The sequence below is a fragment of the Bos indicus x Bos taurus genome, chromosome 17 (assembly GCF_003369695.1).
Source record: "Bos indicus x Bos taurus breed Angus x Brahman F1 hybrid chromosome 17, Bos_hybrid_MaternalHap_v2.0, whole genome shotgun sequence".
NCBI lineage: Eukaryota > Metazoa > Chordata > Mammalia > Artiodactyla > Bovidae > Bos > Bos indicus x Bos taurus.
The window spans coordinates 67,599,637-67,671,725 of NC_040092.1; the positions used below are offsets into that span (position 1 = coordinate 67,599,637).

Here is a 72,089-nt window from a genome sequence, read left to right on the forward strand (position 1 = left end):
AACAGTGGTGAAGAACCGCGTCCTTGGCTGGGCTGGAATGCCCCGGTCTGGTCACAGAACTCGGATTCCCCTTGGAAACTGCCTCCCCCCACATCCTCTTTTCCCCAACCAATCAAGTCACTAGTCAACCACCCCCCTACTCATCCACTCATTCAACCAACCAACCGGTACATGCACACATGCACACACTCCAGGCCCCATAAGAGAAAAATTGTCCATCCCAGTCAGTTCCAACTCCCATTTTCACAAGGTTAGACATAAAACTCCAGCGGTCCAGTCTAATTCCTTCTAGAGGACTTTTCTTAATCAGATGCAAGGAAAGAGACTCCCTTCTTCTCTGATGGTAAAAATGGAAGGATGAGCCCTGGAGCCACTAGCTGTAGAGAAAGTTAGCCTCAGAATGAAGCAAAGTCAGGAAACTAGAAGCCTGGATGTGCTGGAGCCCCCTGCTGGTGTGCCTCATCGCAGCAACACTGGCCTGTCTTCCTGCCTTTCCCCAGTTTGGATCTGGAGTCCCTCTGCTTCTTGCTCTGAGTGGGACTTCTTACTGGAACCAAGAGTCTCACTTAAACAAACACACCAGCATTTAAGGAAACTAGGAAAAGTATCTTTCTTTCTTTCCAGGAGAAGCATCTTCATTTATTTCTGGGCCCTACCCTGTCCCCTCCTCAGGTCACCACTCTTGATCTGGGCAGAGACGCAGGTGACCTGCCGCCTCCCCCAGCTGGCCCGTCAGCTCTGACAGAAGTCAGGGGACGCGCCCCGCGCGGCGAGAACACGAGCCCTCTTCCAGGGTCCGCTGTGGATGCTGTCTCCCTGGAACCGGAGTTCCCAGCTCAGCAGGCAGGATGGGCAGCTCTGACGAAGGGAGTGGTCCCCGCGTCAGGCCAGGCCGGCCACTGCTCTGCACTTCCGGGGTCAGCAGAGGCAGCTGCGGGGTCACCGTGGGCTCACCCGGACCCTTCGCCTCACCCCACCCCTTCCGGCCCGCTTCCGACGGCGGCCTCCCATCTGTGTCCCAGACTGTGACTCCTCTCCTGCCCTTCTGTTGTCTGGGTTGTTTTGGTTTTCTCTCTTGCCCTTTTGATCCTCACCACTATTCTTGGTTTCTCCTCTTTAACCAGAGAACTTCCTAAGAACTCCCTCACATTCCGTCCCCCGCCGCCTTCCTCAGCCCACTGAGTTCTCCTTGCTCATTTCAGCCCTGCTCAGAACACACATCTTGACGTAAGTCTGTGTGATTGCTTCCTCAGGGATACCTATCCCAGATCGCTGAGGTGGAAGCTGGGCAGTATAAGCACATAGGAAGGATGGAGGGCCATCTGGGATGGAGCAGGGTCAGGTACACTTGTACCTGGTGAAAAGTTACCAGTCACCACTTGGAACAAGATGGGGACATTTCTGAACAGATCCACAGAGTTTCAAAACAAACAGCTAAGCTGGCTTCACCGACATTCAGTGCTGGCTGGAGAAGAAACAATTCATATTTTGCACTTGTATCATCACCTTAAATAAAGTATTTACTCTTTTGTTAATAAAACTTATATTTCTTTTCTCCATGAAACCCCCTGCCCAGAGGGCAAAGAAGAGAATCCCAGAGCTGAGGCACCTGTGTATCAGGGAGGAATTAAGTCCAGCCTCTAATTCTACAGATGAATAAAATTATTTTTGACAAGATCTTTTTTTTTTTTCCTTCACACATAAAGGAGTACAGAGTCAAGCTGGTATGTTCTCTCTTAGCATCCTTTCCCTAACTCCGTGAAACTGTGTGCTCTTTGGGGCCAAGTCATTTCCAGGCTGATCTGTCCCACCACTTTAGCTGCTCAGTCATTTTGGTTAAAGCAGATTGGAAATTCACATGCCAGCCAACTTTAGAGGCTGAGGCAATGGCAACCCACTCCAGTACTCTTGCCTGGAAAATCCCATGGACGGAGGAGCCTGGTGGGCTGCCGTCTATGGGGTCATACAGAGTCGGACACGACTGAAGAGACTTAGCAGCAATGTCATAACTGACCATGTCTTACTTTGGGTGAGACCATGAGGAGCAACCTTTGCTCAGCATTTGTCAACGTACTGACTAGTTTTTGTGACCTGCAAGAATGCACCTTCATTCAAGGAAGTCTTCATGTTATCTACATATTATAAACCTGCCAGTCAGCCCCGCTCTGTCACAAGTAGAATTAAAGGGATGAAGAAAAGTGAGCAATCAGGAAAAACAGACGGTTTTATCTCTAGAATTTCTCCATTTTTACTAAAAATACTCTCTTAAAAATTACATTCCCATAGATAAACTTTCAATTTAAAAATATTTTGTCAGAAAGAAAAAGACAAAAGTGTATGATAATACCTTTTAGATACTCAGAGAATCCAGTTAATTTTTAGTCTAGACAATTTCAGGTAAAATGGGTTCAAGACTATAAGAACTTTTTGAATTGATATGGCTTCCTTTATTTTAAGAGGTATACGGAGGAAAAGAATATGATTATGAAGGTAAGAATCCTTTTTAATAGTCATAGAAGTTAAAAGGATTTTCCTTTAGAAAGAGGCATAATTCACCTCTTTACATTTAGTCATCAACATTTTAGTAAATATCTCATTGTAAATAAATGTTTATTCTAAATATTGGTATACATTAATTATATAGAAATTAAAATAGAAAATAGTCTTTCCTTCTATCTTGTTGTGCTTTTCAATTAAATTTAGAAATACTTCTCAGTATATCACTGCTAAATGAGCAATTTGGATTATACACACGTATGTACTTATTTTTATCAAAAACTATGCAGCTGAGGGTAGAATAACCTATACATACATATTTAACTATGTATACCTGATGTTTGTAAAGCCATAATGAAAAAATATTATAAAATATCATTCTCAGCATGCAAAGTGGGAGAAAAAGCCTGAAACCCTCAATCAGTTGTAAAACCTTGATAGCTTTGCAAATCAGTTCTGTTCAGTAGTAATGGGTCCATTTCTTATATGAGGCTTACAAGGTAGAACTTACATATTGCTGGGACAAATGCCAACTGATAAATATGGTATATGATGATCTTATTGACCTCTTGAGAAAATACTTTACACGGCTTGTGAGAGCATCCAACAGAATTTTTTTTACATTAATCTCATTTTTAATTTTAAAAGCAGGATACACATATATTAATTATTCCTGCTGCTGCTGCTGCTGCTAAGTCTCATCAGTCATATCTGACTCTGTACGACCCTATAGACTGCAGCCCACCAGACTCCCCTGTCCCTGGGATTCTCCAGGCAAGAACACTGGAGTGGGTTGCCATTTCCTTCCCCAATGCATGAAAGTGAAAAGTGAGAGCTAAGTCGCTTCAGTCATGTCCAACCCTTAGCGACCCCATGGACTGCAGCCTACCAGGCTCCTCTGTCCATGGGATTTTCCAGGCAAGAGTACTGGAGTGGGTTGCCATTGCCTTCTCCGTAATTATTGCTAGTCTATCAGATTGTTTTTTAACTTGTTGAATCACTACCATTCCTGCTCTTCCTGAAAAATGACATTTATTAAACAAGCAATTTTCCCACGTTCCTTAGTTATTTGTAATTTCAGGGATTTCACCTAAGTCAGAGGAATACAGAAGATCAATCTCTACTGGTCTTTACACTGGAAAAGACAGCACTTACTGTTTGAAGTATCTAGAGACTATTAACTGAGTCCATGCAGACCAAAGAAGTAAAAAATGTAAATAGGCTTTTTGTTAAAAAAAAGTCCAATTATTTACCTATAACTTGGCTTCCCACGTGGCTCAGGGGGTAAAGGATCCGCCTGCAATGCAGGAAACACAGGAGACATGGGTTGGATCCCTGGGTCAGGAAGATCCTCTGGAGTAGGAAAGGGCAACCCACTCCAGTATTTTTGCCTGGAGAATCCCATGGACAGAGGAGCCTGGTGGGCTACAGTCCATGGGGTTGCAAAGAGTTGGACGCGACTAACGCAACTCAGCATGCAGACAACAAAGGCCAGTGATAATGATGTGATGGGAACGAAGGAGGATGATTAACTGAGCCTTCTCCACCTGGAGTCCAATTGGCAAGGGGCCCCATCCGCCTTTGCTTGTCATAAATAGTTCAACATATATTTCTAATCTTGTAGAACAATGAGTTAAAGCCTTCATGTGACTGTTAACACTTTGCTTTAAGAATTTAACTTCTTAAAATATAATTTCAAAAAGGGCTTAGAGCATCTATTGAGTTGATTAAAAAGGTTTATTTTATATACTTGTATGTATTGCTATCTCATGAACATGATATATTATTTAGAAAAGGACAAAAACCAAAACAAACCAGAAACCTCCCACCAGATATTTTAAAATAACCACCCCCAAAAGGACTAAGAGGAAAGTAAAATTAAGGTGTCAGACAAGACAGTGTCAAAGAGCTGTTCAAAAAAATAAATCATTCAGGCAATTGGTTGGTAGGGTTATGTAATTATTAACAACCAATTTGATTACTTCCATGCCACATTAATATACCATGATCTTCTGGTTATCATAAGATAGAAGAAAGCTGAGCACTGAAGAATTGATGCTTTTGAACTGTGGTGTTGGAGAAGACTCTTGAGAGTCCCTTGGACTGCAAGGAGATTCAACCAGTCCATTCTGAAGGAGATCAGCCCTGGATTTCTTTGGAAGGAATGATGCTAAAGCTGAAACTCCAGTACTTTGGCCACCTCATGCGAAGAGTTGACTCATTGGAAAAGACTCTGCTGCTGGGAGGGATTGGGGGCGGAGGAAAAGGGGACGACAGAGGATGAGATGGCTGGATGGCATCACCGACTCGATGGATGTGAGTTTGAGTGAACTCTGGGAGTTGGTGATGGACAGGGAGGCCTGGTGTGCTACGATTCATGGGGTCGCAAAGAGTCGGACACAACTGAGTGACTGAACTGACTGAAGATAGAAGAAATATAGTCTATGAAGCTACTCTGGATTGCTTATTGTAGATCTAAATGGAAAACCCAGATTTCATCCTGAGTGTGAAAAAGCAGCATGTGTGAATGTACTTCAGTAGAAAGGTCAGGGTTTTCCTCACAGTGAGGATTTTAGCCATCTTCCCAGTGTGAAGCTACATCTTCTCACTCTACTATATTCAGAATTTGTACAATTCTGATAGAGTTGAAACTAATGTGTACACTTTATGTTTACTCAACATAAGGGCCTTCTTCCAGAGATGGTGAAAACTGAGAGTTTAAACAACCAAAACAAACAAATAGACAGATGTATTTTTTAAAGTGCCCCTCTACATTGTCAGAGCTGGGAGGGTGATGAGAGGTGCCCATCACCTCTTGGATGTCAAGACTGACGTGAGCTGTGTGCTCAGTGTTTGGACAACAATGACCTTCCCAGAGAAAGGAGTCACGCCACCAAGTTTAGACTGAGGTTTTCATACGTTTATTACCACAAGTTTCCTGAGGAGTTCAACGAGGCAACGTTGTTAACCTAACTTGCTTAACGTGTTCAAAACTGCAATAACATGTAAACATCTTGAAAATATTCTAAAGCCACATTATGCTCTAATTGGCCACCTAATTAGGGCAAATTATTAAGATTTTTACTAACAATAATCTAAAACATAAAAATTTAGTTTGGGTTAAAAAACAGTTCTCAGAAGGACCATAACCTATGCCTTTTGATTGGATAGTAAATAAAATATACAGAGCACTAGAAGCGACCCTTGGCTGCTCTGACCCATACTAACATATCTTGCCAGAATAAACTATATTTTTTAAAGTGCTTTGCACATTGTGCAATTAGAGGGGTTAGTACATTTTTCAGATATAAATTCAATGATATATTGCTGAAGCTGGCTTCTTCTGGAATTTGAAGTAATTTCACATATTGAATAAGAATATTTTTACCATATTATGAAATACTGCTTCATCAAGTGAGATTCCAAGAACCCCTGTCCTTCTCTGAACTGCCAACATCCATTATTTGATAGGGTTGGGTGATGTTTGCCTACCTAAGCGTTCAGCAAAAATCTTACACAGCTAGCTAGAGAAGAGACTCTTCAGAGAGTCAACATGTTGATGAGAAACAAAGAAATGAAACAGGCTGAAATGACGATTTGGTAAAATGGCAATTCTGGCATAAATATCCGAGAGTCACTGTGGACCACAAGTTGAATACGAATATGCAAAACAGGGGGCTTCCCTGGCAGTCCAGTGGTTAAGACTTTGCCTTCCAACGCAGGGGTTGCGGGTTTGATCCCTGGTTGGGAACTAAGATTTCACATGCCTCTTGGCCAACCATGCCCCCCAGCCGAAAGCATAAAACAGAAGCAATATTGTAACAAATTCACTAAAGACTTTGAAAAATGGTTCACATCAGAAAAAGACTTTAGAAAACATGCAAAACAAAAATGCCGTATTCGGATGTGCTAAAAAGAATACAACAGACATCTGTTGTGGTTCTGTACCATGAAGACTGTTTTTTTGCCAAAGCTCTGCACAGTCCCAGGATGGCGTAAGAGCAGTGGTTAAACACAGCCAGATAGTTCTATTTTTCGGTGGAGCAGAAAGATCTCCGTAGCCTGGAATTCTGCCTTTAAAATTGTGGGCACAGTTCAGAAGGTAAGGGATTCTGAATGTGTCATGCGTTACGGCGGCCTTTCAAACACAAGACCCCAAATTCAGCAGCAAATGTTTGGTGACCCTCAACCACCTCACGCCACCCCCGCCTCAGTTTATGGGTGGGGAGTAAAAGACCATTTTCATTCTTTGTTTCTTTCCTGGAATAAAATATTGGGTGCTGTGGAAGAGCTGAGGAGTCCTAATTTGCTCGATTGCTTTAAAGGTCAGAAGTGGAAAATTAAGGATTAAATGGAGATTGATTTTACGTGAGTGGGAGTGATAAATAGGCCCCTCTGATTTTGCGCCGTCACTTCTAGCAGGAGGATGTCAACAGTATCACGTAGAATGTCATCTCTGATGGACGGGTGTTGGCCTCCTGGGGAGTGGCGCTGAGCACACCAGACCTGTCCCGGGCGCAGGAGAGGTCCTGAGTGCGAGGAGAGGTCCCCGCCACCCACACAGAGAGAGCCTAATGCCGTTCTGTTTGTTCCAGATGACCTTAAAGATCTCCAGGACACAGAAGGTGACGGAAGAGGCCCAGCTGCTCCCATCTACCCACACACCACACGCCAGGGAGGTGTGGCGAGGACAAGGAAGAGCCATGGGGAAGTGGAAACAAGCAGCTGATTTTAGCTGAGAAGGAAAACAGTCGCTCTTTCATGGAAAATTCCCATTTCTCTGTCACCTGGCCAACTTACAGTCCACACGTCACCAAACAGCATCCCTTTGACTGTGTATCTCACGCTGCGTCTCACGGCAGGCAGGAACAAGCTTACCACCCCCCTGGGATGGCGTACACATTGAAACACTTGCTTTGTTTGCTGTCTTTTCCATGACATAACTCACCTTGAGCAAAGTTCCTGCTGAACGTGACTGACCTATCAGAAGACTTGACTAATCAGAAGAAATTATCCAGCTATTTAGGTCATAAAGTGACCCAGAAGGAAACCAGAGATAAGAGTGTCCAGTTTTGTACTCAAGGAATGAAGCAGAAAGGTAACAGGGACTCAGCATAGCCAGAGTGGTAGTCCAGTCCCTAGAGGTCGGCTGAGCAGAGGGAACACCCCGTGATGAGCGCTGACTGCACCTCGTGGCTCCCCCACCCTCAGCGATGGATGGCATCCAGGCCTTTGCCCAGCACTTCTCAATCAAGCATTCTTCCAAGTAAAGGTGATGCATTGGGCGACGGAAGAGTGGGCGTTGGAAGCAACAGCAAAAGGTTCTTGTGTTTACATTGATTTGAAGTTAATTAAATTCGGATCCTCTTCATCCTCTGTTGGCAGGCCCAGCGGGCTTCCTCCGGGGCTGCTTCTCTTGGAAAGCATTAGCACCATTCAGTTTCAGGATTCATTGTCACTGTGAAAAAGAGAACAACAGTATATTTCCAAGAAGTTCCTGAGAGCTGGTCACTCAGCTATGGAGGTGACTCAAGAGAGTATAGACAGTCAGGGAGCCAACGGTGTCCAGATTACAATTTCCCAAACAAAGGTCGGTTTGGATTTTATATTTGAACCCTGAGGAGGAAATCTAGAAAAGCCAAGACATAATCCCTAGCTCTTGCAGTAATATCCCTCCCCAGGGCTGACACAGAGAGAACCAGATGGAGCTGGGGTTCCCCCTTTAATTAAATCTAATCCCATTTCTATGAATAGATGCCAAACTGCCTTTTTCTTCCTTTAGAAAAAAAATTTCCATGTGTTATTTTCTCTCAGAGCTTGTGGTCCTGGCATGGTTTCAAAAGCCCGTTTTGCTCACATCCACAGAGGATCTGGAGGGGCCTTCTCTGTGCCATTTAGAATTCAATCACCAGGCGTCTTGGGTGTGAGCAGGCGTAAGCGATGGACGTGGTATCTGCACATGGCCGTACCGGCAGGCGCATTTCTGCCTGTGATTCTAACGTGGCTACCTTGGCCACATATCTGGCTCTGCGGCTCTTTCCCAGTGAGACCATGCTTCCACCCAAGTCTCCTGGAAAGCAGACCATTCGACCTCCTCACCCCTTCTTTTTCTAACTTTTGTGTCCCTTCAACCAAATCCTAGCATGTCTCTACTTGAAGTGACCTGTGTCTGCACAGTGACCGTCAGGAGCCGGTGGCGCCTTTGTTCAGAGGTGTGGGAGGCTGCGAACGATCGGGCTCCCCAGGCTCCCACCTCAATGCTCACCTGTTCAGTGCTCACCAGGTGCTTCCAAAAGGTCAGTGGAAGGGCCCCATCTAACAAGGGGCAACTTGTTAGATGACAGACAGACAGACAGATGGATACACAGACCTAACCAAGAAAGGGAAGGGAAGACATGTCTACTTGTGTCTGCGTCTGTGTAGTGAAGGCAGGGAAGAAGCCTGTGACCAGGAGGGCTGATCGATGGGAAAGAAGGGGGAAGGTGGACGTGGAGAAAAGGACAACTTCTGTAGAAAGACTTATTTCATGGAAACCCGATTGAAAATGAAGACATTCTTTATCCGAAGAGCAGACGTGACACCCATTTCACAAGTCACCCTGCACACCTCTTAAACTAGGCAAGGAGACCTCATTTCTTGGAAATTGGGTGGTAGCAAGATAATATTTCTAAGATCCAGGAGTTCATCTCTACAGAGCATAAGTCTCTGGATTGCATGTTTTTCTTTTGCGCCTTATCTTGACATTTCAGCTACTCTAAGCAGACCAAAACACAAGGCTGTACAGCAAGGGGCACAATCCCTCTTTGTCCACAAGACTGATCTGTGTCCAGCAGTTACAAGAAAAGTGATTTTTGAAATTAATTATATTGTTATAACTATTACTATAAAACCAATCCATATTCATTGTTGAAAATAGACAGTACAAATAAACAATATAAAAGTACTAACAATCTCATTACAGTTAACATTTTGGTGTTTACTTTTCAAAATTCTTTCTGTGATAATGATATACATGCTGCTGCTAAGTCGCTTCAGTTGTGTCCGACTCTGTGCGGCCCCATAGACGTCAGCCCACCAGGCTTCCCTGTCCCTGGGATTCTCCAGGCAAGAACACTGGAGTGGGTTGCCATTTCCTTCTCCAATGCATGAAAGTGAAAAGTGAAAGTGAATCTGCTCAGTCGTGTCCGACTCTTCACAACCCCATGGACTGCAGCCTACCAGGCTCCTCCGTCCATGGGATTTTCTAGGCAAAAGTACTGGAGTGGGATGCCATTGCCTTCTCCAAATGATATACATACTTTTATACAAAAATGGAATCATATTATGCATATTGAAATATAATCTGCTTTTTTTCACTCTCATTCATCTATAGACCTCTTTCCTGGCTAATAAATATACAATATCTTTTCGTGACTACAGAGCACACTAGATTAAAAAAAAATTAGGCATATTCTTATTGTTAAACATTTAAGCTATTTCCAATTTTCAGTTTTCATTTATTATAAAAATTGCTACATCTTTGCATGCTTCCAGTTGTTAGCCTTGTATAAACATCTAAGAGGAATTTCTAGGTTAAAATGTATGCAGTTTTAGAGCTTAACCAGTTCACTGTCAACCCCCTTCCCTAAAAATTTACCTTCTCCTGACACTTTCCTTTAGGGAAATATCCTTTCCCCAACATTCTCTCTAATATTATTATTTTCAGTTTTGTAAACTTAATAGGTGAAAATAATATAATATTTACCTTAATGTCCTCCTGTGTTACTTTTTTCTGTTACTAGGAAGACTAAAGATTTTTTTCAAGGCTCTGTTGGTAATTTTAACTTCTTCTTCTGCCAAATTGCTTATTACCATTCTTTGCTCATATGGGATAATTGCCTTCTTATTGATTTATGTATTAGCAATAGCAGTCATTTTTCTTCATCACACATACTGCACATGCTTTTTCCTAGTTTGTCTTTTTCCTCCTACTTTTATTTATTGTGCTTTTTAAAAATTTTTCAAAAAGTAATCTTTATGATTTTTAAAAAGACTGGCTACAGAAACAAAGAGCATTGAGCATATCTGTTTATCTTAAAGTAATGTCATTCAAAGAGCCGGGAAAGTTTAAATATGTTAAATTCTGTTTTTGCAATTTTGACATATTTATTCATGTTTTTTTAAATGTAGTTAAGTCTATTCCTTTCTGGTACAGTTTCTGACTTTTTAGCCAGTCCTCACTTTACAATTATAGTAATATTTATCTATAATTTTTCTGAAGTTTTCCTTTCTTTTTCACATTTAAACTTACCTGAAGTCTATTTTAATCTAAAGTGTGAGTTCTAAAATTTCCCTCCAAATGTCAGTCAGTTGTCTTAAGACTAGTTATTGAATACTCCACTTGCTATGATTCACTACTTTTAGAGCATATTAAATGTTTACATATACTTGAGGCTGTTTTGAATACTCTATTCCACTAAAACTTCTTATTTAGCTCTGAGTGTACACAGTTTTAACTATTGGACATTTTCCCTGCAAATCCACCCACCTATACAGGATTGTTCTTTTTTCTTCTTTTAGAATTACCCTGGCTATTTGTGCCCAAGTATCCTTCCAGATGAAATGCCCATTGGGCTCTTTAAGACACTAAGTTGAATCTAAATGTAAATTTTTTTAATGTTGAGTCTTTCATTCAGACACAGTATGTCTCTATTTGTTTAAATCTTTTATGTTCCTCCATAAAAATCTGAACACTTTCTTTTTCTAGTACCCCATACATCTTTTGATTAAACTTGCAGGGGATTCCTCTTCGTGGGCCTCTTTCCTGGTTGAGCCAATGCTCACGGGGGCTTTTGGAGCACAGGGTCAGGTGACCAGAGCTTGAATCAGGGCTCAGACACTTCCTTGGCTGTGTGACCTTGGGCAAGCCAACGTTCCTCAGCTCAAATTTTGTGATCTCATCTCGTGTGCAAAACATACCTAATAATACCATGTACCTTAGCAGGGTATTGGGAAAAAATCAATGAGGAAATGTAGGTAAAGCTCAATACCAAGGGCCTGACCTCCAGACACAGGAATCTATGTTCTGATGGTGAAGATTCTACACTAGTGAATGTTCGTCCATTAAACCTGACCTCGAACATTGTTTCACATATCCAAAGGCTTTAAGAAACTATCCTCCAAAACAAACTCAGTTTCTTTTTTGAAAACATAATTTTATCTTATTTACTTATTTGGGTTTTGCTGGCCTTCATTGCTGTCGGGGTTTTTCTCTAACTGTGGCAAGCAGGGGCTACTCTCCAGCTGCAGTGCATGGGCTTCTCACTGCAATGGCTCCTCTCGTTGCAGAGCATGGGCTACAGAGCAAAGGGTTTCAGCAGTTGTGGCACTCAGGGTTAGTCGTTACGGCTCACAAGCTCCAGAGTACAGGCTCAGGAGTTGTGGCACACTGATTTAGTTACTTTGCAGCATGTGGGGTCTTCTCAGACCAGGATTTGGACCTGTGTCTCCTGCATTGACAAGAAGGTTCTTTACCACTGAGCCACCAGGGAAGCCCCCAAACTTGCAATTTCTGAAGAGAATGTACTTCAATGTCGTTTGCTTAGAACACTCTACAAGGATCATGTAGACTTAGCATGTGAGACTGTCTACCAACTAGAACCCATTCATTTAAAGCATCAGAGAGCACGAGACTCCATGCGTGATATTTACATGTGGAGCTTACGTGCTTATGGATCTGGGCACTGTGACAGCGTTCCAGGCGCGCCACACCAGAGACAGTCCCAGCGGGGATACAAGTTGCTTCAGCTGCGGGGCATCAGGTCATTCCTAGGGTCACAACTCTCACACGGGACTGCTGCAGGTGGTGTGAGAGCCATCCAGCCTGTTAGCGCGTCAGCAACCTGGACCTGGCCCCCACCCACCCCCGAGCCTGGAGGCATTATTCTCTCTCCTGCTCATTCCTTTAAATGTGTTCCCTGCTGTTTTTGTGGCTATTTATCATCTCTGTGAAACGATCGAATCAGCCCAGGCGTTTTCAGTTCTGGCAAATCCTAGAGTTCCCTGTTAAAAATATCTTGGCAGACTGCCACGGAATTGCAACAGACAAAACCAGTGATCCTGCTTCAAACCTCTATTGCTTGCCTTGATGGTAATTCGTATGGTTTTAGTCACTTATCTGTGACAGCAGCATGAGTGAGTGATTTTTCTCGGAGTGTTAGATAGGTATTTTAAGAATGTGGGACAGCTTTCCCAAAAGCTGTATGGTAACAGGCCTCCAAACTCTACAAACCAATTGAATTGACTAAAAAGCATCATCTGGTGATTTTTAAGAAAGCATTTAATGGAACGCCACCAGTCAAATGAGGAAGCACAGTTCTGACACCTCGTTTCCTAACTGTCCCTTCATTGCAGTCAGGATCTGTTAAGCCATCTCTGCCCTTCTGACCAGTTTATCTTGTAACAGTCCCTCTTTCTGACAGCAGCCAATGTTCTATCTCCCAAGATGCAATAAACCTATGCTAAACCTTTCTCGAGTTATGATGCTCTCTCATTTGGTTGAGGGAGTCCAGAGTTCAATTTTCGGACACGACTGAAGCAACTTAGCAGCAGCAGCAGCAGAGTTCAATTTAGCAGGAAATCATGTAACAGTTAGCTCATGCTCTCTTCCTTTTCATCAGTAGCACGTCCCTACTCCTTCCCATAAGAGGCTTGGCCCGGGTGGAATTATAGAGACACGCATCTGGCTGACATCAGAGCCAGACCTAGAACTGGTCCAAGACACATAGATCATGCCCACAGTGTAGACACAATCTGGGCTACTGTTCAAGCAAGGCTGTGGTTGATTGAATTTAGTACATCTCCTCTCACCCACCACACACACGTATAAGATGCACATACACACACACCGCTGCAGGTTAGCCGTGTCATTTGAGGTTAGCATACTGCAGGATTATAAACTGCTGCTTTGAACCCCTCATGGTACTTAGCTTGGATTTGAGGGAAATCAGTTGGCACTTAATATACTTAACGTTTAATACTTGTTGACTTTTAAATGACTTTTGGGACTAGAGAGAAAAAGAGAAAAGAAACCCATAAAGTAATTGGAAGTGGCCACAGAGATTTACTGCAGTGGAGAGCCCAAAAGAGTTCACACAAAACTGCTGCTTTCTTGCAATTCATGGTTCAGTCTTGTCAATGACTGCACTGCATGACGGATTCATTGGCCACCAAAGACTTTCATAGATCAGTCTCGTGGTGGCTGGCTTTCTTGCTGCTAAAGGTTCTTTAAAAAAAAAACCTCTAATTTGTCTTTTCATTTTTGGAACATCTCTTTTAACTAATCAAAGAAAATGAAAATGCAATTTTCAAAGAAATTCTTCTCTAGTTAGAGCTTCATCATAAACTTCCTGGGTAAACTTGGACAAATTACTTAATCTAAGTTCCAGGTTTATTCAAATGGATTATTTCATTTTTAGCTGGTTGTCTTGGCATGATGTGGACTGTGCCAGGCAAATATTAGGTACTCAATAAATATATTGTGAAAAACTACATCCATGATTGTACTTTCTCAAAAAAAAAAAAAAAAAGAAAGAAAGAAGAAAGGAAAACAAAGAGAAGGGAAGAAACAGGGAAAATTTAAAAAGTTCTCTATTAAGCTAACCTGGATTTTCCTGAGAAATACTGAAGTGATACATTTTTGCAACATTATTGAGCTGACATGAATCATAAAATGAATAACAGAATTATTTCAAAACCACAATATTGTTACTTACCCCTTCTGACTTAGTTAATTTCCTAGGAAGTAGTACCTAGGCATCTGGCATCCAGAATAAATTTCTCATTATTTTGTTATTATTGTAATTTCAAAATTATAAATCTGCTTGGATGAAACCAAATCTAATTTCCCCCTAATCCTTCCCAATGCTGTTACTCAACGTAAAATCATCACTGTGGCCAACAGGCATAAAGGGAAAGAAGACAGGCACTTGGCTAATATTTGCAATTCCTTCTCTGTGATTATTCACTTAAGATTACAGAGACAGAAACACCGAGCTTTCAGGAAATTGTCTGGTTACAAAGGCCTCATAAAGAAGGAAGAGGCTGCCCAGACTAAAAGCACCAGGATGAAAGGAATTCTATCTTGCTTTTGCCACTATCCAGAGGTATTCAAAAGGGTTTGGTAGGGGAGGGAGGAGGGAGGAGGGTTCAGGATGGGGAACACATGTATACCTGTGGCGGATTCATTTCGATATTTGGCAAAACCAATACAATATTGTAAAGTTTAAAAAAAAAAAAAGGTATGGTAAGGATGGGGGTAGACAATAAGGGAGTGAACTCTTTACAGAGAGTTTAAACAATAAAACCAACTCAGTGGATCTGTTTGTGTTTTCACCGTGCACTGGCAAGGCTGAGCAATGTCAGTGATGAAATTCTCTTCAACTCCAGCATAGACCTCTGCTCTGCCCTGCCCACCCCTTGGACACTGTTCCACTGACGCTGTTCCCAGTTCCTTGTACATGGCCTGGCACATAACAAGTATGAACTCCAGGAGAACATGCTAAGGTGGGAAATAAGGAGCTAGAATCCTCCTTCCCCCGCAATTCCTTTGCTGTTTTTACCCACTGATTTTTTTGAAAACATGAAAACCATACTGCAAAATTCCCATTATACTTTGTACATCTCTCTATGGGGTCGCACAGAGTCGGACACGACTGAAGCGACTCAGCAGCAGCAGCAGCGGCCCTTACCAAAATCCTGTGCGAAATTTTAGATTCCACAGCTTAAAAAAATGTCCACTCAGGGAGGACAAGGCAAAGTAACGGGAAAAGCTCTGAAAGGCCTGAGATTATGGACCCAAACAAGGGAAGGCTGAAGGGTTAAAGTCTTTAATGCACAAGGTACTGCATTAAGTGTAGGACGGTGACCAGATCAACTCCTTTTTCCCAGGAGCACAGTGGACTTTATGGATAACAGAGGCTCCGTGTCAGGGTGCCTCCCTAGCATCAAGTACATGGACTCCCGAAGTCTTAGTTGCTCATCCTCCTGCTAATCTAAGCAGGATGGAAAAGTGTGCTTTCCATTCACTTCAATCTCCAGTGATTTCTATATACAGCAAATCCCCTACATACAAAGCTTCAAGATGCAAACTTTCAAAGATGCGAGCACATGTTCAAATGTCTAATCACATAAGTCAGTTCACATATCTAGTGCATACTGTCATGTACGTGCAACCTCTATAGGAGGCTGTGCTTTTGTGCACTTCTTGTACAGGACCATGTAGAGTACAGTGTACAGGATCTTTATGTCAGGCCTAGGATGTCCGGAAGCAAACGCAAAAGCAGTGGCATATAGGTGATTGTGTTAGTTGGGTATCCAGGCTAACTTGTTGGACTTATGAACAAAAACTGGACTTATGAACGCACTCTTGGCATGGAACTTGTTCTTATGTGGGGGACTTACTGCAGAGTACATCATGAGAAACGCTGGGCTGGAGGAAGCACAAGCTGGAATCAAGATTGCCGGGAGAAATACCAATAACCTCAGATATGCAGATAACACCACCCTTATGGCAGGAAGTGAAGAAGGACTAAAGAGCCTCTTGAAGAACGTGAAAGATGAGAGTGAAAAAGTTGGCTTAAAGCTCAACATTCAGAAAACGAAGATCATGGCATCCAGTCCCATCACTTCATGGCAAATAGATGGGGAAAGAGTGCAAACAGTGTCAGACTTTATTTTTCTGGGCTACAAAATCACTGCAGATGGTGACTGCAGCCATGAAATTAAAAGACGTTTACTCCTTGGAAGGAAAGTTATGACCAACCTAGATAGCATATTCAAAAGCAGAGACATTACTTTGCCAACAAAGGTCCGTCTAGTCAAGGCTATGGTTTTTCCAGTAGTCACGTATGGATGTGAGAATTGGACTATAAAGAAAGCTGAATGCTGAAAAATTGATGCTTTAGAACTGTGATGTTGGAGAAGACTCTTGAGAGTCCCTTGGACTGCAAGGAAATCCAACCAGTCCATCCTAAAGGAGACCAGTCCTGAGTGTTCATTGGAAGGACTGATGCTGAAGTTGAAACTCCAATACTTTGGCCACCTAATGCGAAGAACTGACTCATTTGAAAAGACCCTGATATTGGGCAAGATTGAGGGCAGGGGGAGAAGGGGACGACAGAGGATGAGATGGTTGGATGGCATCACTGACTCAATGGACATGAGTTTGGGTAAACTCCGGGAGTTGGTGATGGACAGGGAGGCCTGGCGTGCTGCGATTCATGGGGTCGCAAAGAGCTGGACACGACTGAGCAACTGAACTGAACTGAACTGCATTTTCTGAAGCAGTAGAATCACCTGGGTATTGCTTAGATGGTAAAGGAAGAAACCACTGGGGAACTTTGGAGGTAATGGTGTCTCAAAAGAGGCTAACTGTAAGAAAGGTCCCACTCTGGTGGGGGTGTCAACAGTGGGGAGGGCTGTGTATGTGGGGACCAGGGTGTATGGGATTTCTCTGTACTTCTGCTGGATTTTGCTGTGAACCTAAATTTGCTCAAAATAGACGAATAAAAAAAAAAAAGCTGACTGGAAAGGATGGAGAGAACTATTGCCAGAGCATAAAAGAAATCATTTCATTTGCATGGTGCTTTGAAACTTCCAAAATGTTTTTTTATCTCGTAAGATCCTGTGAAACTAGGAGGATAGGTGGCATTATATCCATTTTTCAAGATGGGAAGATCGAACCTTACAAAATTCAGGTTACTTGTCTCAGTACAAAGAACAAATGAGCATCCAAAGCAGGTCTTAAAACCACCTGTCTGATCTAAGCCCAAAGATCAATGCACTTGCCACCTATATCTCTAATGATTCACAACGTGTCAGAGAAAAAAAGGACCTTTTTCTGTCCTGGATTAGAAATTCCAAATAAATGTTTCATCAATTATCAATGTAATGAAGACAACTTAAAAAAAAGAGAGATGTAAATAAAATCATGATGGAAAAGAAAGATTATACAAACTATGAGATAATCCAAAATATGTACCCTTTCAGACCCTCCAAACTTCTAAGATGGCTATTCTGAAATCATCGACATGAATGGGACCTATGCTGATAGTGGACGGGGAACTTAGTCTCCAGATCTTTCCTAGGGGATTAAATAAATTCATGATTTCTCAGGATTGGCAAGCTCCAAAAAGAAGTCCCCAGGGGAACCAGGGGCAAAAATAATGCTTAGTAGATGAGCCTCGACCTTGGAACACAAGCTCATTAACCCAAAAGGCAACGTGTTTATGTACATCAATTCTAACTTTTTAATAATAATTAAGAATAACTAATATTAACTCAGAGCTAATTTTGTACCAAGGTTTGTTCTAAGTGCTTTGCACTCTTATGAGTTTTAGTGAATAAAAACTAAATTTGCTTTGCAATATCAAGATACCCTTTGGAGTAATCAGACAGTGTCTCCAACACCAAAGACTGGGGACTTGCCACTTTCGGTCTATAACTCTGGTCCTGGCTTCATCAAGAAAGAATGAAGTGATGGCCTGACAGCTGTCTTGTGAATTAAAACAGAAAGCACTGGACCAGCAGAGGAATGTAGACATTCCCTTTAAAAACAATAATTGAGTATAAACCAGCTCTCCAAATAGGTTAAGGCTTTTTGCCTTACAGGTGAAATGTGGTAGAACTTATTTAGGAGACCAGCCTCTCAATATTTCAAAGAAGTGTTACTTCTAAAAAGCTTTTACCATCATACAATTTCTAACATTAAGTCTCTCCTCTGTTGCCAATAATTTCAAAGAACAAGAGGCAGGTATATAAAAACCAATGACATTTCACATCTTTAGAGGGTGCCCATCAGAGATTCAATAATAAGATACTTACAGGGGTTTAATGGTGATCTGGGCCCTATACTGGACACACATAGATGTTCATTTTAGGTAAAAATGCAAGGAAAATATTTCTTGGTAATGTGCTTTGTGATAATCTCACTAGTGTATTTTCTTTCATCTGCTTGTTAATGTCTGATAACTCATTTAAATAGGATAAACTCTTTCCTGAACCAGTGATGAGTTTTAATATGCAAGCACCTACAGAGGTAACAATAACTGACATCTACAACAAGATGTAGATTCTGCATTAGGGCGGAGGTTTGACCCACTAAGACTGTGGTGGCCTGACTTCCCAGGCAAGGTTTAGCAGAAGAAGCAGAACAAGTCAAACATCTGACTGCCTCAATCACTGTCTAGTAACCAGTCTTTCCCTGCAACATGCTGGCTTCAGGAACTGCTTATGAAAAGTAACTACACTCTGGACCCAATTCAGGTGACTAGTGTAGGCTCTCTGGTTAACCTGGAGGGAGACGGGGTGGGTATTTATGCTGCTTTGAAAATTTATTCTTATGGAAGTCTGACATCTCAGTTATGCGCTCAGTCAAGTTCCCTGCTCACTGGTCATCTTAGAGTCACCCCATCAACAATTCAGCACCCCCGCCCCACCAAATCACAGCCGTGCTCTACAGAGCAAGTCCCTGACTTGCTGAATCATCAATCCTATTTCCTACCAGCACGGCCCAAGTCCTGACTGACAATTCTCTGATCAAAAACACCCAAACATGATCATTTCTATCCTCACAAAAGATAATACAATTTAAACAAAATTGTGGCAGGCTGAAGAACACGCCTGCCCTGGTGCACTAAAATTTTCTATCAAGCAGAGCCACCTAGTGGTAGAACAGAATATGGGTTTTTGTTCAGTTCAGTTCAGTTCAGTCGCTCAGTCTTGTCTGACTCTGTGACGCCATGGACTGCAGCACGCCAGGCTTCCCTGTCCATCACCAACACACGGAGTTTACTTAAACTCACGTCCATTGAGTTGGTGATGCCATCCAACCATCTCATCCTCTGTCGTCCCCTTCTCCTCCTGCCTTCAATCTTTCCGAACATCAGGGTCTTTACCAGTGAGTCAGTTCTTCGCATCAGGTGGCCACAATATTAGAGTTCTAAAATTCTCATTTAATTTCTCTCCCCTGGTGGCTCAGATGGTAAAGAATCCACCTGCAATGTGGAAGACATGGGTTTGATCCCTCAGCCAGGAAGATCCCTTGAAGGAGGGAATAGCAACCCACTGGAGAAGGCGATGGCACCCCACTCCAGTACTCTTGCCTGGAAAATCCCATGGACAGAGGATCCTGGTAGGCTGCAGTCCACGTGGTCACTAAGAGTCGGACACGACTGAGCGACTTCACTTTCACTTTTCACTTTCACGCACTGGAGAAGGAACTGTCAACCCACTCCAGGGTTCTTGCTTGGAGAATCCCAGGGACGGAGGAGCCTGGTGGGCTGCCGTCTACGGCGTCGCACAGAGTCGGACACGACTGAAGCGACTTAGCAGCAGCAGCCAGTATTCTTACCTGGAGAATCCCGAGGAGAGAGGAGCCCGGGGGACTACAGTCCTCGGGGTCACAAAGAGTTGGACACTACTGAGCCACTAACACTAAGAACGATCCAACCTAAAGGGGATTTCTTTTCTTTTGTTTGTTATATGTTCATTTTTACCCACTCTTGTTCAGTTACCCTGCTGAGATTGTCACCTCCATCTGTTTTCCTGACCAAACATCTATTCATCCAAGATAAACAAACCTGCAGTTTGTTATAACCAGGAACTTTTAGGACTAAAGCAGAAGCCTACTCAACAGTGTCTCTTTAGAAGGGCAAGAAAACATACGTACTAATTTATTTCTAAAGATAAAGAATCACTAAGATATTTACTTTGTACTTTTCTGTTTTCCATAACCCACACTTCCATTTCTCCACAAGACACCAATGTACGGCCATGAAAATAGTCACATAAAATTTATAGGCACAGAGAAGGGGAGTGAAAGTCCTCAGCTGTGGCCTCCAACCCCCCTCCCCCACTCGCATATGTGGTAGAAATAAGAAGTACCTTGGGTTGTTGAGGTTTGGTTCCTTTTCTTCCTCTAAAGTAGGTAAACATTCATAGTCAGCTAGGACAGAAGAAAACCGGGCTCATTATTAGTCACTGAAATTCTACTTTTTATCCACAAGACTTGTGCCGTTGAACATCATATCTCTCTGACCCATTACTTGTGCAGAAATAGCCTCACCAGGGAATTTCAGAGGTTAAAAGATTAATCATGGCAAGGCTCTTGAAATGGAAAAAACACTAATGGTGCAGATGCAAGACTTCAGCATGTCTCTGGCCTCAGCGGAAAAGGGCACAATTCATCACTGCTTGGCTGTTCAGCTGCTGAACAACCCCCCAGGGGCTCCAAAGACTAGAATCTGCACAGTTCAGGGTAGACGCTGGAATAAAACAGCTTCACCGAGGTTCTGCTGTGCCTGCAGAATGACTTCAGTCAGGAGCAAGAAGCAGGTAAAGTGGGGAACAACCGACTTTCTTAAAGCCATCAGAATTTTCTCCCGTTACATGTCTGCTGTTTTCAAGGGAGGGAAATCTGCTGGATCTATCACCGATGTGTCCAAACAACTCTCTTCTTTAGTTGTCAAATGGAAATGGTTTTAGTGATTGTAACAGGACCATGACTTGAATTACAATTATCTCAGCCACAAAAAAGGAAATACACCAAAATATTGAGATTATCTTTGGGTGGTAGAAATTTTTTCTTCATTCTACCTTTTTTTTTTTCATTTTCCAAATTCTGCTGTGTATGTACATTACTTTTATAAACTAAAAGCCACAAAAGGAAACTACTCTAAGGATTATCTCAGTGACTCACCCCTATCCTCAAATGCTTTATCAAGCCATTCTTCCCCAAAATTGTCCATGTTAGTTAAGTAGTTTTCATCTTTTGGAATATTCACCTTGATGAGCCTCTGGTACAAAAATTCCGATAACGAGTATCTGGTTTTTGAGAACTCCATTGTTCATTGTTGAATCTGACAGATCCCCGGGTTTTTTGTTTTTTGTTTTTTTTTAGATAAATGTTTAAAAAAAACAAAACAAAAGCAAGTGGTATGATAATATAAATAGTGGATTGTATTAATTTAACACGAGCAGTAAGATAATGTATTGATTTTTTAGAGAAATTAAAAATAGGAAAAAAAAAAAACAGCTGTCATCATTTTTAAGTCCAAATATTGATTTAATAAAAAGTATGGGCTTCCCTGGTGGCTCAGTGGGAAAGAATCTGCCTGCAATGCAGGAGACCAGGGTTCGACCCCTGGGTCTGGAAGATCTCCTGGCAAAGGAAATAGCTACCGACTCCAGTATTCTTGCCTGGGAAACCCCACGGACAGAGGAACCTGGTGGGCTACAGTCCATGGAGTTGCAAGAGTCAGACATGATTTAGCACTAAACCACCACCAGCAAGGAACACATACTACAATTACTGTCAGATATCAACTGGAAATTAAGTTATAATGGGATATTCATATTACTATCTCTGCTAGCAAAGTCCAATAGCACTTTCTACAATAAAGGGAGCGTTCTAGATTTGCACAGTCTAATATAATAGCCATTAGACACAGGTGGCTAAAGTGACTAAGGTATGAAGCTTTAAACTTTAAGTTTTTAAAATTTTAAGTTAATGGCTAGTGCCTATAGCTCAGATCTATGTAAACTATATCTGATAAAGTTTTACATCTATACACACATTAAAATCACAGGTCTCTAAATTCTATAATACTTCCGGTAATGCCGGATGCTAACTTTTTCCAGAGAGTTTGGTCTCAAGAGATTTCCTCACTTGAAAAAAAAACACAGTCCATTTTCTTCTTGAAAAAGTCCACTTGAAAAACATGTGCAAAAATACACTAAGTGGCAACAACTGATGCAATAATTAAACTATGTATTTGGGGATGGTCAGGCCCCAGCTAACTCCTTGCATGTGCTGGAAGTAAGGTAGGTGGGCTCACAGGGTCCCACCCAGGATCCAAGGGCATAGTTATGAAGAGGGGGCAGCCTCCTCTTACCAGAGCACAGAAAAAGCCACCTTCGGTTATTCCACACCACATACCGTTTCGGTTCATGCTGTTCATCCATTTATCAAGCTCTTCCATTTCTATTTCCATCACAGAGGGTGTGTCTTCCTCAAAAATAGGGCTAGAGAGAGAAAGTCAAGAGCTTGTTGGAAAGACAAAACAAAAGACAAAACCAACATGTTTTGTGATGTGCTAAATTTTGTTTGAGGACAGCCTAGGCTGTTGACTGTGAGGAAGGTGAACTTGATTCAACATCTTAAGCTCTAGGGTAATCTAGGCGTTTGCTCTATTCAAGAGGACCAAACTAAAAAGCAAAAACGAAAATATACCTTCGTCCATTACTGATGATGGGCTGAGAGGAAGCCCAGGAGAGCTGGCTCCCCTGAAGGTACTGAGATGAGTCTGAGGCTCCTCCAAGGAGTTGCCACATTTAGCATTTTATTTTAGCCTTGCTCAATTTCACTTCCCCATCTTTGGGGGTTTTTGATCAGCACTCCAGGTCAGGAGGCTGATGGACGGGCCACTTTCACCACCTCGCCCTTCCCTTTCCAGGCTTTCCTGCCTAGAAGAAATGGAGCCCTTGTGCTCAGAAATCCAGGGCCCTCCCGGGCTGGGGTTCAGCTCTCCTTGGGGAAGGAAGAGGCCCCAGTTAATGTAGGTAGGATTGGGGGAGCGGCCCACCTGCTCTGATCCACTGGCTGCCCCTGCAGAGGAGGCCGGCCTAGGGTCCAAACAAGCACAGGGGAGTGTGGGGGGAGACAGAGAGACGGTGACAGCGCCCCAGGCCTCTCCTCCAGGCAGAATCCTCTCTCCCCATCCCCTCCTGCCACCTCCATTCCTCTTCCTGCCCCACTCCCCACCAGGATCTTCTTCTCAACATATAAACTCCGGGCTTCTACTAGGGTTCCCCTCCTTTAATACCAACTAAAATCTCGTCCCTGGTGATAAATTTTTTAATCAGAATAAATGAACTTATGTCCTTGAAATACACCCAGAGTCAGAATACTCAATCACCGATGCATTTGGAATTGATAGCAGTCAGAAAAGGTTCTTTTCTGAACAGAGGACCTTCTCCCCCATCAGATCCCCTGTCCTGTGGTGAGGTGTGGGACTCCAGCACATTTTCTTGGGGTTCGGGAAGCAGGAAGGCCCCGCCAGGGCTGTCAAAACCAGAACTCCTGAAAATCTGGCCCTTTGATCTGCTCACCACCACCCGCCCCCCGCCAACATCGTGGTCCACCCCAAAGCTGAACTGGACACGGGCTGGGGGTGGGGGGGACTTACACTTTCACGTTTTCACTTCCCAGTTCATCTAAAAGATAGTAAATATAAAAGTCATGTTAGTGTTCAGTATGTGTAACAACTTTTTATTTCCACATCAGCTGAAATCTCCTCTACAAAGCGCGGAAATGACTTCCAAGAGATTACGTTTTGAAAGGGGCTATAGTTAACTTCTACGTCAATCAAGGGCAGATTGCCATTTTGAAATGAGGTCCCGTCTATGTGAAATCTTTCTTTTAGGTCTAGTGATCCTCTGAGAGCATTTAAACAACTGCTCTCTCATCTCCTTGTGACACAGCAAACTGAACTCTGTGACCCGGTCCCCCTGTCACGGAGTAGGATGCAGGACATCCATCCCAGGCTCCCCTCGGTACCCTCCTCTCACCCCTGCTCTTTGTACGGCTGTACCCCTCACAGCCTTCTGGTCTCGGTGAAACCAACCCCCCAAGACAGAAGGACCCCTGCCAGTTGATTAATTTCTCTTCCTTTCTTGTTCCCTCTGACCTCAATCCTGGGCTAACTGAACATTAATCAACCAGCGTCCGATGACTAAAATGGCTGTGAATATGTCATCATTAAAGCACAAACTCAGGTTGTCTCTCCAGGACAAGAGAAGCTCACGGACCCCCAGCCATGGCCCACCTGGCCAGAGAATCATAAACCAGAGACATCCTGACTCCCAAAATCATGATTAAGAAATGTCACAGTTGATGATTAATGGCAGCCTCTTTGCTCTTCTCCTTTAAAAACACCCCAAACTCAACCACCAAATTGGAGTGGATCTGAGGCTTCTCTCCTGCCCACTTTCATGGCAACCTGTAATAAACCCTTCCTTTGCTGCAGACTCCCACTGTCAGAGCCTGGCTTTCTGTATGGCAGGCACAAGAGTCCTTTGCCCCATTACATCAGCTTTCCTCAGAGAGGCCTCCTCCATCTCCTCTGTCTGAAACAGGGCGCATCTTTGCCAGCTCAGCTTCTCTTTGCCCCTTCATAGTGTCCGCCACAATTTGCCTTCAATCAGGTTCTCTGGTTAACTCTTCATTGTCTGTCTCTCCTACTAGACCATACATAGCTCCCAAAGGGCAGGATCATGTCTGCCTTGTTCACTGCAACATCTCCCCTCATTCAGCTTGCACTGTACCCGACAAACACCCCATGTGAACTGAATAAATGAACAGGTCTTCATCTGGATCGTCCAACTCTGGGTTTAAATTCGTGCCCAATGTTTTGGATTTAGCATCTCATAATAGTGAAACTTCCGACAAGCTTGCTGTTGGTTGCTTCAGTTGAGATGCGTCAGGTGACAGTCTGCAAAATGGCTTGTTTGTGGATCAGATTCCAGATGAACATGTGGCAAGAATTAGAGCCCAGTGCCCCAGTTCAGCCTCTCTTTTGCTTGGCAGGGGAACAGATGCACCCAGAGAAACGAGGCAGTGATGGCCAATGAGTGGACAGCACAGCCCCACTGCACCTCTTATGATGTGAAAAACCACTGAGAAGCACACTGCTTTACAGAGATCCACTGAATAGTCAAATGGTCTTGATTCTCAGCCATCAGAGGCCTCCTTTGTCTGGTGGGCAGAGGGGAGGCCCCCAGCGAGGCAGCACAGCCAGCAGACACCTGGAACCGAGCTCCTGGCAGCCAGGAGCCGCTGTAATTTCCTGTGGGCTGGCAAGCTTTAATGGCACCACTAACCCCAGGAAGCTGGGCACCGTTGCCAGTTTCACGCCATCACTGCTTCCCTTGGAGGGGCTGTAGCGTGTGTCCTCCCACTCTTGGGCAAGTATCTGAAGCTTCCTGCAGACACCCGACTCCTCTGGACACTTAGACTGGGAAAGGGAGGGATGTTCACCTTATTGTTATATACATGCATTTTTCATCTAACATTTACAGGCTCTTTCCTTAAAGGATTTTACTATAAATAAAGCTCCTATACCGAACCTCCTTCACAGGTGACCCACAAAAATGCCCCTGTTTTGTCACTACCGCCTCCCTGCTCCCCCTCTTTCCCTGCTTAATAGCCCCTTACTAATTTCTTTCAGAACAAACAGCCCCACAGCCCGACCCTCGAGGGGGTGGATTTATCTTTCTAATCTGGATGCCTGCAGGCTTCTCTGTGAGCTGGAGCTAGACCTGCGTGCAGATGATGGAAAAGTTTAAAAACCCATTACAAAAGTGCTCCAGATGCACCGAATGCGAAGCTCCTGTAATCAGTATTCAAACAGAGCAAAAAGCCTCCTGTGGCTTCATCTCCCCTGCTCCACGGCCATTACCCCTGCCCCGGCCGCCATGGCAACGTGAAAACATCTGGGAGGGCGCCCCCGAGCAGAGCATTAAACCGGGAGGGAGACCAATTACCCGTCCCCGGCAATCAAGCCCTGCCCGCTCCACTCCACCTGGCTTCGTCTCTTTATTAACAGCCACCTACTCCCTGTGCGCCCCCGAGGCTCTCACACAGCCCCCCACCTGCACTTGATTCCATTTTGCCTCCTACAGCCCTGCCATTTCCTGCCCTCCTCCGTCAGGACACCTCCTCCTCCCACAGGACGCCCCTTTGGCCCCCGGGTCCCCCTCCCGGCTGCCCTCCCTGCGCAGCCGACGGGAGCAGCGCAGGGCGGGGCCGGGGCCGGAGCGCAGCAGGAGACCATCTTGCTTATCTGGCTTCCGTGCTCAACGCGAGTGTCTTTCTGGAGAGTGAGCCGAGCCAGGTGTCCTGGAGCCACAGCCTGTTTAAAGCGATGCTTTACTGCCAGCTGTTTCCCCTGCAGCTCTTTCCCAGAGAGGCAGCCCATCAAGACACCTAATAAATATTAAATAATAACAACTGCAGATCTAATGCCTGCGAGTCTGGGGAGAAGGGCCATTGTACACTGAGTCACTCCATAGCCTTCCCTTTTCCTGGACACGGAACAGGCGGGGCCAAAGAAAAAAGGGTAATTCCCCTGCAGGTGAAGTATTCTTTCCAAAAATGTTGGCCAAATGCTCCCCAGCTGTCAAATTTCAAGACATTTCTTGGTGCAGAAGAATACATCACGCTGTAGTCTATGCTTAAGCACACGACATCCTCTCTGACCTGCCACAAAATGTTCCTTTGAGAACTTTCCAAACAACATGCTGGTCTGACCCAGTATGACAGTTTTATTTTTCCTGGAAAGATAAATAAAAAATATATTTAAATCAAATTCTGTTCATTTTAATAGTCTCCTTTTACTGCCTTGTATTATAATGTTAAATATGAATGGGTGGATTTTGGTGGGCAATGTTTGTGAATGTTTTAGCTGTCTGAAGAGAGGTTCATCGTTAACCATCTGTATCTATATTAAAGGAATGGTGAGTAAAAGAAGATATTCAAATACAGCTCTCTTGACCTAGAACTTTGGTGATAAGCAACTGCTTTGAAATTCTAAGTTTTCCATTTGTGTTTTCTTAAGGTGAGGCTCATTTAAATTAAAAACAATGTGCCAATTTGTGTTAAGAATAATGCGCAAGTTTACTTTTACCTCTGAGAATGTGTTCTCTAAAAAAAGTTCTCACATTCTTTCATCAACTCATCTCTGCAATACACATGTATTGAGCAGCTAGTAATGTGTTGGGCAAGGCACTCTGCGAGATAAAGGGGTAAAAATAATTAGCTTCCACTTAAAATATGCCGGTACCGTTTTTTCCTAACTGCTTTACATAAATGAATCCACTTAATTCTCCCAACAACTCTACGAGGTGGTACTGAGTTTTGCCCATTTAACAGATGAGTAAACTGAACCAGAGGTTACAAAACGAGGAAATAGAAAAGCCAATTAAGCAGAATATTCCAGAATCTGTGCCTATAACCTTCCTGCCACACTACTCCACAAGACGAGTAAGACAAGTTCCTGGTTCTTTCGGACCTTAAAGAGAACATCACCTAATAAGAAAGAGAGGCCCAGAAAAAGGCAAGTCACCAGCCGATGACAGTGTCCACGACTGTGCAAAGTAAGTGTGAACACAGTCAAGAGGGGGTGATTAATTTTGCCTGGGGTCTGAGTACCCAGCTCTTCATAAAAACCTTAGAACTGCGCATTGTAGACTGGGGCGGCAGTCTGCCAAGCAGCCAAGAAGGAAATTCCAGACAGAAGTCAAAGCATCAACCAGGTACCGAGGCCTTAGGGAAGGGAGCGGCACAAACACCCGGACCCTGTCCAAGGTCAGTGCTTACTTGTGAATGGCTTTTGAATCTTGAGCGACTCGAGATGAAGTTCAGTGAAAAATCCCTTTCTGGATTTAGTGCCTTAGAGCATGACCATTTGACTAGTCAACCCCAAACTCCCCCAACCCCAGGACTCTGTTAGGTAAGACCAGCTGTAGCCTACGGTTTGGGCAGGAAATTCTACTTTCCCTACTTTATTTTTTGTTTTTGTTTTTATTTGGCTGTGCTGGGTCTTAGTTACAGCATGGGGCTCTAATTCCCTGACCGGGGATCGAACCAGGGCCCCGTGCATTGGGAGCATGGAGTCTTAGCCACTGGACCACCTGGGAAGTCCTACTTTCCTTAATTTGAAAAAAAAAAAGATCCAGGCATCTCTGTTTGCTTTTTCTTTTTCTCTGCCTTACAAAAGAGCTCCCACGTGATCGCTGTTATTAGGTCACCCTGAAATTGCAAGCAGTGGAGAAATGTGTATTTCCTACTTTCTTGGAATCTATTACATCATCCTTGCCATGAAAGGTAATGTACGTCAGTGCTTCCTTCCCAGTTCACGTTTGCCCTACCTGTTGGCATAATGGAAAACGACCATTTACAGCTCTGCACGAGCTTAAAGCTTCTCCTGGTACAAGGATGGGGTGGGGACCTGCAGGCCTAAGGCATGCCCTCAAAGACAGGGGTCGCCTGTTAGTGGATGTGAAAGACAAAAAGTGAGTTTTGTATGCACGTATAAATATACATCTTATCAACCTTGAGTGATTTTTGGAATGCCTAAAGGCTTCAACTTGAAAATCTAATTGGAGTCATTTTTAGCAGCATTAGCCAAAAGAACCCAAGTTGGCTTTGGACTCAGAACCATCCTAAAACTTGTATTTGAAAATCCTGGCATTGGAAGTGAATCTTCTCAGAGTGTATCACTGACCCAGGGAATGATCTATCAGATTGGTTTACTACTGATGGTTTACTATTTACTATTGGTTTACTATTTATATCTTTAGCCGATTAGGAATTTCATTTTAAAAGTTAGCATAGCTTTCATAGGACTAAGAACCATGGCCTTTTCAAGATCAAATGGGTGTGTGGCATGGTAGAGAAAACAGTACCTGTGACAAAATACGGAAGGAAGAATCCTCTTCTCATGGTGATGACTCCAGGATGCCAGCCTGGCTACCAGGCCCCCAGTCAGGCTTCACCAGCCTGACCGTCTCCTCCAAAGGTCAGAAAGTGTTATACTGACCAGTTCAGTTCAGTTCAGTTGCTCAGTGGTGTCCGACTCTTTGCAACCCCATGGACTGCAGCAGGCCAGGCCTCCCTGCCCATCACGAACTCCTGGAGTTTACTCAAACTCATGTCCATTGAGTCAGTGATGCCATCCAACCATCTCATCCTCTGTCGTCCCCTTCTCCTCCTGCCTTCAATCTTGCTCAATCTCCTCCTGCCTTCAATCTGGTCTTTTCAAATGAGTCAGTTCTTCACATCAGGTGGCCAAAGTATTAGAGTTTCAGCTTCCAATGAATACTCAGGACTGATTTCCTTTAGGATGGACTGGTTAGATCTCCTTGCAGTCCAAGGGACTCTCAAGAGTCTTCTCCAACACCACAGTTCAAAAGCATCAATTTTTCGGCACTCAGCTTTCTTTATAGTCCAACTCTCACATCCATACATGACTACTGGAAAAACCATAGCTTTGACTAGATGGACCTTTGTTGGCAAAGTAATACCTCTGCTTTTTAATATGCTATCTAGGTTGGTCATAGCTTGTCTTCCAAGGAGCAAGTGTCTTAATTTCATGGCTGCAGTCACCATTTGCAGTGATTCTGGAGCCCAAAAAAATAAAGTCTGTCACTATTTCCACTGTTTCCCCATCTATTTGCCATGAAGTGATGGGACTGGATGACATGATCTTAGTTTTCTGAATGTTGAGCTTTAAGCTAACTTTTTCACTCTCCTCTTTCACTTTCATCAAGAGGCTTTTTAGTTCCTCCTCACTTTCTGCCATAAGCGTGGTGTCATCTGCATATCTGAGGTTATTGATATTTCTCCCGGCAATCTTGACTCCAGCTTATGCTTCATGCAGCCCAGCGTTTCTCATGAGGTACTGTGCATATAAGTTAAATAAGCAGAGTGACAATATACAGCCTTGACGTACTCCTTTCCCTATTTGGAACCAGTCTGTTGTTCCATGTCCAGTTCTAACTGTTGCTTCCTGACATGCATATAGATTTCTCAAGAGGCAGGTCAGGTGGTCTGGTATTACCATCTCTTTCAGAATTTTCCAGTTTGTCATGATCCACACAGTCAAAAGCTTTGGTCTAGTCAATAAAGCAGAAGTAGATGTTTTTCTGGAACTCTCTTGGTTTTTTGATGATCCAACGGATTTTGGCTATTTGACCTCTGATTCCTCTGCCTTTTCTAAATCCAGCTTGAACATGTGGAAGTTCACAGTTCATGTACTGTTGAAGCCTGGCTTGGAGAATTTTGAGCATTACTTTACTAGCGTGTGAGATGAGTGCAATTGTGCAGTAGTTTGAACATTTTTTTTTTTTTTTTCATGCTGAACATTCTTTAGCATTGCCTTTCTTTGGGATTGGAATGAAAACTGACCTTTTCCAGTCCTGTGGCCACTGCTGAGTTTTCCAAATTTGCTGGCATATTGAGTGCAGCACTTTCACAGCATCATCTTTTAGGATTTGAAATAGCTCAACTGGAATTCCATCACCTCCGCTAGCTTTGTTTGTAGTGATGCTTCTTAAGGCCCACTTGACTTCACATTCCAGGATGTCTGGCTCTAGGTGAGTGATCACACCTTCGTGATTATCTTGGTCGTGAAGATCTTTTTTGTACAGTTCTATGTATTCTTGCCACCTCTTCTTAATATCTTCTGTTTCTGTTAGGTCCATACCATTTCTGTCCTGTATTGAGCCCTTCTTTGCATGAAATGTTCCCTTGGTATCTCTAATTTTCTTGAAGAGATCTCTAGTCTTTCCCATTCTATTGTTTTCCTCTATTTCTTTGCACTGATCACTGAGGAAGGCTTTCTTATCTCTCCTTGCTATTCTTTGGAACTCTGCATTCAAATGGGTATATCTTTCCATTTCTCCTTTGCTTTTTGCTTCTCTTCTTTTCTCAGCTATTTGTTAAGACCTCCTGAGACAGCCATTTTGCTTTTTTGCATTGCTTTTTCTTGGGGATGGTCTTGATCCCTGTCTTCTGTACAATGTCATGAATCTCTGTCCATAGTTCTTCAGGCATTATATCAGATCTAATCCCTTCAGTCTATTTCTCACTTCCACTGTATAATCGTAAGGGATTTGATTTAGGTCATATCTGAATGGGCTAGTGGTTTTCCCTACTTTCTTCAATTTAAGTCTGAATTTTGCAGTAAGGAGTTCATGATCTGAGCCACAGTCAGCTCCCAGTCTTGTTTTGCTGACTGTATAGAGCTTCTCCATCTTTGACTGCAAAGGATATAACCAATCTGATTTCAGTATTGACTATCTGGTAATGTCCATGTTTAGAGTCTTCTCTTGTGTTGTTGGAAGAGGGTGTTTGCTCTGACCAGTGCGTTATCTTGGCAAAATTCTATTAGCCTTTGCCCTGCTTCATTCTGTACTCCAAGGGCAAATTTGCCTGTTACTCCAAGTGTTTCTTGACTTCCTACTTTTGCATTCCAGTCCCCTATAATGAAAAGGACATCTTTTTTGGGTGTTAGTTCTAGAAGGTCTTTTAGGTCTTCATAGAACCGTTCCACTTCAGCTTCTTCAGCATTACTGGTCGGGGCATGAAAGTGAAGTCGCTCAGTCGTGTCCAACTCTTTGTGATCCCATGGACTGTAGCCTACCAGGCTCCTCTGGTCAGGACATAGACTTGGATTACCATGATATTCAATGGTTTGCCTTGGAAATGAACAGAGATCATTCTGTCGTTTTTGAGATTGCACCCAAGTACTGCATTTCAGACTCTTTCGTTGACTATGATGGCTACTCCATTTCTTCTAAGGGATTCTTGCCCACAGTAGTAAATATAATGGTCATCTGAGTTAAATTCACCCATTCCAGTCCATTTTAGTTCGCTGATTCCTAAAATGTCAACATTCACTCTAGCCATCTCCTGTCTGACCACTTCCAATTTACCTTGATTCATGGACCTAACATTCCAGGTTCCTATGCAATATTGCTCCTTATAGCATCAGACTTTGCCTCTATCACCAGTCACATCCACAACTGGGTACACTGACCAACACTGGCCCAAATTACACAAGGCCCTCACCAGGTTAGATACAGAGATGGAAGCTGTGTATTTCAATTTTCAGTTTAGGCTGAAGGCATTCTCTCTTTCTGTTTTTAAATAGAAAGGTATATGACATTTCTAAACTCTGGAAAATGTCACTGAAACAAGTCATCACTCATTATTTTATGTAGTTGCTTCACTTAAAAACATCTCAGTTTCTTTTCCCACCCCATCCCATCTCCAGGCAGGTGTTAGAATAATACTCACGTGTCTGTAAAACACTCTGAGATCCTTGGCTAGAGGGCTCTGTGTGGAAGCAGAAAGTATTGTTTTATCAATTATTCATGAACACATGGAGCAGTTGTCTAGAAATGAGAACGGGCAAAATATTTACCTTGTTTATTCCTTTTTCTTTTGTGGTATATTACAAGGAGTATCGCTGATAGAAGTAGGAGAGACAGTAAAAGCACTGGGATCAACACCATTAATATAAACTCTAAGTGCTCTGTGTCTTCCTCAATCAGGGTAACATTTATATTGGTGATGTAAGGTTCTGTGGTCACTGAAGCAAGTGTGCTTAGAGCCTCTGACTCTTCATCCAGGACTCCTGTGCCTGGGAGCGCGTCTCCTGACAGTTCTGTGTCCTCCTCTCCTGTGGGAACACAAACAAAATTGAGACTGTCATGGAGACCAAGCTAGTACGGTATGTTTTCAATGATCTGAAACTTACCCTCCATGCATCCAGCAAGAAACTTGATCCACTGGATTTGGTCTTCCAGTTCAGCATGACACAGAGTATTGATCGAACATAAATGGAGCTCAAGCTGGGAGTACATTCAACATGGAACCAGAACCCAGAGATAAACCTCCCACAAAGGCAGGCAGTTCAGATGCACTTCAGCAAAGGGCATTGAGAAGCTTTGCAGTATCTAGCACAATATTCCAGGATATGCTATGCTGCTGCTAAGTCGCTTCAGTCGTGTCCGACTCTGTGCGACCCCAGAGACAGCAGCCCACCAGGCTCCCCCGTCCCTGGGATTCTCCAGGCAAGAACACTGGAGTGGGTTGCCATTTCCTTCTCCAATGCCTGAAAGTGAAAAGTGAAAGTGAAGTCGTTCAGTCGTGTCCGACTCTTAGCGACCCCATGGACTGTAGCATACCAGGCTCCTCCATCCATGGGATTTTCCAGGCAAGAGTACTGGAGTGGGGTGCCACTGCCTTCTCCTAGATGCAGGAGACATGGGTTTGATCCCTGATCCAGGAAGTCTCTCACATGTCAAGGAGCAACTAAGCCGCAACTCCTGAGCCTGTACTCTAGAGCCCTGGTGATGCAACTGTTGAGCCCACTTCCACGGCTACTGATGCCCTCATGCCCTAGAGCCTGTGCTCCCCAACAAGAGAAGCCGCCCATGAGAAACCTGTGCACCGCAACTAGAGAGTGTAGTCCCTGCTCTCCGCAGCTAGAGAAAGCCCTTGCGGGAGCAAAGACCCAACACGGACAAAAATCAACAAATAAATGTTTTTAAAAATACCATGTGTATTTTTCTTGTAAAGTGAAATTCTCAAGGGGATGTTCCCTTAAAAACTAAGGAAACTGCACCAACATTTAAATTTACTGAATAATATGACTCTTTAGAACCTGCCCTATTAATAGGTTTATTCTGTTGGGACTTTGGATTGTGCTGGAAAACCATCCTTTGGTTCATCACAGGACAGGAAAGGACTAGTAGCTAGGGGATTATTTGAAAAAATCCTTCCTCGCCTGGCTCTGTCGTGACCACAGTCAGGTTTTCCTCCCATCGTGGTACTACAGCGTTGCCTATCATTCAGGTGGGAACCAATTGTGAAAAAGAGCATATTAGCTGAGGCTACAACAATGAGATAATTTATATGAAAGTTCTTCCTAAGGTGAAAGATACTCTTCAAATGAAGATGTCCACTGCCTGAAGCTACGCTCAGTACTGCAGGTTAGGCCACCTCCCAGAGAATGACCGACGGGCCACAGCATGGCCAGCTTAGGCCTTAGCTCTCCACATGTCAAATATAAAAATATTTGTTTGATCACAGTCTAATTTTTCAGCTATATAAACACTTCAATTTCTCCACGACCAGGGGATCCACTTGGTAATCATATCAGTCAATGCCACCCCAAACAATCAGAATCAATTACAAACTGCTAAGTAACTGGTATTCCTCATGTGTATACACCAAAAGCAGGACTCAAAAAATATCTACCATTTATTGACTTCTGTCCTCACGGTTAAGCGACCTCATTCTACATTTATGTCTTTGAAATAAGGTAAGTCAATAATGTATTTGTTAAAAGATTTGACATATCACTCTGCTCGCAGAACTATCGAATCAAACATCATTCTTCATTGGTAACCTAGGCCAGCAAAGACAATATGCTGCGAGGGAAATGGTGGGCCACAGGGACAGTGGCACATACACACATGTGGTTGGTGATGAGGACCTTCCTCCAATACCCAGACCTCCTTCTTATTTCTTTTGTTTATTTACTTCTGCCATTGCTATTGCTACTGCTACTATTTCATGCTAACTTTTACAAGTAATTTACTGAGAGCCAAGTCTTATGCTCTGCCTTGTGCCAGATTATCTCATTTTGTTCCCATCACTTTTTCAGATAGCAGCTGCGGCAGGGAGGTTACACAACTAGCCCATACCCACAAAGTTATCGTGGAGGAGTGAAGATTTAAACCCCGGAGGGCCGATAGAAGAACTTGAGCTTGGAACCTCACATGGTACTTTCCTTCCCATCAGGCAGGAATGGGATGATTACAAATGATGAAGTGGTGACCAAGAGAGGGAGCCTCACGTTCTTGCCCCTCAGCCCACACGAAGGCAGATTTCTGGCACAAAGAGGGAGGGAGGGCTCTCACTGCGCTCCCAGGGCCAGGCGGCTGTGAGCAGAACTGCCCAGAGGACAGGATCCTTCCAGCCTCTCCACGGAAGGTGGACTAGTTCCCAGTAGAACACACAGCACTCTCAGTCACACCTGCCCCAGAAGAGGACAGAACTGGAAAAAAAATAAGCTAGCAAGAATCATGAGGCTGTTGGACAATCAGGCATGAAAGAGAAATGGAGACGCTCACAGATGGTCCTGGCTTGTGCACATTTCTTTCTTAGCACAAGTGACAGAGCTGGTGACAAGTGGCTCTTAGTGACGTTCTGGAGTGAAATTTTCTCCCCAGCACCCCTCACACACACTCTAACATGTTCTCCATTTAACCATCATTTACTCTCTCTGATTCTTTAGTGATTGTTTAAATAAATGAGTCAAGGGTTCTCCGTGTGTGCTTTTTCTTTACCCTGCAAGTCTTCATCTTCACACACGCCTGTGACAACCTTCCTTATACCCTTCCCTCCCCAAACAATACTGTGATAGCTTCAAATAATAAATAACAGTCATTTATTAGATGTTGATAGAGTATTCTGGTACCAGGATAAATACGCACCATCTAACAATCTTCCCAAGTTCATTGTTCACAATACAAACAAAGAAACAGTCTCAAATGTCTCGCCCTATGGCATAACCCTGATAACTGGCAGTTCTACTGATACACAGGATTTTTTAAAAAACTGTTATTGAAGTACAAAGAATAGCAAGGAGAGATAAGAAAGCCTTCCTCAGTGATCAAAGCGAAGAAACAGAGGAAAACAATAGAATGGGAAAGACTAGAGATCTCTTCAAGAAAATTAGAGATACCAAGGGAACATTTCATGCAAAGACGGGCTCAATAAAGGACAGAAATGGTATGGACCTAACAGAAACAGAAGATATTAAGAAGAGGTGGCAAGAATACACAGAAGAACTTACAAAAAATATCTTCACAACCCAGATAACCACAATGGTGTGATCACTCACCTAGAGCCAGACAGCCTTGAATGTGAAGTCAAGTAGGCCTTAGGAAGCATCACCTCAAACAAAGGTAGTGGAGGTAATGGAATTCCAGTTGAGCTATTTCAAATCCTAAAAGATGATGCTGTGAAGTGCTGCACTCAGAATCCAGCAAATTTGGAAAATTCAGCAGTGGCCATAGGACTGGAAAAGGTCGGTTTTCATTGCAATCCCAAAGAAAGGCAATGCCAAAGAATACTTAAACTACTGCCCAATTAGACTCATCTCAAATGCTAGCAAAGTAATGCTCAAAATTTTCCAAGCCAGGCTTCATCAGTACATCAACTGTGTTCAAGCTGGATTTAGGCAGAGAAGCCAGAGATCAAATTGCCATTGGATCATCGAAAAAGCAAGAGAGTTCCAGAAAAACATCTACTTCTGCTTTATTGATTATGCCAAAGCCTTTGACTGTGTGGATCATGACCAACTGTGGAAAATTCTGAAAGAGATGGGAATACCAGACCATCTGACTTGCCTCCTGAGAAACCTGTATGCAGGTCAAGAAGCAACAGTTAGAACTGGACATGGAACAACAGACTGGTTCCAAACCGAGAAAAGAGTAAATCAAGGCTATATACTGTCACTGTGCTTATTTAACTTATATGCAGAGTACGTCATGAGAAATGCTGGGCTGCATGAAGCATAAGCTGGAATCAAGATTGCTGGAAGAAATATCAATAACCTCAGATACACAGATGATATCACGCTTATGGCAGAAAGCAAAGAACTAAAAAGCCTCTTGATGAAAGTGAAAGAGGAGAGTGAAAAAGTTGGCTTAAAGTTCAACATTCACAAAACTAAGATCATGGCATCCAGTCCCATCACTTCATGGGAAATAGATGGGGAAACAATGAAAACAGTGACAGACCTTTTTTTTTTGGTGGGGGGTGGGACTCCAAAATCACTGCAGATGGTGACTGCAGCCATGAAATTAAGACACTTGCTCCTTGGAAGACAAGCTATGACCAACCTAGATAGCATATTAAAAAGCAGAGACATTACTTTGCCAACAAAGGTCCATCTAGTCAAGCCTATGGTTTTTCCAGTAGTCATGTATGAATGTGAGAGTTGGACTGTGAAGAAAGCTGAGCACTGAAGAACTGATGCTTTTGAACTGTGGTGTTAGAGAAGACTCTTGAGAGTCCCTTGGACTGCAAGGAGATCCAACCCAGTCCATCGTAAAGGAAATCAGTCCTGAGTATTCATTGGAAGGACTGATGTTGAAGCTGAAATTCCAATACTTTGGCTACCTGATGTGAAGAACTGACTCATTTGAAAAGACCCTGATGCTGGGCAAGATTGAAGGCGGGAGGAGAAGGGGACAACAAAGGATGAGATGGTTGGATGGCATCACTGACTCAATGGACATGAGTTTGAGTAAACTCCGGGAGTTGGTGATGGGCAGGGAGGCCTGGCGTGCTGTGGTCCATGGGGTTGCAAAGAGTCGGACATGACTGAGCGACTGAACTGAATTTAACTGAATATTCTTTTCCATTATGGCTTATAATTGGATATTCAATGTAGTAGGACTTTACTGTTTATCCATTCTATGTATAATGGTTTGCATCTGTTAATCCCAAACTCCCAATCCTTCCTTCCCTCCCCTCCCCTTCTCCCCCTTGGCAACCATAAGCCTGTGCAACCATAACCCTTGGCAACCATAAGCCTGTGCAACCATAACCCTTGGCACATAAGTCTGTGTCTGTTTCTCTTTGTACGTAGGTCCATGTGTGTCATATTTTAGAGTCCATGTGTAAGTGATATTATAAAATATTTGTCTTCCTCTCTCTGATTTATTTCACTTAAGGCAATAAATAATCTTCATTATAGGTTCACTTATGCTGCTGAAAATGGCATCTTCTTTTTCGTGCCTGAGTGATGTTCCATGTCTTCTTTATGCACTCATCAGCGATGGGCGTCGAGGCTGTCTCCACGTCTTGGTCACTGTAGACAGTGCGTCTGTGAACGCAGGAGTGCAGGTGACCCACAGGGCTGTGAGGCTGCCCACCCTTGAGCACGGTTGCCCATGACCGTGGGGCTCTACTCACTCAGCAATTATGGGGATTTGGTAAATCCCCTTAATGGCTAAATGTTCTAATCTGTACAACTAAGGATTGGCTAAATGTTCTAGGCTCGTCTCTATCTCCCCAAGTTCCCCTCTAGTTCCACATCTCTGTGTTGATTCGGAAGCATTTATCTTGTCTTCAGTTTGACTTTTTGACAGGCGCTGCAAACACAGCGCTAAGTTGAGAGAGGACGCTTCACGACACCCTTTCCTCAGTTTTCCCCAGAGGTAACCACTCTTTCCTGCCGCCTTCCAGAAAACTCTCTGCATATACTAGTATAAGTATCATTTCCTGTTTCCTTTTTTAACACAAATGGTAGCAAACGTTATATAGTGTGCTGCCCCTTGGTTTTTTTTTTTTTTTTTTCCACTTAAAATTAGATTTTGAGGATTATTCCATGTCTGTATCTAGAGAGTTGCCTTTTCCTCCCATTATTTGCTGTATCGCCATCTATTCCTGTTGACGGGGACTCAGGTCCTTTCTTTGTTTGGAAGTTTGTGTTTCCCATGGCCACAGTCACACCAGCACACCTGCCAGTTTGCTCGTGTGCAGCACCATCTCCAGAGTGGGGAGAGGGCGAGCGTGCAGCGCCAAACTACTCTTGGGGGTCTGCCCTAACATCTACTCCACAACAACACCAGCCCAGTGCCCACACAATGAGGACTGGCAGAAACTACACTGGGGAAGGGCTGGTACCCAGGGCATCTCTGATGGGAAAGTTGAAAACATTGGGGATCAGCCCAAGAGTTTGTGCCAAGAGCATCAAATGTCCTCAAAGGCGGAGCTGAAAACCTGGGGCGGGCCACGTATCAAGTCCCTGCTGCTGCTAAGTCGCTTCAGTCGTGTCCGACTCTGTGTGACCCCATAGACGGCAGCCCACTAGGCTCCTCTGTCCCTGGGATTCTCCAGGCAAGAACACTGGAGTGGGTTGCCATTTCCTTCTCCAATGCATGAAAGTGAAAAGTGAAAGTGAAGTTGCTCAGTCGTGCCCAACACTTAGCGACCCCATGGACTGCAGCCTACCAGGCTCCTCCATCCATGGGATTTTCCAGGCAAGAGTACTGGAGTGGGGTGCCATTGCCTTCTCCGATCAAGTCCCTAGCCAGGAGTAAGTCACACGGGGGACAGAGGTGGAGACCAGAGAGGATCCCGAGGTCACAAGAGCAGGGCGGGAGTGGAGCCAAGGAGGGCAGGTTGGGAATTTCTCCCAAGCATGACAGCGGTTCCCCCTGTGACCTGCGGGCTGAGAGCAGCTCCTAAACCAGTGGATCACCGTGTGGCCCAGACAGCCCCCTGCACCTTGCCTTTTCTAGGAAACACTAGGTCAGGCCCATAACCGTCAGTGGTGAGTTCCTGTGGAAGCCATCCTCCCATCCCATGCTTCTTGGTAAAAGTACAACATTTTAGAAACTCAGAGGTCCACCTCCACTATGGACGAACCCACACTCTTTCTGGAAGTGAGTCTGCAGCGCGTCGCCTGCATAATGTACAGGGCCGGTTCCTGTGCTGAGCGCCGACTGGATGGATGTCTTCTTGCATCGTGGGGCCTGGAAAGAGCCTCTTTCTCCTCCAGTTGTACCTTTCCTAAAAGGCCCCAAAGGGGGCCACCAGCCCAGCCCACCCCACAGTGATCACACGAAGGGTACAGGCATCCCAGCTGCGAGATGCTGTGTGTCCCACAGGGGCCTCCTTCACACTGGCCTTGGAAGGTCGCTATTCATCCTCCGCCCAGTCTGTTTTCCCATTCTAGACTGATCTGTTCTCTGTTCCCCAGGAGACTCATCTGTCCGGTATAACTTCTCTATTTTATTATTGTCTTTCTATCTACAAGAGGACGTATTTCAGAAAAAAGGGGTGTGGCCTGGGGGTGGGGGCAGAGTGTAAAACTGAAGAAGCTGCAGAAAAAAAAGAGGTTCAAGCCTGAGAAGGGATAGTGGCAGCCGCCGGCAAAGTGCAGAAGAGAAGAAAGCGGAAGAAAGAACCGGACTTACTGTTGAAACCAGAAGGGCTGTGGGCAGGGCTGCGGATGTGACCTTGAACCTGGCCAGCGCTGGGGGCGGGGGAGGGGGTGGGACTCAACGCAGGTCTGCTAGGACTCTCCTCTTCCAGGGGCCTCCCATGCAAAGCCTCCCCAGAGCGATCTTTTCACCATCTCTCTCTCTCCTCACAAAATGGAGCATTAACAGGAGGTGATGGGAATGGTCATTCAAGCAATGAAATTAAGCTGCAATATTCATTTTACTTTTAATCTTAAAATTACCAGATAACTGGACAGTGCACAGAGTCACAAAAGACTATAATATCCATACAAACACAGCTGGGATGTGTGTCTCAGACATCCGGTGAGGACTCTGGGGGGGATCCTCATACGTGGGCAAAGGGAGGAAATGCCCGAGGTGAGCCTGGCAGCTCGGCAACCAAGCAGGCACCTCGCCCCCTTGTTGCAGCCCCACACCTTGTCCCCAAGTGGAAGTGACTCTGCTTCCTGGTGAAGCAAACTCACTAACTTCTCCTTTTGAAAGTGGAACAAATGCACAATCAAGCTCTCATGTTTAAAGTTTAAACGAAAGTGTTATATAGCCACTGAAAGGTTGGCACACTCGTATTACAACGTAAAATATAACACTGGTGAGAGAATATTATTAAACTCAGAATGTCAGAAGCATACTGGACCTCTGTCAGATGCCCCATTCTTTCACTTACATTGATTCCAACACGCAGATGGTTGAAACCATCTTATAATTCAGGTAGTGAAATGAAACACACACCCACACACTCACACACACACCCACAGAGCAGGTATCAGGTAGTCAAATGCTGTCCTGCTCGGTGGAGAAACTTGATTTAGGATTTCAGGATGCTCAAGAAAACCAAGCCAAAGAAGCCTACCCACTTTCCATTAACCCTGTACCTCTGTCTATGGAAAAGAGCCAGATTCGTAGGAAGGCAGGATCAAACCAAACTGAGACACCCTCCAGCTTCTCAGCCTCGGCTGAGTATTAGTCACCTGGGGACCTTTCAGCCCAGCCCTAGTCAGTACATCCGAATACCTGTGGTATTCGGTCTGAACCCAGGTCTCAGAATCCTTTACAGACTCCAATGTGCAGCCAAGCTTGAGGACCATGGCTCCAAACCCTGTCCACTCCTGACCTTCCCCAGCCTACAACCTCTTTCTCTATGTTCCTTCTTGGTGAACCGGAGGAGAATCGGGATAGGGAGTGGATTCCCAGCTCCCAGCAGCTGCCCACTGTGTCATAAGAACATGATTGTTTAAAAAGCATCGCTGAAGCCTTGACCCTCTGAGAGCCTCTGGCCTGGATATACTAGAGAGAGCTGTGACAATCATGCCTTATTATGTGACTTCGAGGCATTAACGAGAGATCATGCCGGAGCTTAAAACCTCACCTCAAGCAAAAGTAACCGCTGGACTACCCACACAGCAGTCCACCTACATCAGCGTGTACCAGAATCACCAGGAGGGTGCCCCCACCCCCCAACACTCACGGCTAGACATTGTCCCCAGAGCTTCTGATTCAGCAGGTCTGGGATGGGACCAGGAACTTTCACCTCTAATAAAACGCTCATGCTACTGGTCTAGGGGCCATACCTTGAGAACCATGGTTTGAGTGGCGCAGACAACCTCATGGGGTTGCGTTTAGGTATCAGTCACACCCATGGCAACTCACGGCGCTCTGCACACTGACAGCGCCTGGTGCTGTTTAAGGTCCACTCAAAACCGGTTCCCGAGGACATCCGAGGTCGTGGCCTGGGCAATGGTATGTTATTAAAGCTCCCTAGGTGAGTCCATTAAGTATTTATGCTGGGCTGAAAATTACTGAGTTAAATCATAATTCAATTAACTTTAATTTGCTGTTATTCATGAAGACAGTCTATTCGCTTCAAAGATGACTGGAGAACCCTACAGAGAAAGACGTCTTTGGGAGCAAAATTAATAAGGTGTACTCTGGCATTGAAATTGGAAGGAAAGAATAAAACTGTCACTACTTGCAGATCACATGATACTTTATATAAAAACCCTAAAGCCTCCAGCTCCAAACTATTAGAACTAATGAATTAATTCAGCAAAGTTTCAGGATACAAGATGAATATATAGAAAACTGTTGTATTTCTATACACTAATAATGAACTATCAGAAACAGAAAGTTTTCTAAAATCCTGTTTAAAATTGTATCAGAAAGAATTAAATACCTTGGAATAAACTTAACCAAGGAGGTGAAAGACCTATACACTGAAAACTATAAAACACTGATGAAAGAAATTGAAGACGATACAAAAAAATGGAAAGACATCCCATACTCTTGGATTGGAAGAATTAATACTATTAAAATGGCCACACTACCCAAAATAATCTACAGGTTTAATGCAATTCCTATCAAAATACCCATGACATTTTTCACAGAACTAGAACAACTAATCCTACAATTCATATGGAACCATAAAAGACCCAGAATCATGAAAGAAATCCTGAAGAAAAAGAACAAAGCTGGAAGCAAACCCTCCCAGATTTCAGAATACACCACAATATATTTTTAGATCTGTCTCTCAAGGCAAAAGAAATAAACAAATAGGACCTAATTACTGAAAAGTTTTTGCACAGCAAAGGAAACCACCTACAAAACAAAGACAATCTACAGAATGTGCAAAAATATTTGCAAATGATATGACTGACAAGAGATTAATATCCAAAATATATAAACAGCTCACACAACTCAATATCAAAAAAACAAATAACCCAATCAGAAAATGGGCAGTGGACCTGAAGATATGTTTCCAAAGAAGACGTACAATGACCAACAGGCACAAGAAAAGATGCTCAGTATCACTAATTATAAGGAAATGCTAATCAAAACCACAGTGAGATACTACCTCACACCTGTCAGTATGGCCATCATCAAAAAATCTACAAATAACAAATGTTGACGAGGGTGTGGAGAAAAGGGAACCCTCCTACACTGTTGGTGGGAACATACGTTGATGCAGCCACTGTGCAGAACAATATGAAATATTCTCAAAAAACTAAAAATAGAACTCCCATGTGATCCAGCATATACTATATATATATATATCCAATATATACTCTGGGTATATATTCAGAAAATACTAATTTAAAAAGATGCATGTATCCCAATCGTCACAGCAGCACTACTTACAACAGCCAAGATATGGAAGCAACCCAAGTGTCCATCAACAGACGAACAGGTGAAGATGCGGGACATGTAGACAGTGGGGTGCCACTCAGCCGTGAAAGCATGAAATTCCGCCTTCTGCGGCAGCATGGATGGGCCGAGAGAATATGATGCGTAATGAGATAAGTCAGACGAGAGTGCTGTATGATATCGCTTATACGTGGAATCTGAACAGAAATAGATTTACAGATACAGAAAACAAACTAGTGGTTACAGTGAGGAGACCGAAGTGGGGAGAGACAGATTAGAGATACGGGGCTAAGAGAGGCAGACTACTGTATAAAATAGATCAGCAGTACAGACATATTGTACAACACAGGGAATCACAGCCACTGAAAGTGAAGAAAGGGAAAGTGGCTCAGTCGTGTCCAACTCTTTGCGACCCTATAGACTATACAGTCCATGAAATTCTCCAGGCCAGAATACTGGAGTGGGTAGCCTTTCTCTTCTCCAGGGGATCTTCCCAACCTAGAGATCAAACCCAAGTCTCCAGCAGCAGGCAGATTCTTTACCAGCTGAGCCACAGGGAAGGCCAAGAATACTGGAGTGGGTAGCCCATCCCTTCTCCAGTGGATCTTCCTAATCCAGGAATCCAATTGGGGTCTCCTGCATTGCAGGCAGATTCTTTACCAACTGAGCTATCAGGGAAGCCCATTATCTTGTAATAACTTGGAGTATAATCTATAAAAATACTGAACCATTATGCTGTACACCTAAAACTAATACAATAATGTAAATCGACTCCAGAAAAACATCTATTTCTGCTTTACTGACTATGCCAAAGCCTTTAACTGTGTGCATCACAATAAACTGTGGAAAATTCTGAAAGAGATGGGAATACCAGACCACCTGACCTGCCTCTTGAGAAACCTATATGCAGGTCAGGAAGCAACAGTTAGAACTGGACATGGAACAACAGACTGGTTCCAAATAGGAAAAGAAGTACATCAAGGCTGTATATTGTCCCTCTGCTTATTTAACTTATATGCACAGTACATCATGAGAAACACTGGGCTAGAAGAAGCACAAGCTGGAATCAAGATTGCCAGGAAAAATATCAATAACCTCAGATATGCAGATGACACCACCCTTATGGCAGAAAGTGAAGAGGAAATAAAAAGCCTTTTGATAAAAGTGAAAGAGGAGAGTGAAAAAGTTGGCTTAAAGCTCAACATTCAGAAAACTAAGATCATGGCATCCAGTCCCATCACTTCATGGGAAATAGATGGGGGAGCAGTGGAAACAGTGTCAAACTTTATTTTTGGGGGCTCCAAAATCACTGCAGATGGTGACTGCAGCCATGAAATTAAAAGATGCTTACTCCTTGGAAGGAAAGTTACGACCAACCTAGATAGCATATTCAAAAGCAGAGACATTAGTTTGCCAACAAAGGTCCGTCTAGTCAAGGCTATGGTTTTTCCAGTGGTCATGTATGGATGTGAGAGTTGGACTGTGAAGAAAGCTGAGTGCTGAAGAATTGATGCTTTTGAACTGTGGTGTTGGAGAAGACTCTTGAGAGTCCCTTGGACTGCAAGGAGATCCAACCAGTCCATTCTGAAGGAGATCAGCCCTGGGATTACTTTGGAAGGACTGATGCTAAAGCTGAAACTCCAATACTTTGGCCACCTCATGCAAAGAGTTGACTCATTGGAAAAGACTCTGATGCTGGGAGGGATTGGGGGCAGGAGGAGAAGGGGACAACAGAGGATGAGATGGCTGGATGGCATCACTGCCTCGATGCACGTGAGTTTGAGTGAACTCCGGGAGTTGGTGATAGACAGGGAGGCCTGGCGTGCTGTGATTCATGGGGTCACGGAGAGTTGGACATGACTGAGCAACTGAACTGAACTGAACTGAAATCAACTATACCTTAACAATAAAAATACCTGTGTATGTACTTGTCAAACAGTCTATTTTTTTTTTAATCAGTTGTTCAGCATCTGTGACATCTGACTGTGATGTGGTCAGGGGCAAAATGGGAATAAAACAGGAACAAACAACATTACCAGACACCCCAGGCCCCAGCCAGGCTGCGGGGGAGGATGGCTATGCTGATGCAGGGGTTACTGATGCCAAGCAGACGGACCACATCCTTGATGTCAGGGCTCTGGCGTGGACCAGAGGCTGCCCTGGGACACCATGCCAGTGGGAGCATGGGGCACGTTCTCAAGGGCAAGTCCCTTCTCCAGTTCACTTGGTTTTGAAATAGTACTGTGAACTGTTTATTATCTGATGTGATTTCTCCCCTGTACTTGTTCGTTTATTGGCTGTCTCCTCCACCATCGCCCCCCCATCTCTCTGCAGCACAGGGAGCCCTGTCTGCCGGGTGGCTGCCGTTTATTGAATAGTTGTTTAGGAGAAAGGCCAGATGAGTTGGAGGCAAAGTGCTAGACAGGCATCACGCCTTTTTATCAAGAGTTGGATATCTTCTTCTTCAATCAACCCCCTTCCAGGAACACGCACAGTGTGTTCTTAGTCAGAGACAGAAAAGGGATCTACAGCAGTTTTCTCAGAAACGCATCTGAATTTAAAAAAAGAAAACACTGGGAATTGAGAGGAACTGAGTGAAAAGACAAGAACCTCTAATAATGAGATTTCACATTTCTAGCTTTTGGGGTTTTCTTTCTGTTGGTTGGCTTTGGCTTTGGAATCAGGTGTGTCTTAGGGTTCCCCCCATAAAGTCCGAGTGACTGAACCCTCTCTGGGGAGCAGGACTAGGGGTGGAGGGACTCTTAATTCCTCTGTAAGCTCTGTTCACTACATACTGGACAACTTTTAATAAGTGAAAATATTCACTCAGGATGTTTTTTCTGACATTATGCTTGAAGAAGAATAAAAAGTTGGTTGAACAGACTCAGTGCAAAATCAGCGAAGGTTAGTGGCAGAATACCCACTCCAGTGTTCTTGCCTGGAGAATCCCAGGGGCCGGGGAACCTGGTGGGCTGCCGTCTATGGGGTCACACAGAGTCGGACACGACTGAAGTGACTTAGCATAGCATAGCATGGTTGATTTACAATGCTGTGTTAGTTTTAGGTGTACGGCAGAGTGGGTCAGTTATCCATGGACATATACCCACTCTTTTTCAGATTTCTTTCCCATAAAGGTTATTACAGAGCATTACAGATTTTTTTTCCCATATAGGTTATACAGAGCAGAGTTCCCTGTGCTCTACAGTAGGTCCTTATAACCCATTTTATATATAGCAGTGTGAAAAGTATTTTTAAAAATTTTAAAAAGATTCTTAAGTGATGGAAAAGTATTCAGGTTGGTCATAAGTACTATTTTTATGACAATTCTACCCGTCTTTTCTTAGAATCTTATTGATTTATTTTCGGCTGTGCTGGGTCTTTGTTGTCGCGTGGGCTTTTCTCTGGTTGCAGAGAGCAGGGGCTACTGTTTCTGGTGGTGCCACAGCTTTTCACTGCGGTGGCTTCTTTGGTTTCGGAGCACGGGCTCCAGGGCAGGCAGGCTTCAGAAGCTGTGACCCCTGGGCTCTGGAGCACACAGGCTTAGTTGCTCTGTGGATGAGGGATCTTCCCAGACCAGGGATCGAACCCGTGTCTCCCGCACTGGTAAATGGGTTCTTTATACAGAGCCACCAGAGAAGCCCCCTCAGAGTTTTAACACTGCTGGTTGACCTTCTGATGTGCTAGCCTCACTCTCTTCTGTCCACATCCTTTCTGCATTTATTAATATACCCCATGACTTTTTTCTCAATTTGTTTTTAATGAGACTAATTACATCAAAATATGCTTTAAAGTGGATCCACCCTTGTAGTCCTGATTTCTTCTACTTTATCACCAAGATTTTTTTGTTTGTTTTAATTATTTTTTTTATAGTGATAATTCCTTGTTATTTAAATGACTGATCTAGGACTCAGTTTAAATATTCTTCTAGTATTTGTTAACTGGCTACATAGTCAATATGTCTCTGGGTTTAGCGATGCTCCAAAATAGGAGTAGTCTTTGCTTGGCAAAAGATCATCTAATCATAAATAGAGTTACTAGATAAAATATGGGACATCTGTTAAATTTGAATATCAGGTAAACAACAAATAATTTTTTAAAAATATGTAATATTTATATGTATACTTACAATAAATTACATGGGGTATAGTTATACTAAAATTTTTTTGTTGATTTAAAATTTATATCTATCTGAGTGTTTTATATTATTTGCTAAATCTGGCCATCTTGCGTGCATGCAAGCTAAGTCGCCTCAGTCATGTTCATTTCTATGCGACCCCATGGACTATAGCCCGCCAGGCTCCTCTGTCCATGGGATTCTCCAGGCAAGAATACTGGAGTGGGTTGCTGTGCCCTCCTCCTGGGGATCTTCCCAACCCAGGCATCAAACCAGAGTCTCTTTTGTCTCCTGCATTGGCAGGTGGGTTCTTTACCACGAGCGCCACCTGGGAAGCCTTCTGGCCATCTTGCATGCTTGTTAAGTCGCTTCTGCTGCTACTGCTGCTGCTAAGTCAGTTCAGTCGTGTCCAACTCTGTGCGACCCCATAAACAGCAGCCCACCAGGCTCTCCCGCCCCTGGGATTCTCCAGGCAAGAACACTGGACTGGGTTGCCAGTTCCTTCTCCAATGCATGAAAGTGAAAGTGAAGTCACTTCAGTCGTGTCCAACTCTGTGCGACCACCTGGACTGTAGCCTGCCAGGCTCATCTGTCCATGGGATTCTCCAGGCAAGAGTACTGCAGTGGGGTGCCATGCCCTTCACCAGGGATCTTCCCAACCCAGGGACTGAATCCAGATCTCCTGCAGTGCAGGTGCATTTTTTTACCACTAGGCTAGCCATCTTAATCATAGACAAATAAGCATAATTTTTAGAAAAGAATAAATAGATTTTAAATTAATAAACAGTGATGTCGGGGGGAGGGGGGGAATCAGCAAACCCTATTAATTGCTGGACTCCTGTTTCTGAAAACCACAATGGAATGGGGAAATAGGAAATAATAAAGATGGTTTTAATTTATATAAAATAAAGAAATATAGAAAAAAATCAGATTTCTAAAACAAACTAGATTAATTGGTTTTGTTTTATGGGAAAAAAAAATACTACCACCCATCAGACCCTACTCTGGTGGATAGCTCTCCTTTCCAACCACCTCTTTAACTTCTCAGGAAGTCCTTCTGTGATGTCCTCAGCACCTGAGGCAGACTCTTCCATCCTTTTTATGTTACAAATTTTTTTTTTCAAGTTTTCAAATCAGTTCTTACTGGCTTGAAATTTCATGTCTACGAAACTTATATTCTCCATTTTTTTTTCAAAAGTACTTCTAAAACTACTTGGATTTTCTGCAAATTGTCATGCCACTCAATGCTTCTCTCCTGAACTTCCCTCCATATTCTGAGAGGGAGGTGGACAGAAGGCGTTCTCGGAACTACTCACGGATGCAGCCATGAAGCTTTCTCCGCAGGAGGAGGAGGAATGGCTGTGGCCTGTTTGGTGTGAGGAGCCAGAACTGAACGATTCCCGGACCAAATGATTTGAGAGAGTTAACATTTTAGAATAAAACTGGATTAACAAAAAAATCACATGCATCCAGTTTTCACCACATTGTATTACTGAAATGATTATAACTTTGTCAGAAACACAAGTATGTCTTGGGCGACTGAATAAATTTCACGTCATTCATGTCCCTGCTAGGCACCAGGCCCTATTCTGGGACATAAAGGTGAATGAGACCATTTCCCGGGGAAGCGGTGGGTAAGCAGGGACAACGGCATCCAAATTAATAGTCACATGACAGTTTCATAAAAGCTGCAACAGGTTTGGGTACAGAACGTCATGAGGACTCGGGAGGGGAAGACACTCATTGCATTAGGGGTGGGGGATTCAGGAGATCTTCACAGAGGAAGTGATCACTGAATTGAATCTCAGGATTCGTCAAGCAATGATGGCTGCAAAGGCATTGCAGCTGGAAATGCCCCCGTGGAAAGACTCCATGGCCCAACAGAGCTTGGCACATTCAAGTACATGTATCACGGGATGTGCAGTGGGAAGGGCCAGCAGGAAAGGAGCTCGGCACAAGCTTATAAAGGGCCTTGTGATGATGCCAGGGAGACTGGAATCTATCCAAAGGAAACGCAAAACCACTGAAGGGGTAAGTACAAGAGAAAAATCATCACATTTTTGTTAGAGAACCATCATTCTGGAGGTTATATGAAATGCAGTTGGAGAGGAGACAAAGCCAAGAAGACTAGTTAAGAAGTTGATGACGTACCCTAGGTGAGAGCTAAGAAGGGCTTAAACCAGCAGGGAGTAGAGAAAGAGTTCTGTTTTGGCCAGGCTGAGCCCAAGGCCCCTGGGACATCTCCAAGGAGGATAGATGATCAAGATGCAGGACTGGGGCTGGGCCTTCAGACCTGACTGGAAGTGATACGGGGCAAGTCATCAGCCAAGGACTGAGATGGAAGCCAAGAAAATGGAAGACATGGCCCTGAAATGATGGAAAGAGTAAGAAGAGAAAAGAAAAAGATGAAAGGAACAGGTGGAAGAGAAAGATCTCAACCCCAAACCTGAAAGGAACAACCAGACTCACAGGAGACCAAGAAGAAAATGACCTCATAAGAGCCAAGGAAGAGGAGGGTTTCAATAACTGATTAATTACGTTAAGGGCTACAGAGAGAAACCGAAGATAAAGACGGAAACGGGCCGTTTGGGTTCAGCTCTCAGGAGGCACTGCTGACTCGGGCAGAGCGGCTGAGTGTTGTGCTTGCCGTGGCAGCCGGATCACAGGGGGCTGAAAGATGAATGAAGAGGGAGAAAATGAAGACGTGCTGGCTGTCTTTCAAAGAGACTGGAAGCCATGGAAAGAAAAGAGGGCAGACAGCCAGCAGGGACCCAGGAGAACTGGAAAAGAACTCACTTTTCATGATGAACATTCACCTACCGAAGAGAACAGAAACAAGTATAACAAATAACAGGGGACCCACCCCGATTCTCTTCTATTTCCCCATAATGACGAGAACAGGGGTTGGCAAACTTTTTCTTAGTGGGCCAGAGAGTGAAGGTTTTAGACCTTGTGGGCCAAGAGGCCAAATAGAGGCTATTATCTGTTTTTATATAACCATTAAAAACCAGCCTTAGCTCGAGGGTTGGAAAAAAACAGGAAGACAGCTGAACTGGGGCCATGAGGCCTGGTTTGCTGACCCCGGACCACCATGCTTTTTCTGAAAGGAACACAACATTGTAGATCGTTGGAGCCCTCCTTCCCCTGATCTCATTCAAGTTAACTACTCTCCTCAAGTCAGCCTGTATCAATCCCATACTTTTCAAATATGCCTGTGTCCCTAAGCCATAGAAGCAGAATTTGGAGTGTTTTTAAAACTTTAAAGAAATATAATTATTCTGTGCATAATAATCTGCAACTTTCCTTTTTTTTTTGGTCAACAGTACATTTGAGACTGATTTATCTTTATACATTTGGCTACAGTTTATTAAATTTACCTACTCTATGATAATCTCATTCTATATCAAGTTCTTCATATTTTTCTTTTGTTAATAGATATTGAGATTGTTTCTGTTTTTCCATTTTTACCAACAAGGCTACACTCCGCATCTTAGCCAACTTCTTTGCTCTACACTTGTGAGTGGTCTGGGGTATATGCGTAGGAGAGGACTGTTGAAGCTGTAAGGGTATGAACATCTTCAGTTGGCTAAATGTTTCCAAATAGTTCTCTAGAATGGTTGTATAGAAAAGTTTCCATTTCCAATAATCTCATATAGTAAGTAACCTGAAAAATTCTCCCAATATGCAACACCTAGAGATACAAATGAAATACAGTAAGTCCCCTACATATGAACAAGAGCGTTCTTGTTCATTGACAATAGCACATTGATAAGTCCTATTTGTTCATAAGTCCAACAAAGTTAGCTGAGGTACCCAACTAACACAAACAGCTATATAGCACTTACTGTAATAGGTTTATAATATTTTCTCACACAAATAATACATAAAAACCAAACACAGAATAAAGAAAACGGTTTTAATCTCACATTACAGTACAATAGCTGGCATACAGGAGCTGGTATCAAGTGAACGGCAGATATGAGGAGGGAGAGGAGGTGGAAGATGGTAGAGCTGAAGGATTGTCAGCAGCAGGAGATGGAGAGCAAGCTGCAATTTCACTCATGCCTGACGATGACAGAACACAAGTTTGCGTCTTTGAAAGTTTGCAACTTGAAGGTTTGTACGTAGGGGACTGACTATATAAGAAATTTCTTGAATGTATAAAGAAATCACAAAAAAGCAAGGCAATCCCCAGGGCCCAGAAAACATGGATAAAGCAAAACAACAGCTTGTAGGGGAAATTTAAATTCACAGCCATACCTACCTACCTACGAGGACTTTCCAGAACCCCAGAGGGATATCAGAGGTTCTATAGTGCTTTTAGGGGTTCCAGTCCACCCACTGGGTCAAAAGTTAAAGCTTAAACACCAGGTCATGGTTGTAAAAAATAAAGAAAAAAAGAAAAGCAGCTGCAATGATTCTGGCAAAGGTCAAAGTCAGGAGTGCTTCCCCTAGGCTGACCTCACCATCATCCTGACACTGTGTACCCCTGGCCCATGACCCTGCTGTGAATTTGGTTCTGTCTGCTTCGTGCTCCTTGGCAGTCTCTTTGCTCACTTTGGTCACCTGCTTCTGGTTACTGGCTTGCCCCTTTAATGAGCTTTTGGCACCTCACACAGCTCTTGGAGGCCGACCCCTGGGGGCTGCTCCCTCCACACCCCAGGGCTGGGGTTTAAGCCTCAGGTCCAAGCTCCCACTCTCTTCAAGCCCCGTGCACATCCCTTTCCGAGTTTTTCCAAACCGTATTTTGTGGTGACAGGACTGCGGTTGTGCTGGGAAAGTATTTACAGTAGCTTGATGATGTATCAGAAAAGTTGAAGTTCTGTTAAATAGGGTGGGCCCAACTCTGCGTGCTGGGTTTTGCCCTCAGGGCCCCCCAGATTTCCATCATGATGGGAGTCGACAGATACAAGATTTGATCTACATAAACTTCAGACAGAAATGGTCAAATAGTTAATAATATGTTTAAAAGACATAAAAGAAGGAATAAAGAACATAAAGAAAAAATAAAACCAAGACTATAGATATACACATATATTTATGAATATTCTATATTCTCAAATTTTCTTGGAATGAAAAGCTTCAGCAGCAGGCGACAGGAGATGACTGCATTAATCTGCCCTCCCACGGGCGGTGCAGGGCTCCTGCTTCTCCACACCCTTGCCAGCAGCTGAGGGTGGTGCAAAGCACACACAGGCAGGCAGATCACAGGCTGCGTTGTTGCTTTACAGAACTGGGCCCATCCCAGCCAAGGTCTTGCCCTCCTCTGGTCTCCTGGGTCTGCCTTCAGACACAGGACTTTAAGCCTTAATCAATCTCTCTCGGCCTGCTTTTCCTCTCTTTGCCCCCGAGGGCTGGTTGATCCTGGAAGTCAGATCTCAGCAGGTTTCTCCCACAGTGACTCGGCCTGACACCTGATGAAGGCTGTGCTTCCTCTCCCTGCTTCCCACACCCTGCAGCCTCTTACCCGGTGACTTCAACATTCTGTTTTTCCCGCTTCTGGTCTTAACTGTACTCACTTCTGATTCTCTGTTGCTGACCCTGTACCTTTCGGCCCCTCCCTTCCCCTCCACAGGCCAAAGTTCAACCCAACTCCTCTGTCCCTTTTCCTGTGAGCCCGCCTCCAGTCCAACCAAACACACACGGCCACAAGTGTGACAGTCTTAGAGCCCAGCCAACAGCTGATGTGACGCACCTACAGGCAGGAAGGCACCAGAGACAGATTTCTCCAAACCTGAAAGTTACACACACAGCCTGGCAGAGCCTCAAAACCAGAGGCAACATGGCATCTTGTTAGAGCATGGACTCATGAGGCTAAATCTTATTCAGATACACTACTTAGCTGTGTGACCTCGGGCAAGTCATTTAACCCCTCTGTGCCTCAGTTTTCTCCTCTGAAAAACAGCAATAATAGTACCCACTAGATAACATTCATTAAAGGAATCAAATGAGCTGGTACATGTACAGTGTTCAGAACAGGCATATACTGAGCGCTATCTCTGTTGGCCATCATCATTATTAGTACGGGGACTGTCCCAGGAAATAGCACATGGCAGCCCCACAGTCATTGAAACAAGAGCAGTTTCAGAAAGTTTAGTTTCATTTATGCAACTAGAACTTTCTTCTATTCTTTCTCCCCTTCTCAAGGTTCATCCAATCATTACATGATCTTTACTCTTCTGAAACAGCCCAGAAAACCTCCCAGTCCTCTCCATCAAACCCAGTGTTTAACTTTGGCCATCAAAACATTTATAGCTGCCTTCTTCCTGCCTCATGCCTCTCAGTTCTTTTTTTCCAGAGACCACTCTGCTTTTAGCAGCGGTATCTGGGAAGTTGCTCTGAACTTTCTGACAGTGTTACGCTGACACTGGCAGGACACAGGATTAGGAACAAGGTGGCCCTTCCTCCCGCAGGCAGAACGCTGCCTTCGTTCTGAGCTTTCTTAGCATCCGACACTGGCCAAGATCCCTAGGCCCAGAGCTATTCTGTAACTGTTCTCATCTGTTTGGTCAAAATCCCAGAAAAGCTGTTTTCTCATTTCTCCCCTGGTGACTTCTAAGTGGATGACTTCTCTTGAGACAGTAATCCATTCTGTACCAGGCTCTATAGCTATATAAAGCAAAAGATTCAAAGATGCTGACTCAGCAGCAATGGTGCTGGTCTCAGGTAACGGCAGGTATTAGATAATGTCGCACCTTTGATGTGAGATAAACCTGGATTATGCTTGCAAAGAGGAATCAGCCTGTTTGGTAGACTGCAGTCTTCTACCAAACACCTCCGTGATAGTTTTTGAAGAATTCAAGGAAATACTTAGATGTAACTATGACACTTGGCTTCCCAGGTGGTACTAGCAGTAAAGAACCTGTCTGCAATGCAGGAAGCACAAGAGAAGCCCGTTTAATCCTTGGGTCGGGAAGATCACCTGGACAAAACTGAAGCGACTTAGCATGCACGCATGTGACACTCAGACACCGTTAGCCCAAAAGAATATGTTGTTGCTGTTTAGTCACTAAGTTGTGCCTGATTCTTTGCAACCCCATAGACTGTAGCCACCAGGCTCCTCTGTCCATGGAATTCTCCAGGCAAGAATACTGGAGGGGGCTGCCATTTCCTTCTCCAGGGGATCCTCCCAACCCAGGAATTGAACCCACGTCTCCTGTACTGGCAGGCAAAGTCTTTACTACTGAGCCACAGGGAAGCCCCTCAAAAGGATATATATCTTACTTAATTTTACAATGTATATTCATTCAGTCCTTAATTAAGAACAGCCTTTCCCTCGGCTAATCTCAAAGTAATAAGCTCTGGTTTATCCAGCTGCTTGCAAGTGGGCATTTTTGCATTTTCAGGCACTGAGAATGGAGACAGGGCCCAGTGAGGGTAGGCTGACCCAGACAAGCCCCGTGCTCCCCTCAAATGCAACTTTTCACCTCGTCCTTCTCCTGACATCCTAACATTACCTGCCTTCAGGAGCTCATCGGTTTTAGTGATCAGTCTCACACCCACTCTAGGATGATTTCAGTATTTCTCAACAACCACCGGGTTCCTAATTTATGCTGACCCCTTACAAGATTGGAGGAAATCAAAGATGAACAAAAGGGAATTTTCTTTTCCCTGGAGGTGTTCACAGCCTGGAGGGAGGCCTGGGTATGATTCTAGGTGGTTAGCAGCAGCAGCAGCAGGTCTATGGGGGCACAACAGGCAGGGTGCCACAGAAGGGGCAGTGAGACAGACACCAGCAACGAGGCTACATTCCGTCTGAGCCTTTTAAGAGTACACAGGCATCCACTTGTAAGAAAAAAAAAAAAGGAACCTGTCATCACTTGCAGCCAAAGCCACAGAGGCCTGGAACACACGCTCCATTTCGTGTGACTGGGGCTGCGGCGGGGGAGCAGGAGAGACTCAAGGAGATGCTGTGGAAAGGAGATTGCAGGGAGAGGCCAGGGGCCACGAGTGAGGAGCCACCTCTGTGAAGAGAAGGGCCACGATCACATACAGAGCCCAGAGGGAGACCTTGCACTGAGTCTCTTCACTAGTCCTTTGGCAGCTCCTGGACTGCAGACACTTTGGTTCCATCATTTTCAGGCGCTCAAGAAAAGTACTCAGCTAAGGTTAAATATCACTCTCAGGAGCCTGTTTGAGGCAAGTGTGGTAGCAGTGAGAGTTAAAAGTGGGGAAGAAGGATAGCTGGGCCCTGCTCCCATGGGTGCTGAGGGATGCCTGTCAGGGAAAGGAACGTGGTCCAGAGGTTTTAGCAGAGGGCATGGTGGATTCCCTGGCTGCAGAGGAAAGACCCTGGAGTCCAAGTCAGAAAAGCTGACTGGCGGTGGGTCTTACCTTTCTCCTCTCAGTTTCTTCATCTGTACCCCCAGTACAGCTGAACCTCCAGCACAGCTAAACACTCAGTACAGTTTGAGCATCATCTTTAAGCTCCCTTCCTGCTCCAAATGGGGAAGGGAGTGGCTCAGACAGTAAAGAATCTGCCTGTGATGAGAGAGACCTGGGTTTGATCCCTGGGTTGGGAAGATTCCCCCATCGGAGGGCATGGCAACCCACTACAGTATTCCTGCCTGGAGAATCCTCATGCACAGAGGAGCCTGGTGGGCTAAGTCCATGGGGTCACAAAGACTCGGACAGCACTGAGAGACTAATCGCACAGCACACCTGCTCCAAAACTTTATGCATTAAAAAGCACAGCGTCCACCAAACTCATTTTGAACATGACCCTCAATTTCAACCAAATCTCTCTCCAGTTGGAATGCTTGGCCTTTCCAGTCTCCACCTGGAACCCTAGAGACCACGCTGGGAACACCCAGGGAAAGGGAGATTGGTAGGGTGGGGTGGTTGTGTGCTGACTTCTAATCTCCAGGAGGTTATCTGTCTGTGAGGTAGTGTCTGATGCTCCTCCCCACATCCTATTTAAAGAACCTCAGCTTGAGAACCTTCCTTGTGGGTCCAATGCTGTTCCAAGCTAGCAGCAGGAGGTGTCCACTGACGGGAAGCACCTGCAACCAGTTCGTTTACCCAAGAGCGAATCCACACAAGGGTAAGAAGCAGGGAGTGACTGTGCTGGTTGTAGCAACTGTCAAATGCTTCTCTTAGCTCAACACTATGAGATTTAATACTTTGTCTTTTCTGATACCTTTGATTCACTACAATCACATAACTTTTTAAAACCAAAGCTTCATTAGTCACAATCAACACAAAGAAAATCTCTCCCAAGGTAACAAGATCAAAGGAAAGCTGATGAAAGCCCTTACAAGTTGGAATGGATGCCTGGGGATTCCTCAGACAATTTCCTGCTTACTTTTTTTTTTTTTAACTTATGGTGTTTCTTTAGTCTACTTTCCAGTCCTAAATTTCCATAGCCCAGTTTTTCCAGGACTTTTTGGAACCAGCAGACTTCTCAGCCCACATTACTAAAAGTTAATTCATGATTTCTCTGTTTCAGCTGATTGAAACGGTCTTTTCCAGGAACTGCCAAAGAGTTGGTCATTTTCTTTATATGCCCATTAAAGCCGGTAAATGACTGGGACCGGTAAATTACATCTTGGAAAACAAAGACTGCGGGGAGCTTAAATTCCAGGAGCGAACTGCAGCTGGATCAGCCGGCAGAGAACGAAGCCAAGTCCCTCCTCCCTCCTCCCCCCACAAAAAGACAGCTAGACTTTCCTCCACTTTTTTCACAGTAAGGCTTAGGTTTTTCTAAGTGTTACGCTCCCCGGCAGAGTTCCGTAGCCTCGGGTACCAGACAAGCCTTCCTCGTCCTCCGCGCCGGGAGTGGAAAGCCGAGGGGTGCTTACCCTGCGCCGGGCGGGTGGCAAGGGCCGCGAGGACCACGGCGAGGAGAAGGGCGGCGCGCGGAGCCTCGGGGGGCGCGCGCCCCGGCATCGTGATGCTGCTGCGCGCAGTTTCAGTCCCACTGAAACGTGAACATTTCCTGTTTCCTGCTTGTTTGGGTCGGTGCTAACTTGAAGGAGAGGTGTTTGCCTGTTTTTTAGGAAGTGATGTAATTCTGCAGGAGCCTGTCAGACCAGCAAGAGTTGCAAAAGAGAAGTTGCTCTTCAAGCACTGATTCAGTTAACACGCCTCGCAAGGCCTTTCCCCACCCCGGCCGCGTGGGACCCCGCCTTTTGATATCGCCCCAGTAGGAGCAGTGTCCTGCTCTCAGATGTCACTCAGGATCTGGGGCTGGGGGGCGTGGACCACTCGCCTTCTGGGTTTGTGATTTTACTCCATCCCCAAGTCAGTGTCCCGTTCTGCCTAGAGTCTAGAGCTGCGCTCTCCAGTAGAACCTTCTGAGATGATGGAAATGTTCTGAATCTGTGTGATCCAGTACAGGAGCCATTAGCTACATAGGTTGCTAAGCACTCGAAATAGGGCTGGCGAGCCCTGAATTGTCAGTTTCTGTTTTCATTCATGTAAATTTAAGTAACTCTTTGTGGCTGGTGGCTACCACACTGGACCCCATTCAGCAGGGACACCTGTGCCATCAGGAACTGTGCCCAGCCAGGAACAGGCCAACCCTTCTCTTGGGTCACCCACACCCTTCTCCCTGGGTCCTGGGTCCTGCATGCCCCACGCCCACAGCTCATTAGAAGGAAAAGGTATACTATATGCCTGAAGGGCGTGCTCTGCTGCTCCAGAGAGAAATCATCTTTTCATGTTTCGCTTTTTGTTTATAAAGACTATTTCTTAGAGCAGTTTTAAGCCCACAGCAAAGTTAAGAGGAAAGGGCAGAGATTATCCCTAAACCCCGAGTCCCCACACCTGCAGCGCCTCCTCCACTCTCAATATCCCTGCAGAGTGGTACATTTGTTTCACTTGATAAATTTACATCGACACATCACAACCACACCAAGCCCCATTGTTCACTTTAGGGTTCACTTTTGGTGCCATATATTCTATTGGTTTGGACAGATATATAATAATGACATGTATTCTCATTATAGTATCATATTGGGTAGTTTCTCTGCCCTAAAAATCCTCTGTGCTCCACGCGTTCATCCCTCCCAACCCCTGAAAACTACTGATCTTTTTATTGTTGGCATAGTTTTGCCTTTTCCAAAATGACAGATAGTTGGACTCACAAAGTAGATAGCCTTTGCAGACTGGCTTCTTTCATTTAGTAACACGCATTTAAGCTTCCTCCTTGTCTCTTCATGACCTGATAACTCATTTCCTTTTAGTGCAGAATAATATCCCATTGGCTGCAGGTACTGCACTTTATTTATCCATTCATCTACTAGAAGGACCTGGAGGAGGGCATGGCAGCCCACTCCAGTATTCTTGCCTGGAGAACCCCTTGGACAGAGGAGGCTGGCGGGCTACAGTCCACAGGGTCGCACAGTCAGGCACGACTGAAGTGACTTGGCACACACACACACACACACACTACTGAAGGACATCGAGGTTGCTTCCAAGTTTTGGCAGTTAGGCATAAGGCTGCCAGAAACATCCACGTGCAGCTGTTTGCATGGACATCAATTTTCAACTCCTTTGGGAAAATACCAAACAGCTTGATTGCTAGATAGATAGTCAAAGAGAAACAGTCTTTTAAAAGGCCCATTTCCAAAGTAGAATATGCTCTCAGGAGGGGAAAAATCTGTATTTTACCTTTCTTCATACTTGAATGACAATTTTCTCAGAGGTTGTTAACAACAAACGGTTGGGAGAGTGTGTAATTTCCTTGGTTCCTTTGCCACAGTAAAGATTGGAAATGGTGGACTAGTGTTACAGCTGAGTTTTATTCGGCAAGCAAAGGATAGTACACCCTTGCGGCGTGAGGGTCAGATCAGATCAGATCAGTCGCTCAGTCATGTCCGACTCTTTGCGACCCCATGAATTGCAGCACGCCAGGCCTCCCTGTCCCGGAGTTCACTGAGACTCACGTCCATCGAGTCAGTGATGCCATCCAGCCATCTCATCCTCTGTCGTCCCCTTCTCCTCCTGCCCCCAATCCCTCCCAGCATCAGAGTCTTTTCCAATGAGTCAACTCTTCGCATGAGGTGGCCAAAGTACTGGAGTTTCAGCTTTAGCATCATTCCTTCCAAAGAAATCCCAGGGCTGATCTCCTTCAGAATGGACTGGTTGGATCTCCTTGCAGTCCAAGGGACTCTCAAGAGTCTTCTCCAACACCACAGTTCAAAAGCATCAATTCTTCGGCGCTCAGCCTTCTTCACAGTCCAACTCTCACATCCATACATGACCACAGGAAAAACCATAGCCTTGACTAGACGAACCTTTGTTGGCAAAGTAACGTCTCTGCTTTTGAATATGCTATTTAGGTTGGTCATAACTTTCCTTCCAAGGAGTAAGCGTCTTTTAATCTCATGGCTGCAGTCACCACCTGCAGTGATTTTGGAGCCCAGAAAAATAAAGTCTGACACTGTTTCCACTGTTTCCCCATCTATTACCCATGAAGTGATGGGACTGGATGCCATGATCTTCGTTTTCTGAATGTTGAGGCGTGAGGGTCAGCTGACCCCAGAGGAGAGGCCTCAACCCATCTTGGCTCCCTCTTTTTATATGCTTTGCCTCCCACGCCCTGAGCCTGCCCTGTGCAAAGCAGGGCTAGCCAGAAGGGACGTGGTTTTTCACCTGAGGGTCTCACTCTCCAGGCGTGAGGTGGGTTTTTCCTTTGTTCCCTTTTCACGGGCTTTTCCCTTTCTTTGTCTTTTAGCCACTGCCATTTTGGACTCCTTTTTCCTATTCTAACTACCTAACAAAACAAAGTAGACTGAGTTGGATTGGAAGGGGGTGTGGGAAGCCTACCCGAATGAAAAACTGCAGGAAAGACACGACAGTTTATACCAGTGTAGAGAGCCATTAGAGTAGGCTAGGTGTTTTGTGTTCTATTGAAGGCCTTTCTTTCTTTGGTTTAGGTCTAGGGTCTAAGCACTGCAGAATGGAATTCCACATAAATATTGGGTATTTTATTCCACAAATATCGTAAGACTGTTTTTGAGAAATAAGTTCATAGAACAACAACAGAAAAAGAATGGAATTTCATCATCACGTTTGCTGTGGTACAAGAGAGACAGGCAGACAGAGCGAGGCTGCAGACGCCCATCCCACCTCTAAACCTTTGCCTGCAGCTTACCGTGAGGCATCAACTTCCGGTCCGTACCACCTGCAGTGGCCGGGTCGGTGTGAGCGCACAAATGACTGGCTTCCTCAGCCCCGGACTTGGCCATTTTTCGTTTAGTGCATTGCTGCGCTTCCCTGTCCACGGTCACTGTTTATCTCAGTTCTTATCCACAGAAACAGGTTGATGGTTTATGTAATAATCAGAGTGTTAATGGATTGACAGTATGCATTTTAATATTTTTAACCAGAAGTTAAGTCAAGTCTTGATAAAATATGCTTTTGTGCTTTAGGTAACAATTTAGAACAAACAGCAGAAGAAAAGAATTCAAAACTGGATGATCAACTTGGAAACAACAGGCAAGGACCTATTAATCAAAACCTTGACTGCTGGCTCTGAGCTCCTCTAGCACCGAGTCTGAGGGCAATCATTCCTGTGTGAGCAGGCGTTTCTCCCGCTGCACCGCGTATGTGCCAGAGAAAAGGCCCAGGGCCTGAACGTTCTGTTCATTTTGCCATTTACACTCTATTAAAACCATCTTGGATCTCAGACTTGAGGCATGTGGTTGGCAAGGTGTAAGCCTTGGTTTCTTTGATTTTAAGATTCGTCTGGCAGGAAGGTCTGCAGAGGCAGGTGTCTGTCTGCAGCTAGAGCACAGACTCCTGTTCTGCAGCGTGTACACCGCCTATGAGTGTCTCACAGTTTCTCTGAGGGTCCCCCGTGTTGCTTCTGAGCAGACAGCACTGCATCACTCGGAACGATGTGCAAAATAAGCTGCAGAGAAGCCCTGCACCACTCTGTAATTTTCTTTTGACCCCTGTGCTCTCTAAGACCCTCAGAGTGATTAAGCTGATCTTAAGGGAGAGAAAATTACCATCATTGATCAGAAAATTGCAGCACCTCAGCGATCTCTTCACTGCAGTTAAATCCCAGGGTGATGCGTGTGAGGTAAAGGGCTATTTACCTCCGTTTGTTCTAATTTTACCAACCATTCATTTTGGCAGTGGCCACCTGGCCTCAGATTAAATCCTGACACCTCCTGGCAGGAAGTCAGGGTCCCAGTCGCAGGTAGGTGTGAGGCAGCGGGGAGCCTCAGAGCAAGGCCTGCAGGCGGGGGTGGGGTCAGTGTGCCTGCTGGCAGCCTTCAGGGAAGGGGAGGGAGGAGAGAAAGGAGGTAGTGTACCTGGAAGATGCCCTGTTCTTCCTTATGCTCAGGAGGGTGGGAAGAGAAGACCATTACTGGTTGGAGCCACTCTTTATGACTTTGTGCAAGAGTCTGGCTTTCACAATCAACTCTCTGAGGTGACTGTCATCCAATTCCTCCTCCCCTCCCTCTTGCCCCACCCCTCCAGTCAGAAAGGGATCATCCCCTTTCAAGAACATCCCAGAAGGGATTATCTTGCAGGGACTGCAGGGCTCCCCACCCCAACTTTCCCCTCCATCCCCCAGCTTCACCATCTCCAACACACAGACACACCTCATACACATGCTTAACACACTCACGCACTGTGGAAAATACAGGAAGGCCAACCAGAAAACACGGAGAAGGCAACGACAACCCACGCTGGTGCTCTTACCTGGAAAATCCTGTGGACGGAGGAGCCTGGTAGGCTGCAGTCCATGGGGTTGCAAAGAGTTGGACACGACTGAGCGACTCCACTTTCACTTTCCACTTTCATGCATTGGAGAAGGAAATGGCAACCCACGCCAGTGTTCTTGCCTGGGGAATCCCAGGGACAGGGGAGCCTGGTGGGAGGCCATCTATGGGGTCGCACAGAGTCGGACACGACTGAAGCAACTTAGCAGCAGCAGCAGCAACCAGAAAACAAGCACAGGCCATTTATGGAGAGCTTGCGACAGCCAGGGAGTCAGCCACCATCTCCTGCAGTAGGCAGAGACTCAAAGTCTAGTAGAGGAGTGGGGAAAGCTCTACAGTGGAAAACGTAAAGGCTCCAGTACCCTGATGGGAGCCATTGGCATGGGGTACCAGAAGCCAGTTCTACTGATGGGTTCCAGCCATTGCTTAGAGATGCATATCTGCTGGTAAGTTGCTTCAGTCGTGTCCGACTCTGTGCGACCCCATAGACGGCAGCCCACCAGGATCCCCCGTCCCTGGGATTCTCCAGGCAAGAACACTGGAGTGGGTTGCCATTTCCTTCTCCAATAGAGATGCATATCTGGCTTCTCCTAAATCAGAAGCAGAGGAAAAATTAGACCCAGTGTTACAGGGATTAGTGCTCGGCTTCTTGGATTGCTGCTACAGGTAGGGTCTGAGTTCTGTTTTCATGTAAAATATATATATGTATGTATATGTATATACCCTAGCCATGGTCTGTATACTCTCAACACCCACCCACAGACACAGTCACATACTCATAAGTGTACATGCATGCTCACACACACACAAACACACTGACATGCTTACACATACTTTCTGGGGCGCCCCTCTTTCTCTCAGTGCTAGCTGGTGGTAGTTAAGGGTGTGCACTCTGCTTAAAAAGGAAGCGGGCCCTCACACAATGTAATAATAGTCACGTCAGGTGGGGCCTGTAGATCACTCTGAAGCCCACTGAGTGGGTGGTGCAGGTTAAGGTCGGAGGTTCTAAAGAAGCACCCAGAGAGATGAATGGGCAGGCACTAGGGCTGGAGCTGGGGTGGAACCCCAGGTCATGCCGGGAATTCCAGCCAGGACAGCAGCTGACTGCATTTCCTCTGTGTCATAGTCAGCACCAGCTGCCCTGCAAAATACCACCGACAGACACCTATTTTCTGAGAGTTCAGAGGCTGGAATGCTGGGATCGGGGTGCCAGCCTGTGGGGTCCTGGTGAAGACCCTCTTTCTGGTTTGTAGCTGTGTTCTCACATGGCACTGAGACAGAGCAAGCCCTCTGGCATCTCTTCTTACAGGACCCTGATCTTGTTAGGAAGGCTCCACCCTCATGGCCCTAACTAACCCTAATCACCTTTCCCCCCGAGACAAAAATATAGATATCGGAGGTTAGGGCTTCAAATCTGAATTTGAGGGGGACACGAGTATTCAGTCTGTAGCACAGTGCCATTGAAGCTGGGAGTTCTCCCAACCAGGTTCCTACTGACCTGTTTTCAGAACCCTTGGTGGCTCTGCCCCTGCATCCTGGCTGCTGCCCCTGGTCACTCACCCTTCAGCTGGTTGCTCGGAGGAGCTGTTGCAGGATGGGGGGATTCTAGCAGCTTCCACCCTCGGCCTCAGCCTGGACCTCCTTCACGACAGAGTCTCCAGGGCCTAAGCAGATGTCTGGTCACCACAACGGAAACTGAGAAGGATTGCAGTTAGGAGCCACAGTGACCTGTGGTCTCTAGTCCGGATGGCCCTGTGGGGAGCACTCGAGGAAGAAGAGGCTGACCGGCCCAAAGAGGTAGGAGTCCCATCCCAGTGGCCAACATCCCCCCGAGGGCAGGGAGCTTCTCTGCCTCGTTCTGTAGTCTATCCCCTGCATTTAGGACAGTACTTCATAGTTTTGTTTTTGAATGAAAAAATGAATGAATGAGTAGGCGAATAAAAAAATTCCTTTTACAGCAGTATTTTTTTAGGTGGACTGGGGGTAAAGGGTACATACCCCAGAATCATTTGGGGAATTTGTTAAAATATGTAGCCTTGGACCCCATAACAGCATGACTGAATCTGAGCTGAGGTCCAGAACTCTGCAATTTTAATGATGTTTGGGGGCATTTTCATTCATGATAAAACTAAAGAATCACTATTATAGCGTTTCATTTTTGTTCCCTGAAAGTTATGTACCCTTTCTCACACGGTAAGAAATAAATAGCATGACTTATTTTCTGGTTTCACTTTGTTGGCCCAAAAGCCTGGAACTAGAAGTAAAGCTTGGGGGTGGAACTTCCATTAGCCTAGGTTTCCTCACCACTTCCAGGAACATCCCTTTCCCTGGCTAACCCTGATTCATCCTCCAGAACTTAGTCTAGGAAGCATCTCCACCAGACTGCCTTCTCAGAAGCCTCCCCCGCCCCCACACTGGTCAAACAGCCTCCCCTCCAACCCACAATACCCATCAGAACCTACTAAGAAGATCTGGTTGGTTGGTCTCCCCACCTGACCGCCCTGATCTCACTCATCTGCAGCCTTCCATGCCTGTTAAAGGAAATCAAACTTCCTCCCACTGTTGTTTCAGCTTTGATCAGATCATATACCGATAGCTTTTTTTTCTAAGTCCCTTTAAATATTTTTGAAGGACATAGATTATTAACAAATACAGAGTATCTGTATTAGACTGCACTTTAGCATGATAAACACAGATGAGTGACTTTAATGTGGGTTCTTTTGTTTTCCTGTTTAATTTGACTTTCCAGATTTGCAGTTGATGATGTGCTGGCCAACTAAGTCCCAACACCCACGAAACTATAAAATGCAAAAGCACAAAGGCTTGGGGAAGATGGCAAGTTATAACAGAATAAAGAAAGATATCAGGAGGAACAACTCCAGTTCCAGGGTATGTGGGTCATGCCAAAAATAAGCAAAAATTGAGGGTGTTTGAATCCAGTGGGAGAGAATAGGGGAGGCTGGGAGGTAATTATTTTTAAATTGAAATAGTACATTTTTAAATTATAGTAAAAACATTATACATTTATTGTGGAACAATTTTAAGTGCATATAAGCAAAACAAAATTATTCCATGTTTAAACCCTTCCAGATCTTTTTCCAGATATTAGCTGGCAGTTCACCCCTCCTTCCACCTGTAGTACCAGCCATTCATGCCACTATCCTGCCAACAGACTATAGACACAAACTCAGGTATGGAAAGATGGTAGTTTGCTCTATTTTTCTATTAGAGCATCAGTTTTGACTTTCCATTCTGGTCGTGGTAAACTGAATACAGTCACAAATGCAACCTGTCAGCGGTTCAGTGATTTCTCAGTTACTCAGGATTAGCTTCAGTTGTTTTCCCTGTGGCTCAGATGATAAAGAATCTGCCTATAATGCAGGAGACCCATATTCTGTCCCTGTGGTCAGGAAAGTCCCCTGGAGAAGAGAATGGCCACCCACTCCGTTATTCTTGCTTGGAGAATTCCATGGACAGAGGATCCTGGCAGGCTACAATCCATGCGGTTGCGAAAAGTCGGACATGACTAAGCGATGGAAACTTTCACTGTTCAGTTGTTTCCGGGTCCCTCCATCCATCCTCTAGTTTTCTCTGATATTGCCTTGGGAATGCCAGAGTTGGTAGGGAGGACTATCTCCTTCCTCAGACCTTTGCTGCTGCTGCTGCTAAGTCGCTTCAGTCGTGTCCGACTCTGTGCGACCCCATAGACCGCAGCCCACCAGGCTCCCCATCCCTGGGATTCTCCAGGCAAGAACACTGGAGTGGGTTGCCATTTCCTTCTCCAATGCATGAAAGTGAAAAGTGAAAGTGAAGTCACTCAGTCGTGTCCAACTCTTAGTAACACCATGGAGTGCAGCCCACCAGGCTCCTCCATCCATCGGATTTTCCACAAGAGTACTGGAGTGGGGTGCCATTGCCTTCTCCGCCTCAGGCCTTTAGAAGATCAAAATTGAAGAATTAACCCTTTATCTTTGCATTTTAACTGAGTCCTCCTTTTCCTAGCCCAAATAGTAGCCTAATTTGCTAGTCGTGGGGTCTTTAGACAGATGTATAAATGGAGTGCAGAGCTCCTCAACCGCTTATTCTTGGAATTTCATCTAGTATCCTGCCACAGTGTGCATGAAATGGAGGAAGGATGGGCATGGTGAGACGCCAGGGGTACACCAAACTGAGAAGCCGAAGTCCAAGGCCCCCGTCTTCATTCTGTCAGGAACTCGCTTCTCTGGTCTCATTGGCTTTATCTGTGAAACAGTGGGCTGACTAGACAGTCACTATCACCCTGGCATCGTGTCCTATGGGTCTGTGAGATTCTTTTGGGGGTGGGCACATATAAAGGTTCTTAGTGGAGAAAAAGGCCTCCACGTCTAAAGACAGGCCCTGCAACAAACCCCTCAGCCCACCCTCAAGCCTGTCATCCATCACTGAGCTCCAGAGTTGTAGCCAGTATTGGCAGCATCACAGCCCTGGGCCAGATGAGAGGGGAGGGCAGAGGGCCTCCAGAGCGGCCTGGCAGCCGAGCAGGAGTAGCTATCAGCGAGCGGGTTGGAGCAGCATGACAACTGTGGGTCTGGGGCAGGAGGAAGGAAATAAACAGGCAAGAATTCCGCAAAGAAAGATGGCACGTTTCCTTCACCGACTGTGAAGCAGTAGGCCCAAAATTTATCTGAAGCCAGGGACCAGACTCATCAAGTCTCTACAGTGAAGGCCATTTCAGCTCCAACCACACAGGGGCAGTGACACGGGTTTCAGCACCACAGGCTGGCATCAACTCCAGTCCATGGAAAGAGGCTACTTCCTTCTAGGTCTCACTGTGAGGTTTTGCTCTTTGAGGAAAATGGCAACTCCTTATAGCTGATTAGATAACTGTTCCCAGTTATGGATGCTGTCTCTGAATGACATGAATTTCCTCCTTGCCCTGTGACTTGGCAGTCTCTCTCACTCACGTAGGCACTGTTTACCTCCCTGCCTTACCGATCTTGAGCCAGGCCATGTATGACTTGCTCTGACCAAAAAAAACATGAGTGGAAGAGACAGTGTGGGCTGAATTCTCTGAGCGCCATCACACAGTACGGCTCGCCGGCTCATGTTTGTTCCTGGAACCTTGCATTTCTGTGATCTGACATCATAACCCCCGTGATGTGAAGCAGACCGCAACAAGACCGGCAACCTGGGACCCTGTCCGGCCCAGCCTGGATCAGCCAAATCTTAGCTGACTGAGAGAACCACAAACAAGGACATAATGTTTAGGATTGTAAACTGCAGAGAGATTTAGGGCTGTCTTTCACAGAGCTTCAGTGCAGCAGTAGCTGACTAATAATACAGCTCTTAAGATCCTTCATTCACAAGTGGCAGACCTGAGCAGAAAAAGTCAGACAAGAAAATCAGAGCTGCTTCTGGCAGCACCGTGAAAGCGCGGAGAAATGTGACTGCCACATCATCCTGTAGACAGTAAGGATAAGGCCTGTGAAGACAGGGCTGTCCACACTCAACTCGCCGTCTCCTCTTCCTACCCCCACCTGCGGGACCCGTGCTCCATCTGCAGCCGGCAGATGTCCACGGCTGAGTTGTGCTGTGCTGTCGCCCGTGGCCTTTCTGGATTTCTTGGTCCGTGGACATCTAGGTGTGCTAGAAACACTGTTAACGGCAGTCTTCATCGGAAAACAAGTATATTGGTAGCGTCTGCAGCATCTTAGCCGCCCTCGTGACCTTTTTCACATTATATTTGCATTTTATAATGTAGACAATCTCTTTCTTCCCTGAAAGAGAGCAGTATCCATGACTCAGTCAACTTGATGCCTTCCTCCTCCTCAAAACTCTGCCCCACAAGACAGCCCAAAACCGATGATACGTGCTGAACAAACAAAGGAATCAGAGAAAGAATCTAAAAATGGCCCTTATTCAAATGGTATTTTAAAAAATCTTTCCTTTGCACACTGACACCTGTGTTTGTAAATGGTTACAAGCTGCTGAACCAGAAACAAAATAATTCTTACTGTCTCCCAGCCAAGAATTTAATCCGTGAGCCTTTTCAAAGCAGCACAGTCCCTGGAATGAGCTCCAGTCACACCGTGCCTAATTGTCCTCCTCTGGTGTAGCTATTTTTTTGCTATTGCATAAACCTGTCCGTGCTCTCTCATCAGGGTCCTTTGCAAAACGTGTTTCTTCTTTGGGAAAAAAAAAAAAAAGAATGGAACAGAACAGAATGGAGGTCTTAACATGCCGGTTAGGGTGTGAATACCTGCAGGGGTTCTCCTGGCCATGTTGGGCCACCGGTGTTTCCAGAGCTCGGTGGCTGCTCCTGTGGGGCTCTTGCAGGAAGGAAATCTGTTTTCAACACCTGCAGAGCACTAATAAAACCTCCTCTTTGACCATCTTCAGCGATGGAGAATTAGTCTGGCTAGGGACAGAATAAGAGAAATCTTATCATCTTCATATACAAACATTAGCATGTTGAAAAAACAGTGAAGAAAAAAATATGCTTCTGGATAGGCCACTAGAAGATAAGATCCACCAGGAATTAACAGTTATCTCTGGAGAGAGAAGGGGCTTCCCTGATGGCTCAGACGGCAAAGAGTCTGCCTGCAATGTGGGAGACCCAGGTTTAATTCCTGGGTCAGGAAGATCCCCTGAAGAAGGGAATGACAACCCACTCCAGTATTCTTACCTGGAGAATCCCATGAACAGAAGAGCCTAGTGGGCTACAGTTTACAGAGTCGCAGAGTTGGACACAATTGAGTGCCTAACACTTTCAACTTTTCACCTTACTAGAGAGAGATGATGAAAGCTGGATGGGAGGGGCAAGGAGGAGGAGGGGAAGCCAAGGGGACAGAGCTCCTTTAATACATCTCGGTACTATTGGGAAAAAATGTAATACATGTGTTACCTTCTTAATATTAAAAAACAGAACAAAAACGATGTGTGAGGAAAAAAAAGAGACCCACAATAGGTCTGCAGGTAGGTTGGAAAAAAATGTGGATTTTTAAGGGAGATTGTGTGTCAAAAGTAGGATTGTTTAGTAAATAAAGATGGAAGGATGAACTAGAAAAGAGGAAGTGTTTTTGAATTTAGCACCCAGGAAATGATGTTCTCTTCTGGGAGATTCTGTGGACAGAATCCAGAGAAGCTACGAAGTCTGCACATGGATAACTGCAAAAACATCTTTATAACAGGCTGACTGAGAGTGGGGGAAGGCATTGGACGTGGAATTTTTTCAAGGTCTGTTCATTTGATGACCACAAAAGCCTGCAGACGGGGCTGAGGGAGCAGCATGGGGAGAAAGATGGAAGTGTGACCAGAACCCAGCTCTGAAAGCTCATCCTACACCCAGTGCTCTCCCCAGGGCACTTTCTCCCCAGGGACATTTGGCAGCGTACACTTTGGGTGGTGCTGCTGGCATCTAGTAAGCACATATCCATGCAGGCCAGTGCCCCACCCGCAAAGAATCGTCCAGCCATCCGAGATGTCAGCAGCCCTGAGGCTGAAAACCCCTGTGCTAAACTAACGTGAGAGTTGAGATTTACTGAGACGTGAATGCCTGTTTTCACATCCATGTACTCTTCATCCCAAACTCTGAGGGAAGCAGAGCAGGCATCCTGATTCCTCAGAGTCAGCTGAAGAAGCAGAAGTCCGGGACTTGAAGTCTGGGACCAACCCAAGGTCCCTTGGCTTGGAATCCAGACTCTGGGCTCTACCTCCATGCTCATCTGACTCTCGTGGAACCCGGGGGACACTCCCAAGTCCTCCTGGAACCAAATGGTCCAGTGAACACATGCTGTCCTCAGGGAACAGGGCTGCTATTGAAGGGCATGGCTGGAGGGTCCCCATTCCTGGCAGTAATGATTGGAGGAAACTGATGGAAAATCATTCAAGTGTCAGTACATAGCTGCAGAGTCTTCTCCTTACCATGGTCCTGAAAGGTTGTTGCTGAATGAAAAGACGCTGGGATTCTTGGCCTCCGGAGGAGAAGAATTCAATCCGGGGCCAGAGATGAGGCTTGATCACTCAGAGCTTTTGTGTAATAAAGTTTTATTAAAGTATAAAGGAGATAGAGAAAGCTTCTGACATTGGCATCAGAAGAGGGCAGAAAGAGCACCCCCCTGCTTGTCTTCAGCTGGATGTTATAGAGTCACTAACAGTCTGTTAATGAAAGAAAGGAATGTCTTAAAACTCAGAATGGCACCAGGCCCCTCACCCATAAGATGCATTTTTGGATAGTCTTGGCACCAGACGATTCATCCCGGGCCATAACATGATTAACTTGAATCTTGTAGAAGGGCAGATTACCATACAAATAGTTTCATTTATATAGATTCGTGAAGTCGTGAAGTCACTCAGTCGTGTCCGACTCTTCATGACTCCATACACTGTAGCCCACCAGGCTCCTCCATCCGTGGAATTTTCTAGGCAAGAGTTCTGGAGTGGGTTACCATTTCCTTCTCCATTACATAGATTAGGGGAACAATGGCAGAGCCTACTTGACTAACCAGTATGTTATACACAGATATTACATAGATTAGGGGAACAATATCTGAGTATAGCATACTGGTTTGTCAAGTGGGTTCTGAGCCATTAGGCAGAACCAACTTGAAGACAGAGTTTGGGGTAAATGCATAGTACATTAACATAGCTTAAGACAAACATTCCCATAAGAAAAAATGCATAGGTTATCTCAAGGTTTGAGAATAGTTAACTTCAGGTGAAACCAGGTGTCATTATGGCAACACAGTATTTTAAGAGAAACCTCCTTTTAAATTTGTATAGAGAAGGAAAAATATATCGCTAGTTTGTTTCCTCCTGCCGCTTAAGAGAGATGAAAATGTCTGACACTTGCAGCCTATTTCCTCCGTTTGGAGACCTCTGGCCTTCCTGCCTGTTACCCTCTCAGTCCTTGGTCACACTCACAGGACGAATACTTTAACATACAGAGATCAGAAAATGCTAGGCTTGCTCAGGAAAGGGCAGTCTCAGATGGTCAGAAAGTGGGGTGTATCAAGAGATGTTGGGAGGTGATAAGGTTAGAGAAAAAGTTGGGACGAGGGCTGGAGATGGAGTGGGGAAGAGAACTGCATTCTGTCAGTGATGAGGAGCTCTGGACATTGTTAAGAGCAGCGGTGACATGGCCTGACTGGTATTCAGTCAACCCACTCCTCAGAGAACACTGTCTTTTAAAGCACATTTATTCCTCCTGCTCCTATTACAAAGTGGGTTGCTTTTTAAGTGGCTACATTTGACTTTGGTGGGTTTTCACTGGGGACTGAGTGCTTAGATACAGTCTAGATGAAACTGCTTACCCGAGACTGGAGGCAGATGAAAATAGTGTCTTGCACAGCTGTCCATCTTCTATTTAAGTACATAGTGAAGTCACCGCAAAAATGCTCACATGACCAACCGTCATCTGACACTACCTACATGGGTTTAGTACTTCAATTCTAAATTCAAATGCACCAAAATAGGCTCCAGTGTGTTTCCAGGGTGTCTGTGTCATCTCCATGTGCTAACTCTGGAATGGAGATCGTCACCATCAAAGGCATTAGAAAGGAAAGCCTCTGTTTACTTATGGCGCCATGCTGGCTGCTACACCAGATAAATTGCTGTCTTTTCCTTTTAATTGCTTACAATTCATATATAAAATACCACACTTAAGTTTTCCTCAGGTGATACATTCTGACTGTAGAAACAATAGAAAATGCAGATAAGTAAGAGGCAGAAAGTGTCACTCCCTATTTCTTTCTAGAGTCGTTTTCAAATTAATAAGGGTAAGTTATCTTTTTCTTCCAAGAATTTTCTCCTAGTAATTCTGAAATCACACTTGTGTTTTCCTGTTTAAAAATTAAAATCTTCCATTTAAGTGATTATGTACACTGAATCCATCAGGTTAACTCTGCTTCCTGGTTAAGTTCATGCCAATGTGATCACCTCTCTGGAAATATAACTGCATGTCCAGGAGTATCTGACTGTAAAAAAACGACAACATTGCCGCATACATTGCTTTTATCTTAACTAGTTAA

General features: G+C 44.7%; 1 protein-coding gene across 1 annotated transcript; it reads right to left on the reverse strand.

The window, feature by feature from the left end:
- Positions 1-5,401: 5,401 nt before the first annotated feature.
- TMEM154 (transmembrane protein 154) lies at positions 5,402-57,474 on the reverse strand. Its single transcript, XM_027513451.1, has 7 exons — positions 57,202-57,474; positions 32,520-32,777; positions 32,393-32,431; positions 23,721-23,748; positions 22,472-22,557; positions 20,419-20,479; positions 5,402-7,954 (listed from the first exon to the last, which is right to left on the reverse strand). Exons 1-7 carry the CDS (start codon positions 57,287-57,289, stop codon positions 7,939-7,941), a joined length of 576 nt encoding a protein of 191 aa, XP_027369252.1. The 5' UTR covers positions 57,290-57,474; the 3' UTR covers positions 5,402-7,938.
- Positions 57,475-72,089: the final 14,615 nt, after the last annotated feature.

Bases quoted from the DNA above. Each gene is read 5' to 3' on its own strand.
- TMEM154 (XM_027513451.1), bottom strand. From the start codon at position 57,289: ATGCCGGGGCGCGCGCCCCCCGAGGCTCCGCGCGCCGCCCTTCTCCTC. The intron at 32,778-57,201 runs GTAAGCACCCCT...GTGTTCCCACAG, and splicing joins TGCCACCCGCCCGGCGCAGG to GAGAGGAGGACACAGAACTG. The intron at 32,432-32,519 runs GTAAATATTTTG...GCTTCCACACAG, and splicing joins AAGAAAAAGGAATAAACAAG to AGCCCTCTAGCCAAGGATCT.